Raw genomic sequence first — 71,084 nt, forward strand, 5'->3', positions numbered from 1 at the left:
ATCCTCTATATATTGTTCCACTTTAATTATATTTATTATGTTCTCCTTCTAGTAATTTGATTACTCTCATTACACATTATACTGTAAGCTTGTGCAATATAATACTACCTGTGTTCACCATTCTGCCCCAACCCTCAATCCCACTCATTATCATTCTCAGAAAGTATTTCCTTGATAATGTCAATTAAATCAAATAGTAATGGTTAGTCCATCCTTACCTATAATTACAACATTTAAGCATACTGTTATATCAATTCAAATGGCAGAAATAATAAACAAGCTCTTTATGGTTTATTTGTTTAAGGAGCAAGAAATATTTGCAGTCAATGAAAAGAATTTCTCTGTGAAAATTCTGAAGGGGCTAACTCTCTCTGCCAATGTTCCTTTGCCAATATATCTACAAACTTCCCCGTCTCTCATTTTGCAAGTTCCCATCAATATCCAGGGTGATTTTTATATCACTCTACCTTCTGATATACAAAGTAGTGTAGCATAGGAAATAAGATATGTGCTTTGAAGTCACCTACTCCCAATTCCAAATTACACAGCTCAGGTGGAAGACCTAAGTATGCTGCTTACCCCATCTGAAGTTTAGGTTCCTTATCGCTAACATAAAACACTGAAATAACAATTTCATATGGTTGGTGTGAAGATTACGTGAGAAAATGTGTTTAAGGCGCCCTTTACAATGCCTGTCATGTTGAAGATACTTTAAAAAGTTATATTAAAAGTATTGATTCAATTAAACAAATATTTATTAAGTACCCACTGAGGGCCATGGACCAATTTGTTCCAAGGACCCAGTAATGAACAAGACAGACACAAAACCTATTCTCAAATTGCTTAGAGTAGGATGAAGGAGACAGACAATTCAGCATGCAAATGTAGTACCTGGTGATAAGCACAGTAATGCAAAAATAAAAACAAAAGTGCCTTTAGGGTACAAATGAGGAGCACCTATAATATCAGAAGACTCATTCTTCCTATAATTTCAAATCACCACCTAGATTTGAAAACTCAGTATGTACAAACTGGGGTCATTATTAACAATAAAATCTATTTGATGATTCAGTGATAAAGGAACAATGCAAGGTACCAGCTACCGTACAATCACCTCACAGAATTATCATGCCCTCTAGGTTAATATCACATTCCTGAATCCACAAAGTGTCTTGTAGAGAAATAGCGATCAAATCTACAAACAAACATCTGTATGTCCTTTAGACATACAGAAAGCCTCAAGATAAAAACATATTCAACACACAGGTCATGCATTTGCATATTTTTCTACTTTGGCAGCAACTGAAAATTCAATGCAAAGAGACAGGGAATAATAAGTAGTTTCTGCAAAGCAGATGCCTTTGTTGTGCTTCTATAGCCTGGTTTCTGTATTTTTTTTAAATAGCATGCTAATTTTAAAAGGCAAAATAACAAAAGACATACAGGATTGTGAACGGAAAAGTTTCAAAACTCGCAAGGCCAGTTTCTCATTATAAGAGGCCCCTGGGGAGAGATAAGAAACTGGTACTTCATTTGTCAAACAGGAACTTGTGCTGTTTTATACTCTGCTTTGCTTACAGCAACCTTAGCAGACCACGAATGTTATAAGGGAAGAGTTTAGGTAAATTAAGTCTAATGGCTTTGCTGCTAATGTAAAAGACAGCAGTTGACAGTAGGCCCCTCAGTTCATTTCAGGGGATATGCTCTCTGTCTCCAAACAGGGTAGGCAAAGAGCTGCCGGATAAAGGGGACACCCAGGTTATAGCACCTTCCCCTGACTGGCAACCACCACACTCCTTGGACTTCTACTCTGAGCTTCTCTGCTCCCAGCAGAGGGGTGAATATATATATATGCTGACTTTTGCTTACTTTTAGCCTGAATGCCACATGACTTGGGCAGGTGCAACCTAGAAATAAACCTTTTATTTCCCTTAGGTGTCCTTCCATTTCTAGTCAGCTCTGCTTAAGTTGATTTCAAATATTGTCCTTTCTTACCATCAAAATATTTTGCTTGAATATGTCTTCCATAGTTGGCAGATACATATGTCACTAATATATTTCCATAAAAGTGGTACCCTCCTAGATCTTATTAATTCCCCATTCCTCTCACCTGGATTCTTTGTAAGAGTGAGTATACTCTCCAACTGAGAGATTAATCATGAGGAGGAAGTTAAGTCTTCTATGTCATCAACTGGAAAAAACGTAAAATTAAATTTCATCAATTGATTTAAATAATACAAAGAAAAGGTCTTATTTTAGTCCATTTATTTTCCTCTGCTTATTCACAGCTGTAGTATGCCTATATATAAATAATTATAAATTATCTCTAAGGTACCAACATAGGACCAGCTATGATGGGGTTCATGAAGCCTAAATGTCATAAGATAAATATCTTTGTGATGAGTGCCCTAGTTTTTGCTCAATGAGGATACAGTTAGAGAGCTTCCACTAACGTTCTGGAGTCTGTTCAGAGATGAATAATTGCCAAAAACTACTGGAAGGTTGAAGATGTCCTAAAGTTTATCTAATTAAGGGCCATGTGACATTGAGTCTCAATTTCCCCTTCTGAAAAATGAAGATCATAGAATCTGCCTCTCAAGGATGTTAAAAAGAATAGGTAAAGTTCCTAGCTCATTGTGCCCATTTCATGCTTTATGTAAATGGTAGTTATTATTATTATTGCTCTGACTAATAAATACTTCATAATAGCGTTGGGGACATCTGTAAACACAGAAGGAAACAGAACTCTTCAAATATAGCCATAATGAACCTGACTACCTAGAAGACATGTGTGAGAGCAGACAAAAAGCCCTGACCCAGCAGCAATAGATGTGGTCACTGGATAGGTCTCTCCATACTTGACTGTGAAACCCGGGCCAATCACAACCTTTCTCTCTTCCAATTTTGTCATTTGAAAATGGAAGGAGTCAAGCTAAACTGTTTGCAGTGCTCCAAGAGCTTACAAACTATCATTTTTATGAATGCTCTAGATTAAACAGTGCCCATCTGCAAGATCTGCGAGACCTAATATCTTGTGTCTGAACTCATCCTCAATTTTGTCAGGAAATAAATATAACTAGATAATATATTAGAGTTTTTCCAGGGAGGAGGAGCTACTATATGTATCTCCCTATGGAACTACCAACCAGAACCCTGCCAAACCATATCTTACTAGGCAACCCTTGAGACTCCAGATTCACTTATTTCTGTTGAAAGAATAGGCTACTGTACCAACTGATAAAGAGCCTATCTCTTAGGGACTCAGAGCACTTGACAGATACTATCACATTAAAGCTGTTTGTTATTGAGGAAAGCAAGTATGGAAATCATTCTGATAAGTAATCTAGAACACTGAAAGTTAAGTGGCTTTGTCTTCAGCGCCAGTGAGGCAAGGAGAACACAATTCTCTAAATTCTGTTTACTCATCAAGCCTCCTGATTACATCAACTGCAATTGTCCAAGCAACTTTAAGGACCCTTGTTAGAAATTTCTCACCTGGCTGCTCCTACTGTGCAGTAGCCCTCTGAGACCCCGGCCCTGACACTGCCTCCCCCACCACTTCATTACTCCGACCGTGTGAATCTCAACACTATCCTTTATTCACCCAAGAACATCACCATCAGCAACAATGTCATGCCTCTCCACTCACTGCAACTTCACGGTCAAATGCCCTCCTGATGTTTGAATGCATCTCCTCTAAACTCTTTAATACAGAATAAAATTTTTCACATCCCAAATTACAATGTACACAGAATTTGCCTTCTGGTATCTATCCCTTAGCTTATGTCCCCTTTCAGCAAAACCAGCTAACTAATTTGTGATGCCCAGTGCAAAATGAAAATGAAAGGTCCTTTGTTTCAAAATCAAGAATTTCAAGATGGGGCAATGGAGTACTAAAACCAAACTCTGGCCCTGTGTCTGTGGGACATGTCACACACACACGAAGCTAAGCCAGTCTCTCTTATTCCTGAGTTCTAAACTCTTCTAAACATGTGCACTATAGTGTCTTCGTCAACCATGAAGTCTTTCCTCTCTCCCCACAGCAACCTCTCCAGTGAGTCTTTGCCAGTCCCTTGGCTCCACTGGCTTATATCATGGGCTGTTGCCATTTGATAGTCTCATGTCTCACCCCTCAGAGACCAAGCTACCTACTAATTAATTCACTAGGCTGATTGTACCTGGAAGGTCTTCTAATCCTCACATTCCCATTTCAAGTATGGCCTAAAAAATTTCGGCTGCATTTTTATTGACTAATCCATCACGAATTGACCAAGGGAATCGCTGTGTGTGTGGACAGTGTGAATCTCAGTATCTTCAAATGATTTTGCTTGTGGTACACCTAAGAATAAGGCTTGACCCTGGGCAAGCTCTTCTCAATGAGGTAATCAGTTTATTTTTTCCAGAATGACAGGTAAAATGTTTAATTTCTCATTACGCAGGCCCAATGAACTGCAGCCTAAAAATCAAGCCACATGGTCCCTTTGAAACACTGCTTGACTTGAAACGGATCTAAGTGGAATATTCCTTAGTTACCACTATTTCATAACACTTTTTTGACCCCTTTTTCTCAGGCATATTTGACTCTCCAGTGTATTTATAGACATGCATGTAAGCAATTTAAATGTTTCCCTTAACATTGGCAGAAAGTGAAAATAAAATAATAAGAACTATATTATTAAGTATGTTATTGCTTATATTACCAGATATAACAAGTGTTTTGAGCTGCTAAACTTCTTTGTTTAGAAAAGTTTGAGTGTTTTTTACTTATTATCAAATTCAATATGCATAAAATGCATGCAGAAAATTCATAAAATGCATAAAGCCAATGCATTTTGCTTTGTCATGTGCTTGAATATTGGGCATAAACTGAATTTCAGAAATTTAAAATAGAGGAATTAACTAAAGGCATTCTTATGAAATTCTTTTGTAAAATAAATCATTATCAGTGATATAATCCTTTATATTTTTGTCCAATATTTCATTATAATTAGGCAGCATATATTAGTCTTTAAAGATGCTCAAATTGCATCATTTGAGGCAGAAAAATTAGATTTAGAAGCATAATATTCCATCTACTCAATTCAAATAGAAACCATATTAATAACAGTTTATATATGGAATAAATTACAATGAATAAAATAATGCAAGAATGGGGGAGAATTCACGAAACCACAGCATCTTGTCACATGTCTTTCTGGTAAAGAAAGAAGAGACAGATACATAGACACACGGCCCTGTAAACTCCAGGCTATTCTCTAAACTGAGATAAGAATGTAAGATATACACAATTCTTCAATTTTTAACCACAAGTAAGCCAGAAAATAAATGAGAGACGTTAAAGTACACAGAGTGCAGGAGTTAGGAAGCCTGGGTTGTTTTTTTTTGAAATGGAGTCTCACTCTGAATCCCAGGCTGGAGTGCAATGGCGTGATCTCGGCTCACTGCAACCTCCGCCTCCTGGATTCAAGCGATTCTCCTGCCTCAGCCTCCTGAGTAGCTGGGACTACAGGCACATGCCATCACGCCTGGCTAATTTTTGTATTTTTAGTAGAGTCGCAGTTTCACCATGTGGGCCAGGATGGTCTCAATCTCCTGGCCTCGTAATCCACCCGTCTTGGCCTGTCAAAGTGGTGGGATTACAGCCATGAGCCACCATTCCCAGTCAGCCTGAGTTTTTAAAGCACACAGAACGCAGGGGTTAGGCAGCCCGGGTTTGTGAAGTACACAGAATGCAGGGGTTAGGCAGCCTGGGGTTTTGCCTCAGCTATGTCTCAGCTACTGTGTGGCTCAGGGCAACGCACAAGAGATCACTTTCTTTTTTCAATTAAATGAAAGCTTTGAACTAGATTTTCTAAATTTCCTTTAACCTCTAAATGTCCATGACAAAACTTCTACTTTAAAATGGGTTTGGAGAAGCAGTCTCTGAAACAAGCCCTTCCACTTCCCTACACAGAAAACCAACATTTAAATGTAAAAATACCTTCCTTATTAGAAAAGTTGCCTTCACAAAGCTGTTTGCCAACGGTTATAAGGAAAGGAAACAATCGATACAAATTTCACATTTCTGTTTACTTTCTGCCTACTCACTTGGAAAAGCAATAAGATGGAATAAATTCTGACTGATCCTGGGGAAAATATAACTAGAATGCCATTTTTCCTAAATTCCTTTGTTTGGAAGTTTTTTAAACAGTTAAAATAAGTTTTATGGTTTGCTACATATTATTTTCTGTAGTGTCTGAAAATGTTTTGGGGGAAAATTGGTATTTGTTTTTAATGCCCTGAACATTTTATCTTTCAAAGAAAAGTCATTCTTCTTGTGCCTCAGTCCCCCTTGTTCTTCCCATTCTGCTCCTTTGCTCAGCTTCATCTATAAAAAACACTTGCATAATCTCTATTGACCACATGCTGTACATTCAGAAGGCGTTACGCAGTGCCAGGCCTCTAGGATTATGTTTCCTATAACACCAATCATTCTTCATTTTCCTTTGGATGTTATTTTCTTTGGGCAAAATTACTTTTCTTTATGTAAAAATGTTTAAGGAAGTATTTTCCATATCTGCAAAAAGCATGTATTTGATGCACTAGTTTTAAAGTTCTTAAAGCAACTCTTCAAATATTCAAACTTGAGGGGGAATGAAAAAACACCTTTTTTATGGTGGAAAGCATATAAAAGTAGGTTTCTGAAGCTTCTGAGATTGCAATTTTTTAATTCTTTGCCTTTTCTACAAAACTGAACTTGTTTTATCTAATCTTATTTGCATTATCATGTCCTTCAGAGGTTTTATGATATAGTGTCATAATCCTAAAGGCAAACATTTGTCTTGTATTTTATTCTAGTTCCTTATTTAACTGAGTCACAAGGACATCATTGTTTAAATTTGCATGCCTCATAAAGATATATGTTTGTGTAAATTATACTTACAAAGTATTTCCAGATATATCTTATTAATCATACACAAATCATAGGTGATGAAAAGGCAGAACTACTTCTTAGGAAAGTATGAGATATGGGAAACCTATATAATATAATCCTTCCCAAACTTCACCCCATAATTTTTATCTAAGTAAAAACTGGTTAAAATGAATATTAAGGGTCATTTTTAGTTTGGATAATCTTGCTGGGGAAAAAGCTATATCCATCCATTCTTCAAATATTTATTGAGCATGTACAACACCAGTCTAAATGCTATGTCCACATATGCATTTGAAGCGTGACTGAGAAAAGCGGAGATTCCTTTGTCCAAGAAGGGAGGAGGCTAATTCTGAGCTCTGTGTTGTTTTAGGTCTCTCCTAACAGCTGACTGAAGTACCTGTTTCTTTTCAAATGGTCCTTGCCTCTGATTCACTACCTAGCCATCTTCTTCCCCGAGTCACTAAACACCACATAAGTTTCCATGAATGGGTGGGATGGGGCCAATCATCGCCATTCACTATTGTCCTGGGGATAGATCTGTTTCAAGATTAAGACAAAAAGTATTTAAATAGTGATCTATAGAAAAACCGTTTTAATTTCTGTGATAGGAAAAAAAAAACAGGAAATGTGGCACAAGTATGCCTGTTCTGCCCTTCTGTAGTAGAAAATTTATATACCTTGCACATGGCAGAACAGGACAGGCTTACCTAAAGAATAAAGGATAGTGAGTTGATTAGGAGATTGGAAATAGGCCTTGGCTTGGCAACTGCCCATCAGTGGGTCTTATATGTTAAAAGCATTCCTCATCTACAGAAGCAAGTAATGATGCTTTCCATCTGTGATAACAAGGAAGTACTAAAGTCCCAATTTCCTTGATATTTTATTGCATTTACTTTTATCTAAAAATGAGTATATAACATTATCTCATATAAAAGGATACCTAAAGCATGGCAGACAAGACATGTCCTGAAAAATCTCTCTATCAGACATCCGTAAATACTAGAAAAATATATAACAAATAACCCCATTTAAATGCATAGGCAAGCTTGCAAAACTAAGAAAAAACAGGGAATCCTAAATCAGCGTGATAAACTAGTATTTAAAGTTTAGCTGAGTTCAGCATTTGCTAATCTCAGTAACCTAGAGATCCGGCTTTTAAGAGTTGTTGCAAGCCAGAAAACAAAATCAAAGGCTGTCTTCACTTGAGGCAGGAGCTCTTGAACTGCTATGAAAGAGCAGACAGAAAAAAACAAGTCACCTACAAAAACTGATGACAGGGAAACATGTCTATTTCAGCATAATACCAGGTCTATAATTTAAGTTTACCCTACCTGTGTGGTCCAGGAGACCCAAGCTAAGAAAATAACAAAGCAGCCTTGGGTTTGGGGAAGTGTCTGGACTGTCTGACAGAGCCAAAGCAAATCTTCTTCAAAGGGACATGCCCTTAACCCCATCCTTAGAGAATTTTTTCAGATCAAACAACATGAAAGTACAACACTGCTAATAGACTCGTTTCAGTACAAATTAAACAGCTGCCGACTGTCTCCTTCATTTATTCCAGGAAAAAGAACACTTTCCTATCTATGTAATGTTACCCTATATACACTAGAGGAAACAATATGATTTGAAAGGATTCCCCAGAATTCAGTCAGGAAGGACAGGATAATCCACCAAGCGCTCAGGGGAAAATAGAAACCAAGTAGGACCACTGTTTTCAATTACACACTGGAGATCCGAAACCTGAGAGCATTGCTGACTTCCTGGGAGGGCCAAGAGAATGATTTACAGCAGCTACCAAGAGGAAACTCAGAGTGATTGGGAGTTAGTGACTAAACTTTATAGCCTGACAGGACAATGATTATAATTAAAGGCATCTTTAAAGCAACTCATCTGAATAAATGCAGACAGAATCAGTTAACTAACTTTATTTGCTACTGAGGTTTATTTTGTGCTAACCGTAATATTGAGTGTTCAGTAACCTGTTTCTAATTTTTGTTGTCAGTATATTTTGTGTTCACACAAATCAAAAGCTAAAGTTAGATTGTTTCTGATTGGCAACAAGCCAGAGAGGACAGGACACAGGCCAAGTCTCTGAGTCGTCCACTCCAAGATGTGGACACTAAATCTATGAAGACAGAGGATGCTCTGCGAAGAAGCATGGAAGATAATGAAGGCTGAGAGGACAGAGCTGAAAAGCTAAGAGGGACAGATCAGAGTCGACGGAAAGCAGGAGCAGATACCAGTCTTCTTCCAAACATTGGCACAAACCGTTGCCTACTGGATACATTTCACCAGAGAATTCACCCCAGTGTCCTAGAGTTTATCATGCTTCCAGAATATATTGGAAAGTGCCACCCTCTGAACAAATGGCAACAACTATATAGTACAAATAGGATGCACTGAAAATAGTAGGTTTATTTCTTAAGCTGCCATCACCAACATTAACCAGTAATTATATATCTCCCCTCTTTGTAGAAGATATAAATGGTAAATTCTGAATTTATAATTTCTAATACTTCATTATTCTGTTCTTGCAAAGTTCATTTGGAACTTACAACATAAAAATATTAAATATTTTTTAATTGCACACATTCAAACATGTGTTAATTTGAACTTACGTTGGCTGAAATTGAAATACAGTGAAAGTGCTCTAGAGTAAGCAGATCAGTTAATCAGAGGGACAGCCTTCCAATGGAAAGGGCATTCCCAAGCTGCACTGACGAAAGCATAATCCTGTTACCTTCCCTAGCCTAACAGCTCTGAACTAGTCAGATCCAGCTAGGTGCCGTACAAAGCATTATATTGCTCTGATTCCATAAACTGAACTTGAACTACTGTTTTTCAGAGAAACAAAAAAATGTTTAGAAAACTGTCACAAATATCGATAGCTTTCTCTTGAATTCCTCCAGGAATTTCCACCTACTCATGCTGTTACTCTTCACTCTATGATTTCTTTGTTTCTCAGTCCCTGCCAACACTTAAGTTTTACCCTGTAGGGAGAGTCTCATGTCTGACTCCATTAAGCAAGCTTTGAAACTGACACCCACACAGGGTGTTACTTCCAAAATCTTCCTTCCAGCTCCTTGCATCCCAACCATAAGAAAGAGCAAACATTCCTGAATCCCCGAAAAGGAATAATTTGGGGTGAGGGAAAGCCTTGAATACGACACTGAAGATTTCCTGAAGAGATCCAGCATCCCAAATGTCCCGAGGTGGGGAGGAAACTGCACAACTACCAACCAGTGAAAATGAGTGCTATCCACAAACAACCCAGATCCTCCCCAACTAGGGCAAACCTGCCCTTTACTTCCTACATCATTGCCACATCTATACAGTTTCTGACTTTCCACAATTTGCTTTCCTTTTCTAGTCCCAAACTTTTCCATTAGATTTGATGAATTCAATTTCCTTGAGTTTGAATCTCAAAACTATTAAAGAAAAGTAAGGTTAATCTTCTGTCTCATTGGGCTCCTAAATATTTTAAGAAACACTCCATCAACCACATTTTGATCTTCTTTACTGCTGTTTTATTCCAGCATTTCTCAACTCCCACTGCTCTGTTCCCTGCCCCGCCCCCACACACACACGCAGAATTGGAGCAGACCCCGGCAAGGACATTCATAATCTTACCATATTCTGTATTCATCAGACTTCATCTCAAGCACTGTGTTCAATTCAGATTTTGAAGGCATATTACCAAAGTCTAGAACAGTGGAGTCCAGAACTGGTGTAGAGGACCAGATGAAGGAACCAGAGAGGCATAACTAGAAAAGAAACCTTTTTAGGTCCTTCAATTGTTAAAAGTCCTTAGTCATCTGACTATTACAGATTGATTTTAATAGTTCTCAACTATTTGATAACATGTGCTTGCAGTGATGTCCTATGTGCTTGTTCTCAGTTCTCTTTTTTAAAAGGGAATTTTACTTTATACATTTTCTAAAACTAGAAAAATTATTTTGGAAAAAAAGTTTGATTATTATTTTGAGATGGAATGGAGCTGCTGTTCCAATCATCTGATCACTTCAGATGTTCTGATAATGTCAGATAAAACCTCTTTATCAGTAATGCACTGGAGTCCTACAGCACTACTTTCCATATTCAACAAAACCTCTCTTTGCATAGATATGTGTGTGTAAAAACAGGACATTCATACTGAGGCCAGAGTGCCATCGAAGGTAATTATAGAGACAGCAAAATCCTTCAATGCTGGGAAAAATAAAATGCTGGGTGTCTCATAAAATTTCAGAACCTGATTTCAAATGAATTATAACAAAGAGGAGATAAAATTTAGCATGGTGGACTGTTCGACAAGCTATATTTGTAAGTATCAGATTCTATAAAATAGTAGATAAATATAAGACTATTGGTTTGATAGAAATGACTAGCTGGTAAATGGATGCTGATTTCCACAGTAGGACTGCTGGGAGTGGTTTTTCTAAGAAGAAAACAAACTAACACACATATTCTTTTGCCTGGCGTTCTATAGTTCAAACAAAACTTACAGTCACTATATAAATGAATCTTCTAAATTGGGCAACAGAGGAAATACTACAGTTTTTAAGTATATTATTTTATTTTATATGGTTTTTGTGTATGTGTTCATTTTAAATGTTTTCCATTTTATATGTTTACATTAAAACATATTATAAAGTCAGACATTTCTGAATTTTTTTAAAAATCATGCATTACCAAATTTTTAGTTCCATTACTTTATTAGTTGTACTGAACCCAGGTTTGATTATAAGGTTTATCTGAAATATTGTTAATCTTTATTTTATAGAATTCTTTAATGTTACGCTTAAGCAAGAGTATATACAAATTTCTTGCATTTTTTTAAAGGATAAGAAATTTGTGTGCTGTGGTAAAAAAAATATTGCTAAAATGTAAATCGCTCCAAATTTTACTAAATATTATATAACATGCTATATCATAAAGAAACATTTTAATGCAGATATATGTAAACAGAATTGCTCTAAGAAAATTTATTTTTATAACACTAAGATTTCATTTAAATAATGGAAGAAACAAATCTATTTCTGGCATACTGCTAATACAACTCAATCCATTACCAATGCATTTATAATCACTCTGAGTATTAAATTCTATCAATGAAATGTATTTCTTTTAAACAATGATCAGGAGAAAACAGTAGAGGCAAAATCATTATGGAGACATAAACTTGCTCTAAACACTCTATGCTTAGATTGTAAAACTAATGTTTTACCAAGAGAGTATTGAAATATAAAAAAGATAAGCAAATTAATACACAATGTTAAGATAAATATAGATTATTTAAAGAAAAAGCAATGGAAAAATACAAATTAAAATAGTATAGAAATTTTTATAATAATCCATGAAATTAACACAGTTTTAGATAAAGAGTTAATAAAAAATGGGAATAACCATAATCCAGAATTTATGAGATGGAAAAATTATTTACTTAAAACTTAAGAGTATTTATAGATATCCTTGGAAAATATGCATTCTCCAGGAAGCGCACAATAATCTTTTTGTTTTTGTTTGATTTGGTTATTATTTTATTTTTAGGTCAATGGAATGTTTCCACATATTATACCACCAACATGAGAAAAAAAGTATCACTGTTTCTTTGAAGCTTGGTAAGTTTAACCACAATTTAAATCAGTTCTGTGTCATGCCAATTTAGATCACTCTTTCACTGGGAATACTCTTTTTTCCAAAGCAGATTTATAGTTCTATAAAATATTTGAATTTTTTTTTAATTTTTTTTGTTGAGATGGAGTCTCACTCTGTCGCCCAAGCTGGAGTGCAATGGCTCCATCTTGACATCGCAACAGCCACCTCCCGGGTTCAAGCTACTCTCCTGCCTCAGCCTCCTGAGTAGCTGGGATTACAGGCAGGCACCACCATGCCCAGCTAATTTTTGTATTTTTAGTAGAGACGGGGTTTCACCATGTTGGTCAGGGTGCTCTCGAACTCCTGACCTCACGATCCACCACCTCAGCCTCCCAAAGTGCTGGGATTACAGGTGTGAGCCACTGCATCCAGTCATTAATTTTTATCAGTGTTGACTATTTTGAAGGGTATAACTAAAGATGCCCTTGGTTGGATTTAACTAATAAACAAAATAAATTTATTGATAGGATGTTTTAATGAAATCTTATCCTAAAGAACATTACTTTTGTAAAAAAAAAAAAAAAAATTAGAATGTACCCTTTATGAAACTACAAAAATATTTCTTTAGAAGTTCTCAATTGTAAATGTGTAAGGATGTCATTCTGCCACTCTATACTGGTGCTATTAAACTGTCAATTGAGATGTATTATTTAATGATAAATACTGTTGAATGCAGGATTACAGATACTTCTTTTTAAACCACTGGTTATTTTGCAAATTACTTGTCCTCAAACTGTGGATTATATTTTCTAATTTTGTCAGATGATATTCCAAGGCTGCCTTTTCTCTTCTCATTTTAGAGGTATGAGAATTTTAATTTCTACTTCTGAGCCTCTGCCTTTCATCTTTGGAATATTTTGTCTTTTTTTTTCTCCTTGTTTAATCTCCTTTTTCCTTCATGTTTAAGTCTTGCATGTTCCTTTACTCTAATATTATTAGTGTTTTGGTTGGAAGAGATAATAAACTCAGGCGGTCAATCTGACCTTCCTTACCTGAAGCTGGGTTAAATATTTGTGAATTTGTCTCTTAGTTTCAATGTGGAGAGCATTGTAAGGATGCTGGGTGGGGGGTTCTGTGATATTCCACAAAGTCCTGGTACATGCTGTTTGTGAATCCAGTGTAATCAACAGAAAGAAACACAGACATGTGGATGGACTTTCAGTCCTAGAAATCTTAGAATACAGGTGGGAAGGCACCAGGCTCTGGGCACTGGAGCAGAATTGCAGTCACTGGGACAGTGTCCAGTCTCCAGTCCCATTTCCTAAAGGACAGGAACAGCAGAGAACTTCTTAAGATCTATTTGTTCTATGCATGACACATCTCGTGCCCAATTCTGTCACTAAATATTTTTTGCAATTTAATCATTGATGCTTTTATGACATATCTATTTGTATTCCATAATTTACTAAATTTGCAAATGTTTGACTTAGAATTTACTAAATTTGCAAATGTTTGACTTAGAATGCTAACCAACATATAAATAACTGCTTATATGTAATTATCAAATCATATTCAATTTAGGGAACTTATAGTCTAGTAGCAGTAGATAAGTCAGAAACATAAATAACATTATATATGTATTACTTCTTTTTCAATGTCACCTAATAAGTGGCTTTAACCAAGGAACTCCCACTGAATCAGTCATGTAGCTGAGCACAGGGCTGCTATCAGTCTACACAGAGTCTTGACCGGAATTATTAAAAAGTAGCCTTTTCACCACATGGAGGAAGCCCCACTTGGCTCCACACTTGGCAAGGGGAGTCTGGGTGGATCTCAGCCATCTCTCTCCTTTTGGACCAGGCATCTCCATAGAAAGAACAACCTAAGTGGCTAGATTTAAAGGGAAGCTGTGGCTGGGCTGTCCTCTGGTCCCTTTCTTCTGTAACACCCAAGCATCCCTGGGCTCTCTGGCAGCCCCAACCCATCAGTGTGATACATTCACACACCCAGATGTCTGTGAATCACTGTTGTTGATCCAACTAATTCTAAAGCTGGGACTCAGCCACTGAAATAATGTGTGAACAACAGAAATATAGAAACATGGGAACAACAAAAATTCAGAGGAGGAGGATTTGCAGATTATATGTTGACATGTTGAAAAACGAATAAAGTTAATGGGGAAAACTTGCGAGATCTGAGATGAAATTTAAAAAGAGGAAAAAATGCAGTCTAACAGAATATGTATCTCCTGGTACATACAAAAGAACTCAGGAACTATTTCCTGCGTGACATTACGCCAGCAGCTGAAGGAAAATCAAATAGAAAGAAACAGAAAATTTTTGCATACATGCAATTTTTCTAATCTTTACAGTTCTATTTTAGAGAAAAGGAAAAGGAAATGAGTTCCTCCTCCAAAATGAGAATCTGAGGTTTAATTAATATGCCCGAGGTCACACAGCTAATAAGAGCCTGGCCTCAAGCACATGTCTGTCTGGCTTCAAACTCCAGAATGATTTGAATATACTCTGTCAACTCACAGGAGCTGTGGGAACCCCCTAAGCTCTAGTGCATCATCCAGAAACTACTTTACCTTCACTGTACTTCTGACCTTAGCGAGTGCTGCATACGAAGACCATTCTGCTTTTGCCAATTTCATTAAATTTATAAACGAAAGTATGATGACCTATTAATAGACATACATTTGAGTTACAGGAATCACCACACAAACAAGGTCTGAAAATGTGTACACATAGCTCCAATAGATCAAGTGAGAAGGCAGTAGGAGACAAAAGCTATTGTTAGAAATAGAGGGTAAGGAAGAGGTCAAGTGTCAGCAGAAGACAGGGGTGACTAATTATACTTACAGAGAAGACATATGAAGGAAGTACATTTTTCCCATCCTTTTACTTAGAAGATAAGCTGCAAGCCATTGTGTAACCAGATTATATGGGTGATCACAGAGATGAGGAATCTTGAAACTTGAACTAATGTAGCTTGAAATTTGAACAAATGTAGTTCAAGGTCCAATTACACATTGGACTAGCTATTGACAGCCAGTCAATGTAACATTTCAGTGTTAATCATTTTCAGGCAGAGTTATCTTTCTAGAAAAAGGTTTTTATTTTCATCACTCTGCTATTTAAAGACCTCAGTGGATTACTTCTACTAACAAAATAATCTAACATCTTTAGTCTCATATGTAAGATCATCTAGAACCTAGCTACACACACAAATATATCCCTTTAATAAACTCTCCCTTTTGCCTAGGTAATGTTAATCTATATTTGCAATTGGAAGAGTCCTGATATGAATTCACCTATTCCCCTTCCATTTTGTTCCTTCCTATAGATACACATAACTTTCTTGTGTCTTGGTCCTCCTCAATTATAGTAGAGACCCACATAGAAAATGAAGTCCATCAGACTACATTTCCCATATGCTATTATCTCCAAACCTGCAAATGAACTTGAATCTACACCTATACTTTCACTAGTTACAAGGAAATAGTAACTATTTCCTATATTTCCACTTCTCCAGTGTCTCAACTCCCACATTCTGAATTGTAGCTCCTCCTTCTTCTTCAGGAACCTGAAATTCTATTGATTCTCCTTCTTTGTGTTTTCAACCTCTGTCTATGGTTACCTTTTGCCAACTTTAGAGTATGTCACTCACATTTTAACGACTATTGTAACAGTGCCTCCTAGAGACATATGCAGGCCAGAATGATCCAATGACAAGAGTCTTGCCTCTCTATCATTATTGTATCTATCAACATCTTTTAAGAAAGAAAGAGAGAGAAAGGAAGAAAAGCAAAGAAGGAAGGAAGGAAGGAAGGGAGGGAGGGAGGGACAGAGGGAGGGAGGGAGGGAGGGAAGAGGGAGGAAGAAGGGAGGGAGGAGGAGGGAGGAAGTGGCGGAGGGAGGGAGGCGAGAGAGAGAGAGAGAGAGAGAAAGACAGAGAGAGAGAGAAGGGGAAAGCGAGGGAGGAAGTAGAAGAAGAAAGCATGGAGGAAGGGGGAGAGGGAGGGCGGGCAAACTGAAAAATTACAGCCTTCATTTGTCCTGGGCTTCATTTTCTCTTGTTTTCTTTCTTCTTCTTTCTGTCCTCCCTGCTCTACTGAAACCACTCTCAGCAAGGTCATTAACAATCATCCTGTGAACAAGTGTGACTTTTTTTGATCCTTTGCTCTGTTAAGCTCTTCCCAGCTTTTAACACTCAACTGGCCACTCTTTCCTTTTCAATAAACTCATTTCTTGGTTTCAGTGATACTGTGTTATTCTGACACAAACTTCTTTTTCACAGTCTTTCTCTTAAATGTTTGTGTTCATGAACTCATATTGGGCTGTCTGCTTTTCATAGTTCACCTTTTTTTTGGCTCCTCTTATGAGTTTTATGAAAATAGCCCACCTTAATCTTGAAGCCAAATCTCTCACCTCAATTTCTTCTCTTTCTGTCTCACCTTCCATATCCAATGGGTCAACAAATTCTAATAGTTCCTCCTCCAAAATGTCTAAAACGTCTCTCCTTCCCTTCATCTCCACTGCCATCTTCCTAGCCGTTCCTCACCTGAACTCCTGCAGTCACCCCCAACTGGTCTCCCTGGTGCCACTCTTGCCACAAAGCAATTCATTCTACTCACAAACCCCTTTCAATCTTATAATGTCTATTCTGAGTTTTAAATCCTGCAATGATTTCCCAGCTCCTTACTGTGAAATCCATGGCCTGGATGGCTTAACATGCTCAGCCTCTGCCTAGCATTACAAGTTCTCCCACCACTTTCTTGCTGCAATTATCATTTTAAAACGTGGTTACTGGTTCAATCATAACTCTCTAAGCCTCTCAGCTCTGTCTCTCATTCTGTCTGCCACACTGTAAATTCAGGGCAATATAATTCCTTTTTCCTTTTTTTGAGACAGCTCTGTCACCCAGGCTGGAGTGCAATGGTATGATTACGGCACACTGCAGCCTCAACCCCGAGCTCAAGTGATCCTCCCACCTCAGCCTCCTGAGTAGCTGGGACTACAAGTACACACCACCATGCCCAGCTAATTTTTTTGTGTGTTTGTTTGTTTTGTAGAGACAGGGTCTCTCTATGCTGCCCAGGCTGGTCTCAAACTCCTGGGCTCAAGAGATCCTCCTGCCTCTCAGCCTTGCAAATTGTTGGGATTACAGGCCTGAGCCACAGTGCTCAACCTAAATTCCTTTCATGTCCTCAGTGGGACATGACTCATTGCCCCGATTGTTTTCTTAAATTGCCCCTCCTTCCCTCAGCATACTCTTGCGTAACCTGCTGGTAAAGCTCAGATATTGCTTGACTGGGCTGCCTTCACTAACCCCTCAAGCCTCGTTAGGTTCTCTTCCTGTGTGTATTCGCGACCCCTGCACTTCCTGTATCCAAGTTCCCATCACATTTTTGGGGATTTTTGTTTTTGAGACAGGGTCGCACTCTGTCGCCCAGAATACAGCATAGTGGTACAATCACAGCTTCCTATAGCCTCCATCTCCTGGGCTCAAGTAATTCTCCCACCACAGCCTCACAAGCAGCTGGGACTACAGGCACCAGTCAACATAACTAGCTAATGTTTTTTATTTTTTTGAGACAGAATTTCACCATGTTGCCCAGGCTCTTCTAGAACTCCTGGGCTCAAGTAATCCTCCCTCTTCGCCTCCCAAAGTGCTGGTATTACAGACATCAACCACTATCCCTAGCTCACAACTTGTATTTTAATTGCTTGTCAGTGAAGACAGGAAGAAGAGAGACAAGATGTATACTGATCACAGGCAGCCAGAACTTGGCAGATAACAAGTACTCAACAGACGTTTTGAATGAACCATAAAGACTGATATAAAAATTCATATATCCTTAATAATTATCCTTAATTATTTATTAAGAATAATTTTTTATCCTTAATAATTCATTATATATGTGTGTGCAAACCATTTCCAGCTTTAAAATGTGGATTTAATAACTCTTAACAAATGTGTGAGTTGTTTTCCGGAAGTCCTGAGTTAAAAACCTTCTACAACATGTATTGTTATGTAAACGTGTCTGGGATGAATAAACTCTAACTGGATTTTAAAGTCAAAGTCCCTGAGCTCAGAGTAGATAAAACCACGTAAGCAACACCATTCTTAGAACTCATTCAGAAGGCACTTTTTTGTTTCACTGTTTACACTATTTTACTTGTCCAGTTATAATGAGGCTAATTTTTTTTTTTTTTTTTTTTTTTTTTGAGACGGAGTTTCGCTCTTATTACCCAGGCTGGAGTGCAATGGCGTGATCTCGGCTCACCACAACCTCCGCCTCCTGGGTTCAGGCAATTCTCCTGCCTCAGCCTCCTGAGTAGCTGGATTACAGGCACGCGCCACCATGCCCAGCTAATTTTTTGTATTTTTAGTAGAGACGGGGTTTCACCATGTTGACCAGGATTGTCTTGATCTCTTGACCTCGTGATCCACCCGCCTCGGCCTCCCAAAGTGCTGGGATTACAGGAGTGAGCCACCGCGCCTGGCCTAATTCTTTTTTAATATATTGAGAGAGCTTTCTAAAAATAAGAATTGTGGCTGGGCACAGTGGCTCATGCCTGTAATCCCAGCAGTTCAAGAAGCTGAAGTAGGCAGGTTGCCTGGGCCCAGGAGTTCAAGACCAACCTGGGCAATGTGGTGAAACCCCTTCTCTACCAAAAAACACACAAATTAGCTAGACATGGTGGCGCCTGCCTGTAGTTCCAGCTACTCAGGAGGCTGAGGTGGGAGGATCACCTAAGACCAGGGAGGTGAAGACTGCAGTGAGCCATGATCACGCCACTGCACTCCAACCTGGGTGACAGTGTGAGACCCTGTCTCAAAAAAATAAAAATAAGAATTGTCCCAAAAGAAAAGCCTTGGGAGTTGGTGAATTCATTATTAACAGCCTCTAAAAGAAAAGATCTTTTTCAAAGACTGGTGTCTTTTAAACCTAATTGTTTGATAAATAGCTATGCCAGATAAGTAAAGTCATTTACAAATCTAAGCACCTATATTTTTACAAAATATTTATGAGAAATGACTCATTTTATTTTCCTCTCTACTCTCCCACTGATTGTATTCCATTAGCTTCAAGAACCCACCCTTATTTTTTTAATTATTTATATACTGTATATTCCTTAAAAACTGACTCTAACATATACTTATTTTAAATGACTAAATTATACAGATATGTACTATATTTCCTTAGGAAAATGAGCAGGCATATTTGCTGGCTCTGTAAGATGCGCAGAGACGAATCTAAGAGGCCCCCTTCAAAGTAAGTAGCATTTAAGTTTCTATGGTGATTGTGAAGCATATTTATCAGATGATAAATAGGTATATATTTATGAAACTATTATAACATATTTCGTTCAGAAAGTAAAATTTGCATTTACATGAGTCACTTCAGCAGAAGAGCAGTCATGTGTTGCTAAGATTCTGTTTTCATTATTTGTGTTTTACACTTGAGAATCCAGCAGGTTAAATGCTTTAGAATCTATTATGAATAGTCTCTGTTCTTTTTAAAAAAACAAAGAATACTGTTTGTGTTAAAATGAGATTCTTCAGTCCAAAATATTTTCTTGGTTCCAACCCTCCACATACGAAGTGCCAGAAAGCTTCATCCCTAGACAAAGAAGGTAAGACTGAAAGAGGAATCAAATGTTTACTAAACTACCAAGTCTCTTCCTCCATACTTTGCCATAACTCAAAATGCAGCCATTTGGATGGGAACAGTGAAAAGAATAATGCCTGAGAAAAGGAACAGACCATTGCTTGGGACTTGCTCACCTCAACGAATCCCAGAGTTGAGAAACCCTGTTAGACTAACCATGAGTGCCTAACCAAAGCCATGTGCAGCCCTCAGTTCTGGCCACACCTTTCTGTATGGTCAGAGCCCTGGCATGCTTTAACTAAAGTACCAAAATGTCCAAAAAGGCTTACAAGCTACTGTGTGGCAGGGAGAAGGAGAAGGACGCTGCCATGGTGGGCAGGGGACATAGTAAGACCCAAAGCTCAGCATTTTAAATGACCAGTGAAGGCTACTGCACTACACAGGTACATCCAAGGACAAAGATATAACCCGCAAATTCAGGGACAGCTCTTCTTTCTTCTAATGATGTCAGAGCTTGCATTTCTTCTATCTGCCTTATAGACTCAGTGTGAGAAACGGGGAAGACCAAAAAAACAAAAATCATATTAATGGTAAGCTGCCAGATTCAGTTATTTAACAGATAAAAGTTATTTAATAGGTGCTTGGCATTCACAAACTAATTTAATTTTCATGATAACACTGTGAGAGAGACTATATTATCCCCCATTTTATAGACAATAAAATTGGGGTTTGGAGATTTTAAGTAAGACCAAGAACAACTAAGTACAGCACTGGTATTAGAACCTGGGAGTCTCAGAGCCTCCAAACCTTCTTCATTCCTTTCTCTGCAACATCATGGTGTCTTAAAGTGCTTTCATATCTATGTGGTATCCACTGCCCATCTGCCCAGAAGAATGGAGGGAACACAAAGGAGAACTTCTATCAGGTAAAAAAACATTTCAAATAATTCTAATAAAGGCACCTGGATAGCCATAGGCCAGCACTAAACTTGTGAGATCCTCAGAAAAAAACTATAAGCAAAAATGGGGTTCAGTTAAAAACGTAATTCTATTTCCCATCTTTACTCCCAACCATAATTACTCCAATAATCTCTCCCCATAAATCTCATGAGTCTTAGAGACAGAATAATTCTCTTACGAACAATTATCGACACTTAATTTTAAGCTAACCCAACACATTGATGACTCTTCACTCATGTTGTAGATTTTATTCTTCTCTGTATAATAGGAATGATTAGAACGAACAGGCATGCAAATAAACATTGCCTAGCTCTTTCCATTTCACTAGATTGAAAGGTTACTTTAGGTTACTTTTTCTAAAGTTCTAACAAAAGAACAATGACTCACATATCATTTCATGGAAATGTTTTTTGAAAGCAATCTTAACACAGTACACTGCTAAGCCTCCATAGTGATACAAGCAGTCCATCCAAAACTGGCAGGATTCATCTGACTTTTTGGAAAATAAAAGATACTTGACCTTTTAAAGACTGCCAATATTTTTCCATGTTCTAGGATACTTTTAATCGCTTTAACTAATCCTCTTTCACTGTGTTAGCAGCGTGCCAATGCTAATGGCTGTTCCTGAAGCACTCATTTTTAGGCTGACTATAACAGGTATAGCCAATGGACAGTGCCTGCCTCTACCTACAGCCATCTTTAATTATCTAGTGTTGAAAGTAGGACAATTAAGAATGCACCATAAATTGAATGGCAATAAACATTTTGGCTATTTCTTTTTTTTTTCCAACTTTTAAGTTCAGGAGTACATGTGCAGATGTGTAGGTTTGCTACATAGGTCAATGCACGCCATGATGGTTTGCTGCACAGATCATCCCATTACCTAGGTTATTAAGCCCAGCATCCACCATGGTGTCTTAAAATGCCTTCATCTCTGCGTGGTATCCACTGCCCATCTGCCCAGAAGAATGGAGGGAACACAAAGGAGGACCTGTATCAGGAGAAAGGGTGTTTCAAGTAATTCTAATAAAGGCACCCGGATAGCCATAGGCCAGCATCAATTATTCCTGATGCTCTCCCTCCTCCCACACCTCACCCTACAACAGGCTCCAGTGTGTATTGTTCTCCCCTGTGCGTCCATATGTTCTCAGCATTCAGCTCCCACTTATAAGTGAGATCAGGCAGCATTTGGTTTTCTGTCTCTGCATTAGTTTCTTGAGGGTACAGGCTTCCAGCTCCAGCTATGTCCCTGCAAAGGACATGATCTTGTTCCTTTTTATGGCTGCGTAGTATTTCATGGTGTATAAAGTTATATGTATTTGAGAATACAGTCTTTCGCCAGTTCACCTCATGAAGCTCACCAAAATGAACAGAATTCCAGAATCTTTCACAACTATTTTCTAAATGGTAAATGGCTTCATTTATACTGTTTAGGTCAAATGTAACTTGACATAATACACCTTGATAAAAATTAAAACCGATAGAAAAATAATTCTAGAAAATAAGAGACTGAGAAAATACTAGCTTTACGGTTACTAATTATATTATGTGAGTGCATGCAAATAGGTTTTGTGGATTAACTCTAAGATTCTAATAGATAAATAGGTAAATACTTGGCTGGTTGCAATAGTAAACAGCACATAACCTTTTAAAAAGCAATTTGGCAATTTGTACCAAAAACCTTAAAAATGTGCCTCTTTTAACCAACTTTGATTCTACTTCTGCTATTGTCCTTGAATTACTCTAACCATGTGGCCATGGCAAACCTTAAACACAGCTGGGCTACATTTGAGTTTTAATGGTGAAAAACGAGAGAAAATCAATATGCTGTTTGAGAACAATTACGTGAACTATGGAATGCCCCCTTCTAGCATATTTCACCATCACCATAAGCAATATGACTATCAATGATTATATATTTGTAATTATAAATTACAACACTATAAATGATTAAGACAATTGTGATGACATAAATTGCTAAGTGAGAGTATACACACACAAAGTATACATACACACATCAAAGAGTGTGATTACGTCTTGATTAAAAACACACAAATACAAACATAACAAATATACAAATACAAACATAAAAAAGACTTAAAAACCACACCAAAATACTAATAGTGGTAATTTGTTAATAGGGAGATTATAGGACTATGGTTCTGTATAATAGTTATTCAACTATATTTTCAAGTCTATACTATTTTCATAATTTTTATAATTTAAACAATTTAAATAGGAAAGATGACATATAAAATATCATAGGAAGATAACTTTCCAACCAAAACCATACGCGAATGGAATGTGAATGTATTTTGGTGTCATTTTCAAGATAATATAATGTTATTTAGTTCAACAAAAACCTTGAGAATATTTAGCCCAAACAGGGCTTTTTGTTTCTTTTCAAAGGCTTACTTTGGACGAAGTGTTACAGTGGGCCCAGTCTTTTGAAACTTTAATGGCTACAAAATGTGAGTATTGTGCATATGTCATCTTTGAATAACTAGCGAGTTTCGTTCTTTGTTCTTTGTTCTTCGAGGTGAAGGTGGGGGTGCCAGATGATGAATGTATGCTGTTCTTCTCACAGCCTTCTAACTGGCAACTGACACAGTTAAAAAAAGAAACCTGAAAATAGTCTGTTGTGTCAACCACTATTATTTTCTCTGGTGTTAATTAAAACAAGATTAGTCACTGTGAATATTTATTCTTCACAAGTATATGCTCAAAATCCCTTGGAAAATATGCTTAAATAGTAACACATACCATAGTCTTCTAAAGTTAGTATTAAACACAAAAACATAACTAGCTGGTCTTCCTGCCTTCCAAAGTAAGAGTAAGTTTGAGTCTAGATGTTCTAAAACTCCTGCCCAAACTTTGTTACAACTTTTCCAGTGTTTGATTTAAGTGAAACTATACATGGGTCTGAATATAGCTGTAGGTAAATATCAACATTCACGTGGTATAAATTAGAGATACCAGCAATAGATGTGAGAGAGATAAAGACGGGGCTCATGCAGTAAAAATAAAGGAGGAGGTGCATTCAAGAGAACAGTCAATCGCGTTTGGGGTCAGTAATACTGGCAGGTTGTAGAAAATGATAAAACCAGAAGATAGGTACAGAAAAAAATGTAGGGTGTAGTCACAGAAAATTCTCCTGTTGAATTTGGTGATTTTTTTAAATGGAGTGGGTTCCCTTCAATGTTGTTAATTTTTATTTAAGATCCCATGTTAGCCTCTCTGTGAATATTTCATCTGTTTAGAACTATAGACTATGAAGGAGAGTTAGCTGTGCTTTAACTCTGTGGGTGTACCGGTGGCTCTTCTGGGCAAGGCACCTTCTGTTCCTCCTTGGGGGTTGCCATGCTCACTATCTTCTCTTTCTGACTCAAGACCCTTTTTGCTATGGACTCAGTCGTCACTGTCCAGTCCAGAGAGCAATGGCAAGAGGTGTAGATCCTTGGCTACTCTTACTGAAACACATTAATCAATTTACTTCAGCCCCACCCCTAGGGCTGGGTCCACCTCTACAGGCTCGGCATTTGGGGCCATAGTTTCTTTCTTCGATGCAATCGCCAATGCCTTTCACTTATCATAGTTTATAATCCAATTTGCCAGCATGAATGGGAATTTAAAACAATCATTTTCTGGGTCAATTTTAGAACATTGAAATGGGATGAAGAGACAAAAGTGTATATTCAGTTAACTATATTGTAAATTTTTGTCTCAATCCTTTGTAATCCACATTTTGCAACCTTGCTAGATTGATCTCTTTCTTGGAGTTTCATACTCTTCATCTGCAAAATGGGAGTGATATCACTTATCCTTTCAGCTTTACTGTGCAGGTGAGATGCAAAACATCTAGCTTAATGCCGAATATAGATTAGGCACACAGTAATTGGTAGTTTCTTTTAATATTAATAAAGTACATGTCTTTGAATGGCATTCTTTTCTCTCTGCTGCCTACCAACAAGTCCAAAATCATGGTATGCAGTCCTCTCTATGCTCTCACCCAAAACATTTTCTAAGACTTATCTCTAGCTATGCCCCTTCACATAACATGCCCTCCACCAATGTGACTGTCACTTCATTTTCTACTTGTACATCTATGATTCTTCTGGTCCAGGCTTTTGTTCAAAGTCTTTTTCATCTCTACTTAACTCTGTTCATCTTTGAAAGTCAAATTCAAGTGCCATTTTCTCCAGGAAACTGCTTTGAAATTTTTCCTTTGTCTCCTATTTTGTTAGTATTAACATGTATTCTGCTTTTAATTATAGCTACTTTGTGTACTAGGTTTTTTATATAGTAGCTTTCTCATTAGACTGTCAATTCCTTGAGAGCACAGCTTGCCTATTTTATATTAACATTTATTCTGCTTTTAATTGTAGCTACTTCGTGTACTGGGTTTTTATATAGTAGCTTTCTCATTAGACTGTCAATTCCTTGAGAGCACAGCTTGCCTCTCATTTACCTTTCAAATCCCTGAGAAACTAAAAATGTGCTTTGTAGCTAATGAGCATGTAATAAATGCTCAATGAATAAATACAAAAAAAAATTAGTGAGAAAAGATCAAAACACCAAGCCATATTATATAAGCTTCTGTGCCAATTCGAGAAGCCTCATAAACAAAATGAATAGGCTTAATTATTTGGCAAGGATTTCAAGTGGTCATCTGCCTTGCTAGAATCAGCAATTCTCATGACAATCTAGTGTCATGAGAATGGACAAAGGCTCTAGCAAAGATGAGAATAGGAAAACATCACACTGCCCTTTATTTTATTTTATTTTTTTGAGACGGAGTTTCGCTCTTGTTACCCAGGCTGGAGTGCAATGGCGCGATCTCGGCTCACGGCAACCTCCACCTCCTGGGTTCAGGCAATTCTCCTGCCTCAGCCTTCTGAGTAGCTGGGATTACAGGCACGCGCCACCATGCCCAGCTAATTTTTTGTATTTTTAGTAGAGACGGGTTTTCACCATGTTGACCAGGATGGTCTCGATCTGTTGACCTCATGATCCACCCGCCTCGGCCTCCCAAAGTGCTGGGATTACAGGCTTGAGCCACCGTGCCCGGCCCCCACACTGCCCTTTATAAAAGCCAGCAAAAACAGGGTAAGAGCCTTTCCAGAAATCATATTACTATGAAGTTTATGTAAAAATTCAATAATCACATAGTTAAGCGATAAACCAAACCATTCTATGGATTATCCAGCCAGTAAGATAAATCTAAGAATACGAATATTAAATGTGCCAGGGAATAAAAATGTGTTTACCTTAACCAAGGACATTAGTAAAATACATTCTTTAGCTGAGATATGCAGATGCATATTTTCACATAGGTTAAAACATTATTTCTAAGAATATGTAGCTAAGAAATACACATGAAAAAGAAATAAATCAGCCTGGGTCTCAATAGGTGAACAGGAATTGGTTTAGAGATGTTTGTTGGGGAGCCTTTAAGTCATAGTCATCAAGATATAATTAAATTCAACATCTTGGTGGGAAAGCGGGATCCAAGAAAACCATCAGTTTGAGAACAATCCAAAAGTTAGTTAGAAATTAAGAATGTCAGCAACTTAGACACATTCAATATGTGCTATTTAAGGATACATTATTCACAAATGATTTTTTAAATGTCAAAGATTTTTTTTAAAAGAGTATGTGTGCCTTTGCTTAATAATCATTCAATAAATATGTATTAAGTACTCTTTAGGCATCTGGCAGTGTGCTTAGGAAAAATATTCCACATGCTCATAAAAATAACACACACACACAAAAAGACTTTTTTTTGAAAACAGAAAGTCCCCTAGAAGAAAACAAAGAAGGCTATCATTTTTGGCACATTAAGGTAAAGTAGAAAATAGTGATTAAAGCAACACCTAGTAACACCATGAATGGAATTCCAAAGACAAAACAAATACATACTTGTTAGAAATGGTAGCCTTTGACAAAAAGTTTCATTTAAGGCTGCATACGGGGCCTGATCAGCAGTATTTTAAAGACAGAAAGATGGTTTAGAAGAAGTAAGCACAATAAAGATAAATAGGTACACCTTTCAATGAAGAAATGTAGTGTGAAACATTCCTCAGGGTTTAGTGTGAAAACCAGTATCATTAAAAACTCTCCACAATGAATTAGGCAGAAAGCACCCTGAAAATTCCCAAGTATACGGGTTACAGAAACTTCTCCAAGTTTCCAAACATCTAAGTTTTAAGGAAATAACTAATTTTCAAATGGGCACAGAATTAGTGAGACGTTTTTAGACCAGCCAGGAAAGTTTGTCTGAGCCATTAGTCATCTCCCATAAAACTATATAAAATAACCTAAGATTTTTTATTTGAATGATATTGACCCAAACTATGGCACTACACCCAAAAATATGGCTAAAATTTCAGGCATTTCTAGGATGAAAACAGAAAAAAAAAATCATGCGGCTTTCTGAAGGCTTAACATCAGTAGAGATACAGGAGAACTAGAAAAGATACAAAAAAAAAATGCATCTGAAATAACATGGGGAACTACAGTCACCTAAAATCCAAGGACTGAAAAAAAATCAAAATCTATAATGTCAGAAAAAATTGAGCTAAATCACAAAAGTTGAGAATAGGGATTGCCCATTGATATTTGAGTTCATTATGTTTCATATAAATAACAAGAAAGTTAGTAAAACCACCACTAACTGCCTTTGATGACCCATTCAATCCTGCCTTGTGTCTGGCAGAGGTTCCCAGGTTCCCAGCACCAGAGACACTGGGGTAAAAGAGGCACAAGCAGTCAATGTGCTCAGCTGTTGTGCTCCCTCTAGAGGGAGGAGACAGACAAGCAAGCAAACAAGTAGATGAATAAATAACTACAAAGTGAGAAGTGCTTTGAAGAAAATAAAACCAGGTGATATGAAAAAGAAAGGCAGGCTCAAGAGTGTAATTCAACTGGATACTTAGAGAAGCACAGTCAGAAGGGGTAAACTTTGAGCAAAGAGCTGAATGATGAGAAGCAGCCATGCTGGGGTCTGTGGGCAGAGTGGTGCAAGCAGAGGAAAACCACATTTAAAAGGCCCTGAGAGATGAGTGAGGACAGCGTGTTCACATAATCAAAAGAAGCTCAACATGACAGAAGCATAGGGCCCCACAGGCCACATGAATAACCTTAAATTGCAAAGTAGCAAGATTAAATGTACTTTTAAAACATCCCCCTGATTCTCTCCTGAGGAAGTAAAGTAGAAAGACTAGCTAGAAGGCTGCTGCAATAATTCAGGTAAAATTGGAACTCGGTAAGGAAGACAAGGCTGGGGGAATTTGCACGTAAATGCTAACAAAAGCCATAGGGCTATGAGACCACTGAGAGGCAGAGTTCAAAGAGAGGAAAACACACCCAGAGATGAAATTTAGGTGTGTATCACTTCCAAGTCCAGGTAAGCAGAGAGGTCAGCGAAGTGGATGGAAAAGGAGCAAAAGTGAAGTAAGAATGACCAAAATAGCACATTATCGTGGAAGCCAAAGAAGGGAGTGTTTCAGGAAGGAAGATGCAAATTGTCAACAAGCTGAGAAGTCAGGTGAGGTGAGGAACAGTGACCTCTAGACATGGCAATATGAAAGTCAACAGTGCCTCAATAAGAGCAGTTTCATGGGTGTAGTGGAGACAGGTAGAAACAGAAGTGAGACATAGGATAGGGAATCATTTACATAAGTTTTGCTCTGGAGGTCTGCAGAGAAAAGAGCAGTGACTGAAAGCAAAAATGAGGTCAACAACAGTAGTTTGAGCCAGTCGTTGTTACTAGTTATATTTGGGAAATAAGCAATATATTTATATGATGATGGCAACTATTCATGAGGAAGAAACTGATGACACAGAAGAGAGTGGAGATGATTATAAGAACAACAGAGGAATGCAAAGTGATGGAAAAAGCAAAAGTAGGAGGAAACCAGAAAAAAATTGTTTGGCCATCCCGAAAAGAAACAGGGAAATTTGCCTCAGGAGGGAGGTTATAAAGGAATACAGATGGAAGTACTCTGGTTATTTGCTGGAGAGAAGACAGTGAATATCCATCTGATTAATCTGTGCTCTCAGTGAAGTTTGAGGCAAGGTCTCCATAGATTGCTGAGAAGAGGATGTGTTAGTATGTTTTAATGTAACAAGGGAGAAGGTATGAAACAGTTTCTGCAGATTGAGAGAGCCATAATACCATGGAAGAATCACTGGATAACTGGGCAGTGTTGAGTGTCTGTTTAAAATCTGAAGCTATTATTTCAAATGCAAGACCACAGCTGTATATTTTTCTCTGGCTTGTTCATGTTGCCCCAACACACGCACAGAGCAGACATTAAGCCATTCCAGATAAGCAAGTGCTCTGAATCATAGAGTTCGCTTCAGTCTTCTGATCAAAATCATCCTTGAATGCACTATTTTCTACCCTTTCCAAATTATCACAATCCCATGCAGACAACCTTAGAAATGGCAGTTAATTAGTGTAGGGTTGCCATACTGCCGAAGACAATGAAGAGCTCCATATCATGATCCATCTGTGTGGACTGGTGCAACTTCATCAGCATCGGCGCAAAGCAGGCAGCAGAAGTTACTGATGGTTACTGTTGCTCCCTGTGTACATCCTGATCCCAAAAGCAGAGTCATTCTCTTAGCTTTCTTCATCTGTGCAAGCTTCTTTGCTGCTCAGCGTGATTGGCAGTTTCCTACACTATCACTTATTCCAATCTCTGCTACCTACTGCTGTTGCCATGGTTCCCTTCATCAACCCTCACATGACCTGCACTGCCTTGCCTCTACCCTTTCCACTTAGCACTTTTTGTCTTCTTTAACTTCTCATGCACTTCTTCACTTTGCAAAGGGGAAAAAAGACCTGGCCTGGTATAGATATCACTGTTACATAAGTACATTCTTTTTGGTATTGCTTCCAGAAAAGCAAAAAGTAGTAGCATATCAGATGTAATCCTGTGGTCTTTAGTGCTTCTTAGATGTTGAATAATTAGGGTCTGTCTTCTTCACTTTTCAAGAGCCACAGAGTCATTTTAAAACATAGAAACATGAGGGATCCAAAAGCCCAGACCGACATTTGTGTGTTCAGTAGCAGGCCGTGTTGAGGCACTGGGTACATAAAGATGAGTAAGCTGCAGTCCTAGTCCTCTAAGAGTTCTCAGTGAATGGGAGGATAATGGAAGGAAACCACAGCAAAGAGGGCTGACCTTTGTCACTGGGGCAATGGGAATTGTTGAGGGGGAAGGGTTGTGGGCTAGATTTTTGTTTTAAAGGGTTTTCTCTAATAAAATTACAGAGAAAATTGAAACAGGATCAGAAAGATGAATCGAGGCTTCTTCAGATTCGATGGTTTACAAATATATCTAAAAAATCATAAACAAAAATAGTATGTAAAAGGAGAACAGAAGGTAATACAATAAAGATAACAGAGATGTGTCTTTAGTGTATAAAGAGATACTAGCAATGCAAAGAAAAAGAGACAAACAATTTCGAATTCACAGAAAAAAGAAATGGTCAGTAAAAATGAAAAACTGTTTAAGCATTAATATTTTAAAAATGCATATTTGAACAATTACAAGTTACTGATTTCGCCACGTTAGATTGGAGAGGGTGGAGTAAGTCAACACTGCCACTGCCACTGGGAATGAAAAATAATGAAATCCTTCTGAAAGCAATTTTATAATATGTATCAAGAGTCTCCAAAAACCATTACATCTTCAGTCTAAAAATTCTACTACTTTAAATCAATTATTTTCTCTAAGAAAATAGATATTCAAAAATTTATAGGCCAAAATATTCAATGTAGGATAACTTATAACCAAGAAAAGGGGAAACAATCTAAATTTCAATAATAATTGGGAGGCTAAATATATTATGGCCTCACCCATCAATAGACTATTATATGATCATTTAAAGTGAAAAGGAGAAAGTGTTTGCTATGTGCTATTAACTACGAAAGAATATGAATGATACACAATTTCTTTCATATTATAATGCCGATAAGATCATTCCAGTGTGTACCTGTGTTTGTATAGATGAATGAATTCTAGCTAGGTAGGCAATTAGTCATGAAAAAAAGATTAAAAGAATGAAAGGAAATAAACCAAAATGTTAAACAGGGCTTATTGCTTTACTAGACGTTTTCTGCATTAAAAATGGCCCACAGTTCTTTAAGCTGTGTTTATAGTATTAATAATATTATTAATAACAATAAGGTAGGAGAAAAATCAGAAATTATTAATAGCATAGAAGCCATAACAGAGAATTTTAATAAAACTGAAAATTCACTGTAAAACTCCACACAGATTATTGTAGAATTATGAAATGCATGATCCCCAGTGGTACAAATTGAAAATAAAATGAATTTAAAATTGGTTTAGAGGCATTTCTAATGGTGCTACAACATAGCACACCTTTGGGATTTCCTGCCTGATGTAAGCCTTGCAGTCTTACAGAAAAATATCATTCTGGAATAGATGGGCTACTGTTCTGACTCAGCCATGAGAAAGCCCACGTTTCCCTTCTGCATCAAGTACACTGGCATGTGTCACCTTATGTGTCACAGAAATACTAATTTTAGTGAATAGTTTTAGAAGAACAGGCTAGAGATTTCCCCAGGCACCACTCTCACTCTTTAAGGAAAAAGTATACACTATGTATGACATAAACCATTTCTTTTATCCTCCCAATTTAAATGAGCAATTCTGTTGTTTATCCCTTATTCATGCTGCTCAAGCAGAATCTCTTGAGCATAAATGTTCTGGAATTAGTATCATTTAAAACTTCAGAACAGCCCACATTGCCTGATTTAGAAAAGGCTTTTCCACCTTGTAATTCACTTGTTGTGTGAATCAATAGAAGTTCTAAACTGAGCAATTCAGCTGTGACTTTAGTAGTAACTAAGATTCCCAGAGCACTTTTACACAAATGCATTGTCAGCCACTAGCTTGAGGAACTTGCAGCATTTTGAGACAAAAATTAGCCTGATAAAGACAGAATTCTGTAAAATATGCCAGTCGCATGAGTCTACTCATTCTGTACACTAGAATTAGATCTGAAATATCAAACAGGTTCAAGTAGTCCAGCTTTCATTAGTTATCACACAGTAACAAGTGACATAAAATCCTTGCGATTTACAGTAATAAAGATTCACTTCTTTTTCATGATACACAATAGCTAGGGTCAGCTCCAGCTCTATTCCATGCATTCATTCCAACCTTCAGGCTAAAGGAGCAGCTCTTTTCTAGAATATGCTCTTCTTTTGGTGGCTGTGAGACATGGGAAACTGAACCACATGATTGTTCTAAAACCTTCTGCTTGAACATGTCCATGGCACTTTTGCATGTATTTCATTGCCTAACACAAGTTCAATGACCAATCCTGATATTAAACAGGACATGGAAGTATAATACCCTGACACAAAGATCAGGAAATAACTGAGGAATAATACTACAATCTGCCGCATCAAGTATCTGAAATATATCATATTTTAATGGTATATATAGAATATTATATATCTAAGCAGTATATATAGAATACTATATATTCATGCAGTATATATAGAATACTACAACTTTGGATTTATAATCTGTGTATTTATGTGTGGAGAGATAGATAAAGGAAATAGACTGTGAAGACAGAAAAAGAGATAGACAGACAGACAGACAGACAAAGCAATGCATATGTGGTTTCATTAGCAAAAGACTTTGGTATGTCAAGAACTGTAGAGCCATTTGGCCAGCCAAAAAGAAGCAAGGATACTGCTTCCAATCTATTAGGAAGGAAATTAAAGAAACCAGATACAGATACGGTTGGTTCTAAAATGATAATCTATACACATTTTACTCTACAATTAGGCTAAACATTAATATAAACACAAATTCAGAATACTAGCTTGCAATCTAATATTGGTCTCCATATCATTTTCCTGACCCTACCTACTCACCCACTCAACCCATCCAAGTAGACTGTGTGACTGTCATTCCATGATCCATAGATTTTTATCTGGCATCTCATTTTTTTCTGTTCCATAGCTAAGTACAAACTATTTAAATATTGGCTTCCAACTTTACTTGTTAAGCCACAAACAGCCTTTTGTTCTGATTTATTTGTTCATTTGTTTGTTTTTTGGTTTGCCCATGATTCAGCTATCTCTCTAATAGGAGTACCAATTCCTGCATCAGTGTTCTCTATTCCCACCTTTCTGTGCCTATGTGAGACAACACACAACTTAGAGTCACTTCAGTGTGAAAATAAACTTCTTGTTTGAAATCCAAAATATACCTCCCACACATTGGATAGGAATATCTAATCGATATCATTTTCTATGTTACATTTATATAATGCCTCCACCTCATCTGTCCTCTTAACTCATGTCATGTTATGTCCTTGTTATACCATCACCCACACAATGTCCTGAAGGCTGCATTTGCTCACATGATAATAATGCCATGCTCCAATTTTGAGTATTCCTAGGATACAATATTCATATTCAGCTTTCCCCAACTCCAATGCCTCCTTAGAAGAGATCTACTTCTATTTGCATTCTTCTTCTTGAAGACAAAATACTTTGTTATCTTTGTTCCTTTATCACTGCTAACAAAGCCAAGCTATGAAGGAGCCTGGCTTTCTGGTGCTAGAAAACTTGATATGATCTCTTAGATGAAGATCCAGGAAAATATGATCTTACTCATCATTTCCATTCCATCTGGCCACTATTATTTCTCATAACAGTAAATGAAACTGACCAAGATACTGTTAATAAAAATCCTATGCTTTTGGAGGTGATAGATATGTTTATGGCATTGATTGTAGTGATGGTTTCTTGAGTGAATACTTATCTCCAAATTCATCAAGTTGTACTAAATTATGCACAGCTTCTGGTAAACGAAATATCCTATGATAACAATCTCTAAGTGGTCATTATTCAGTATGCCTACAAAAACATTTCTAGTAACATCAATTGAAAGTTACATTATTGTTTTCTCATTTAGCAGTCTAATTCCTCAGATATACCAAGAGACTTTCTAGTCCCCCCAAAATTTAATATCTTTAACCTTGAGAATACTTGGTCCTCCCAAAGATTCCAATTACTATGCCATATTTGTGAGAGCTCTCCTAATCCTCTTCTTCAAATATAAAGTAGTGTCTCAATTGGAAAAGCTCCTATGTTTATCCTTATCTAGGTGCTTCAGAAAGGCCGTTTATGTTCAGAACTGGAGATAAGAACCTCTGGCATCAAGTGCCATTTGATGGTTACGCTGCACATAATCCCTATCCTGTACTAGATTCTGAGATAGTTTCTAGCATCCCCTTTGAATTTTTATTCCTTGCCTGCTCCTTTACATATGGCTTGAAACACAAACCATGAATATGAAGTTAAAAGTTTTCATCTATCTGTGTTCTGCTCTGAATGGACATTGAGAAACACTCCAGGGTATACAAACTGATTAGAGTATCACTCTTACATGGCTTGGATATTTTTCTCCCAACCTTGACCAAGAAGTTTACATTTGAAGCCCTGCTCTTACCCTACCATTTCGTGTGAGGTCTTAGATTTTTCATGTTAGCTTCAATGATGAGAGCCCTGTCCCTCTAAGCAGCTTAGCAGCTTAAAGTCCTTTTCCTAGGTTCTTCTAATGTCTCCTGTCCTATCTGTCCTAGACCCATCTACACTGGTGGGCATTTTGCTCTGAGTGACTCCTAATAAAGGGATGACCTCACCAGTGATCAGCATTGTCAAAACATGCTTCAAATGTTAGCTCTAAATGTGTGATAGACATGAAAATTGATATATAGAGATAGATGTAAAATATTTACGTGTTAAATAATTTGTGAGTTTTTAATCAGACTTTTTTTTAACTGCATTGCTTAGATTTTTTTGGTGAGTTTGACCCATGAAAATAAACTGATTTCTCCTCCACTTTTAGATGGTCCAACCGTCTATGCAGCATATTTAAAAATGGAGCACAGTGATGAGAATATTAAATTCTGGATGGCATGTGAAACCTATAAGAAAATTGCCTCACGGTGGAGCAGAGTTTCTATGGCAAAGAAGCTTTATAGGATTTACATCCAGCCACAGTCTCCTAGAGAGGTAACTACCTGACAATGACAGAAATGGAAATCAGTTCATGCCCGCAAGGGCACTAATATCTGTCAAGCATCCATAAGTGCCGGGCACTTTACAACCAGTATCTCCTAAAATGCCATAAATTCAATATAGCTGACCTTATTTCACAGACAACAAACCTGAGACTCTGAGAACTTGTCCAGTGTTGCACAGCCGTTAAATGGTAAAGTTGGATTCAAAATTAGATCTACTGGGTCAAAGCTTTTCCCCATTAAATTATCTTATTTTCTAGGAGACTTAAAAGAAAAAAGGAGTCTGTGGCAAAAGCATTGGCCTTGCCAGCAGGAACTGTACATACCATGAAGAGATATGTGGAAATACCTGCGTTGTTGGGCAATGAGAACTAAAAAAATCCCATAAGGGAACAGAGAGGACAGTGTATGAGATTTCTATCGTGCAGGGCAAGCCCATGTTATTGACACATTCCCCAAAACTCTTGTCTGGAAAATACTTGGTTTATTAAAATAGCCACCTCTCTCCTCTATTTATCCAATTCTCTTCATTTTCTTCCCATTTCAGAGCATATTCAGTTAAATCAACATTTGTGACTATTAAAGGAAGATAAATTTTAAAATAGCACCAACTTCTCTTTTTTAAAATGAGATGCTTGTCTTATAAACTTCCTGGTTTATAGACTGCTACTAAAAAACCACTTACATCCTCCAGAACAAGTCATGGTTTCAGAGACTTCCCTCATCTTGAGCCTTATAATTTTATTTTTTGTTCCTCTTGGATGTGGAAGTAGATATTTACTTTTAAAAAGCACAATCCTTATTTTTTATATATCTTCCTAGATGCCAATAAAACTATAAAGAAAATTACCCTATTACACTGAAAAGGAGAGTAGGAAATAAATTAAGTCTTTCTATTATATGTGCCTTTTTCCAACAATGCTTACTTATGCTGCACATGTAATTTCACTTTTCAGATTAACATTGACAGTTCGACAAGAGAGACGATCATCAGGAACATTCAGGAACCCACTGAAACATGTTTTGAAGAAGCTCAAAAAATAGTCTATATGCATATGGAAAGGGATTCCTATCCCAGATTTCTAAAGTCAGAAATGTATCAAAAACTTTTGAAAACGATGCAGTCCAACAACAACAGTTCCTGACTGTATCTCAAAAGTTTAAACAGAAAACAGTATATTGAAAGTGGTGGGTTTGAGCTTTTAATTTAGAAAAACACAAAACCAGGAACATAGTACAAATAGAACAGAAATCAAACTATAAGTTGACTTTTAGTTCCTAAAAAGAAACAGATGCCAAAAGCAATGGAATCTAGAATTTGTATAACATGAATAACAAAATTTACAGCATACCTATGTAGTGCAATTAATATATAATGAAAAGGAGAGTCCTTCTTCATTACATAAACATTATGAAGTTTTTACGGTAGTAGTAAATTAATGGATATTTCCTTTATTAATAAAATTCACTGTCATATGAATTAGTTCTTTAAAAATTGTCAAATGAAATGTGTTTCTAGCATGAAGATGTTCTATAGAGTACTCTTAATAACTTCAATTTATAGACAAATGCCATTCACGATACAATCAATTGTATCATGAGAAATATCAAAAAGATATGTTCTTGAGAGACATTTTATCTATAAAATTTTTCTACTATTATGTTCATAACCAAACTTCTTTATCACATATATCTTCTACATGTATAACATTTCTGATGATTCTAAGCTCTTAAAAAATATATGAATTTCTTCATTTGCGCTTGCATTTACATTGCTATGAGGATATAAAATGTGGTTTCTATATTTTGAAATTTTTTTCCTTACAATGTGAACTCATTGTTGTATTGGAAATCAATAAAGCCAAATATCAACTGAAGACTTACATGATTTTTTTTCAAAGGCAAAACAAATATATTTTCTAGTACAAATAACAGTGAGAATATATTTTTTTATTTTCCATTGTTTTCCTGGAAAGTGTAGACAATTTAACACATTCATTGGCTATTACCATCCTATCACTTTAAAATATTAATAGAATCCAAATCCAACATCCATAATCCAAAGCTCATCATAATATTTATGAGTGTAGAATTTGATCTGTTCCATTTTATACTTAAAAGGGAACAAATCAGAAATTTCAAGTCCTGTAGTCCTGAAGGAAGAAAACATTCAAAAATGATTTTTCCCTATTGGAATCATTTTTAAATATGCATGTTTTCTCTTGATTGTGAAAAGTGGCTTAAAATAGACTCATTTGACCCTTGTGGGAAAGAAAGTTTTCTCTGTAATTCTAGTGATTCACTAATTGGTTTGCCACTGAATTATTTATTCCATGAGTCATTACATTTCATTGGTACCAAGAAGTGTAAATTTGGTCAGTCAGATGCTTCTGTAGTTCACGAAATCACAGGTGTTTTTCTGTAGTGCTTTCCACTTTTAAAAGATGGGCAATGTGAGTAACTACACAGTCAATCATAGCATAGGTGCTAGGAAGGCCTAAGTCACTAAACGATCTTGCTTCCAGCTCTGAAACCAAAACAAAAGAAAACTTGCAAAAAATAAATAAGTGAATAAACAAAGAAGCATCATTGGTATAATTTAAATACACTTTGATTCGGCACAATGGAAAGAATACCAAATTCATTGTCAAGAAAATTGGGCTTCAGTTCTGGATTTCCCAGATTAGCTATATAAATTTCTTCAGGTCTAGGTAAACTATAGAATATTACACAAATTTCTTATTTTCCCTGCTTCTCAGTTTTCTCTTCTTTAAAATGAGGTGATTAAAATAGATAATACCTTATTTCCTTTCCAGCTTCAAAATCCTGACTACCTTTAGTACTTTAAAAAAAAAAAATTTCCTCCTAGTGAATCATTGAAAAGTACTTTTAAATTACTTAGTTCAATATCTGAAAGTTTTTTGTGTGATATTCTCTTGCCTTGCCTCTGATTTTGTAAATGTAATACTATGACATATATTCAAAGCAGAACTTTGCCACAATAATCACTCTTCTAAGATCATGTGTTCAGATGTTTATAAATCAGGAACAATCTCTGGAGCTCCCACTTGCTCCCTTAACCTAGCCCTTCCCACACCATTCACTGCTGAAGCTGGTGTTTTAGCTCCAAGAAAAGCCCTCAAAAATTGTAGAAACCAGTACGGACGTTCCTCAAAAAATTAAACTACCATATGATCCAGTAATCCCACTTCCTTGCATTTATCCAAAAAAAACGAAAACAACATCTCAAAAAAATATCTATACCCCTGTGTTCACTGCTGCATTATTAACAGCCAAGATCTAGACACAAACTACATGTCCTTCAGCAGTTGAATGGATAAAGAAAAAGTTATACACAATGGATTATTATTCAGCCTTAAAAAGAAGGAAATTCTGCCATTTGTGCCAATATGGATGGAGCTGGAAGACATTTTCTAAGCCAAGTAAGCAAGACACAGAAAGACACCACGATCTGAATTATATGTGGAATCTAAAATAGTCAGACTCATGGAAGCAGAGTAGGATGGCAGCTGCCAGGGGCTGGAGGGACGGGGAAATGGAGATACATTGGTCAAGGGGTACAAAGTTTTGGTAATGCAGGATGAATAAGTTCTGGAGATCTAATGTACAGCATGGTGACAACAGTCAACAATACCGTATTGTATACTTGAAATTTGCTATGAGAACAGATTTTAAATCTTCTTAACACACACATGTACACACACAAATGGTAACTATGTGGAGTGATATGTTAATTAAGTGGATTGCGATGGTCATGTCACCATGTATGTGTGTGTGTGTATATATGTGTGTATATATATGTGTATATATACACACATATATATATAAACATCAACTTTTACATCTTAAATATATACTATTTTTACATATCAATGATATATCAATAAAGCTGTTGAAAGAAGCCTTCACAGACTATCCTATCATTATAAGATGCAGAAGTTTTGTGAGAATAAAATATTAATATTCTTTACGGTATTTAAACTTCACTGTATTTAAACTTTGGCAATAATATGTATAAAGTATTAGAAAGTGCATGATTTACACTGGGTGGGAGAAAACAGCTATCATTAAGATTCTTGGAGCACTGGGTAATACTGTTCACTGCTGTGGAGGCCAAAGGGTAACAGAAGAATATACATTTCTTAAGACTAGAGCCATATCTTATTTTACATTATATCCTCACTGCTAGGTAGAGGACATGGAACATATCACACTCAAAAAAATAGATAAATGAGTGAGTGAATGAGTAAATAAATGAGTCAGTTTATCACCAATGAGAAACTAATAAACCTGGTGTTATATCTCCTTTACTCTGTAATGTAGTAATGCCAACTTTTAAAATACAATTCCTGGATTTTGCAAAACATATAAAATTTCAGGAAAGCACATATATAAAAACTAGATTATTACGGTCTGAATTTTAACAACTGAGCAAACCTTCTATCCAATGCATAGAATGCACAAACAGAGATCAGTTCTACTAAATACTGTTGATATGGGAGAGTTCAACAATGCAAGCTAAACAGGAACGGGACAATGTATAAGTTAGTCAGTACGATTGGCTGGTTGAAGGGAGAGCAGGCTTTAAACAGTGATAATATTGGTTGTTTTCATTATTAACAAATATATTCAATTTTTTCTTGATTTTTTTTTTAACAACTTGTAATTCCTTTTCTAACCAAGGGTTCTTGGTCCTCTTTTCCAAAGTCAGGAAGTTGAGTTGACTTAGTATGTGAATAAATGTGCTTATCAAATTTTTTTTCAAAATGATTTCTTAAAGCTGAGCTTCTAAATGTTCAGTTACTTCCATTTAATACTTCCATCAATTGCACAAAGACTGCTTTTCGCAGCACTATCATAGCATTCTTAGCATTTGTCAGAATATTTTTAGAGGGAAAAAAACTCACATCTGTTTCACTTTATTCAGCATATAGCACAGGATAAATGTTCTATATAAATGGATAAATATTCTATACCTTTGATTAAAAAGAATACCTAAAATATTTAAAATTATTTTTCCAAATAATTAAATGTAGAAAATTTTTGTTCAAGATATTTAGTTCTACTATGAAAAATGTTTCCTGGGTCTCAAATTCAACTGAAATGTCATTACTAATTTGAAATGCTTATAAATCTTTATGATATGAAAAAGAATATTAACTAGTATTCCTACTAAGAAGCAAAAGGATTATTATAGGCATGTTGTCCATATTGAAAGTAAACTACCAGTATTCTTGATCTTGTGATATTCTTGAATATCACAAATAAATTTTCCCATTCAAGAATATCACAAAATTAAGAAAATGGGAAATTTTATTTGTAATACTCAACAATATCACAAGATCAAGAAAATGGGAAATTTTATTTGTGATATTCCACACAATAAATATTGGGGGATTCATTTTCAAGAAAGAGAATTAGCTGTACAAGAGAATATTTTCATTAAAAAGTATATAATTGATTACAGTGAACTGTTGTTAGTCTTGGAAGGTGTTACCACAGTAGTTCAATTTTATCTGAGCCACTCAGTTTTATTTTATCTTAAAAATACCAGTATAAAAATACAGCTTGAAGTCTTAGATATCTAAACTTGATGATATCTAGCCACTATCAGCCAGAAAAAAAAAAATTCCATTATTTCAAATTATCCTATCTCACTCTATCAGTGAATGAGTATGTATATGTACACACACACACACACACAAACACACACACACTGATAAATATATGGGCAAGTAGGAAATGTTACATACATGGTTTGGCTCGGTGCCCCACCCAAACCTCATCTTGAATTATACTTCCATAATGCTCATGTGTCCAGGGAGGGACCCGGTGGGAGATAATTGAATCATGGAGGCAGTTTCCCCTGTACTCTTCTCCTGGTAGTGAGTAAGTGTCACAAGATCTGATGGTTTGATAAGGGAAAACCTGTTTCATTTGGCTCTCATCCTCTCTCTTGCTGCCACCATGTGAGACGTGCCTTTCACCTTCCACCGTGATTATAAGGCCTCCCCAGCCACGTGGAACAGTAAGTCCAAGAAACCTATTTCTTTTGTAAATTGCCCAGTCTCAGGTATGTACTTATCGGCAGCATGAAAACGGCATGCATGGCCACAACATACAGGCTTCAAGCACTTTCAGAGCACCTTGGGTCTTTCTCAGTCAAGTTATACTAAATCAGCCTAATACAGACATAACTAGTAAATGACATCAAAATAATTTAGCATTCTTTACTACTTATTTTTGCCCTTGAATAGATGGATATTTGCACTCCAAAACAGAGTAAGTCTAGAGTTTTCAGTTTTGCTTAATATTCTGATTTTACCTGCTAAATACAGTCTTTCTGCCCTGCTCTCTCAGCACCTCCACATCATGGTGGGCAAAGAAGATGCCATTTGGGGTCATGAAACGAAAAGCTTTGGATTGAGGTACAAAGCAACTGGATTAGCATCTGTTCATTTACCTGATGTTCTTGTACCCTTAGGACCAGTAGGCTTCAGTTTCCTCATCTATAAAATAAAGTAAGATGAGGTGATTGTGTAAGCTACATGCTATGCATGTTTGTTATATCCCATTATAAATGTGTTCATCATTTTCTTTTCTGTAACTTGGATTCGTTTTGAAGAGTAAGTTCTCCAGAAATTAAAGTTTTCATGAGGAGGTAAATAATAATCTATTTATCGTATTTTGCATTTACCCCTAATTATTAGAGTTCTTGGGAAGTACTGTATCTGCACTTAAGTGCTGGCTGTCAAAGAATAATGTATGTGTTTCATTTTACCAATAGTTAAAATAGTTTCAGATTCTTTTAACTTAATAATATTCTAAATAGTGCTAATTTTTCTCAGGGGATTTTTAAGCTATTAAATATTTTAATTTGGCAGGCCAATGGTTGTTCACATCCCAGCACTTTGGGAGGCCAAAGCAGGTGAATCACCTAAGGTCAAGAGTTCAAGACCAGCCTAGCCAACATGATGAAACCCTGTCTCAACTAAAAATAACAAAAAAAAAAGCTGGGTGTGCTGGTGGGTACCTGTAATCCTAGCTACTTTGGGAGGCTGAGGCAGAAGAATCACTTAAACCCAGGAGATGGAGGTTGCAGTGAGCCGAGATCATGCCATTACCCTCCAGCCTAGGCCACAAGAGCAAAATTCTGTCTCAAAAAAAAATTATTTATTTCATTAAAACAATTTTAAATGATAGTTATCAAATGGCTACAAGCCTACATTCATATTAATGCATTTTGACATATTTGTTTTATCCTTAGTACTTCAATATTTTTGAGCTAAAATCATATTCTTTGACTTCCAAGATGAGAACCTGAATATATTTATGATTTTTAAAATTTTTTGATATATACTTCCAGACTCTGGAATGTACAAGATAAGCCTTCATTATCCCTGCATACAAATAACTTATCTTCTCCAAAAAAAAGGATAGTCATGGAGATTTGTACAATTCAGAATTCAAGCATCTTGGCAGATAGAAACACTTCCCTATTTATAATTCATCAGCCATACCATGATTTCATCAATTGCAAGAAACTTTTTATGAATTTTTTGGAAGAATTACTATGAAAATGAGATATATAAAGCTTTCTTCAAAGACATAAAAGGTTGTAATTTGAAGAAAATAGTAAAACCCCAATGCCCAAAAATATCTTCAACATATGTAGGGCTACAGTTTTCACCACTTGTCATAGGTGAAAACTTACATCAAAATCCACACCATAAGAAGTGAAACACTAGCACTAATACTTTAGCCATTGCCTAGCAGAAAGCAAAACCTGGAAAAACAGAATGCAGAAACATAGGGAGCACAGGAAAATATCAAGGCTCAGTTAACAAAGATAGCAGAGAAACTAGAGGTTATGGGGTACTGACTAGGACTTGGGGAACAAATAGAAAGGGGCTACTTATAAAAATCTCCCTATGCTGCCTATGGAAAACCAAAACGAGGCTTTGTTTAAAAATCAGGTGTTCTAAATTGACTATTATAAATTACAGTAGAAAAGAAAGATTTCTATAAAAATGAAAGACCAAGTATTAAATTCCTCAAGAAGTAGTATTTATAAAAGCATTCCTTATAACAATCTACCCAGCTCCTACTGAGTATAGATACTGTAAACACGAACATTAATTAGGTGGTGTTTCTACTCTCAAGGGCATGCAAGCTGACAATTAAAATACAAAATAACAGTAGTCAAGGTAGACCTGCGTAAAGACTGCTGTGGAATCCCAGCAGAAGCATCTACCTCTCTACCCAGTGGAATTTGGAAAGAGAAGAGCTGATGTTTGAGATGGATGTTGAAGAATAATTAAGACATTACTCAGAGGAAAGGGGAAAGCAGTGTGAATTGGAACAAGAGCTGGAGAAGGGAGAATCTTGTAGCAATTAGAAAGATTCAGAAGAAGGCAGAGGCTTTGAAATCAAATAGATCTAAGTTCAAAGCCTGGCTTTAACACTTAGCAGCTATGAGAATTTACTGCTTAATCTCACTGAACCTTGTTTTTTCTTCATCAGTAAAATAATATATAAAAATAGCATTAATTACACTTACCTATAGGCTTCTTTATATAAAAAGTACATATAAAGTCTTGATTCTGTGTTAAATATAATTTAGCTGTATTATGAGTTATCACCAAAGCCCAAATGAGGGACAATGCTAGTCTGAGCTAGAAAAATGAGGAAAAGACAAACATTTCTGAAAGATAAATTATGAGTTCATCAAGGAGGGAGAGATCAAGGTTGATCCAAAGTCTGCAGTTTAAGCAGCAGGGTAAGAAAAGGTGCCATTAACTGAGCAAAGGAGCTCAGAGTGATGATCAGGATTCAGAGGGCATGTTGAGTGTGAGGTACCACCATGCCATAAGTGGGACTCCAGAGAGAAGGTAGAGATGAGAAATGCAGATCTGGGAACTGTTGGCATGACCAGGGCACCAACCGGATGAGATTCTACAGGGAGGCTGTGCAAAACAGAAAGTGGAAATCCCAAGCACTCAATCAAAGCTTAGGAAAGAATATGATCGATTAATGAATCTTCAATTCTCACTGTAAACTCCTCATGATATTTATATCACTTAAGACATTTGACTATGTAGAAGGTATTGAGCTAAGTATTCATCAACGTTGATCCAAAGTTTCATTCATTCATTCAACATAGTTATTGAGCATCTACTGCATGACAACATGGTTATCAGAGATGGGATTCACCAACAAGCCAAGCAAAGCACATGTCTGCCCTCTTGGAGTGTCAGTTGCAATAACAAAAGGGGTACTCAACTAAAGAAAATCACATGAATTATGGTAAGTGCTATAAAGAACGAAAATAAAATAAAAGAGTAGAGAGTGACAGGTAAAGTGAGGACACACTGGAGAAAGAAGTCAGAGGGGGCCTCTCTATGTAGTTCACATCCTCCTCTTCTCTTGACAGCTCTGATCAAGAAGGAGGAATCTGATGCTTTGAGAAGTTAACCAGTGTGTGTGTGTGTGTGTGTGTGTGTGTGTGTGTAACAACATAAGCACTACTCTCTTAACATTTTTTTACATGTACAATACAGTATTGTTAACCATAGGTATGATGTAGTATGATAGATCTTTAGAAATTACTCTTTTTGCATAACTGCAATTTTACACCTATTAATTAGCTGTTCCCCATTTCCCTCTCCCCACAGCCTTTGGAAACCACTCTGCTATTCTTTGCTTCTATAGGTTTGACTATTTTAGATACAGCATATAAGTAGAGTCATGCAGTATTTCTTCTTCTTCTGTGACTGGCTTATTTCACTTAGCATGATGTCCTTGAGATTCATCCATTCATGTTGTCAAATATTACAGGCCTTCTTTGTTCTTCCTTCTTTCTTCTTCTTCTTTTTTTTGAGACAGACACTCACTCTGTCACCCTGGCTAGAGTGAAGTGGTGCAATCTCAGGTCACTGCAGCCTCAACTTCACTGGCTCAAGTGATCCTCGCACCCACCTCACCCTCCCAAGTAGCTGGGACTACAGGCAGGCACCACCATGCCTAGATAATTTTTGTACTTTTTGTAGAGATGGGGTTTCACCATGTCACCCAGGCTCAAACTCTTGAGCTCAAGTGAACCACCCACCTCAGCCTCCCAAAGTGCTGGGATGATAAACATGAGCCACCACACCCAGCTACTTTCTTTTTTATTAAGGATGAATAATATTCCGTGGTATGTGTACAACACATTTCCTTTATCCATTTATCCACATAAACATTTAGGTTGTTTCCACGTTAGCTCTTGTAAATAATGCTGCAAAAATGTGGGAGTGCTATTGTCTCTTTGAGATCCTAATTTAAATTCTTTTGGATAAATGCCCAGAAGTAAGGTTGCTGAATCATATGATAGCTCTGTTTTTAATTTTTAAGGAACTTTCATACTTTTTCATATCAGCAGGACCAACAGTATACAGGTACAAGTGTTCCAACCAACAGTATACACATACAAGGGTTCTCATTTATTCACATCCCCAACAACACCTGTATTGTTTATATATATATATTAGCCATCCTAGCAGGTGTAAGGTGATTTTATTGTGGTTTTGGTTTGTATTTCCTTGATGATTGATAACATTGAACATCTTTCCATACACCTATTACATGTCTTCTTCAGAATATCATACTGAAATTAAGACATACATCTAAAACAATGGAACAGAATACAGAGCCCAGAAAGAAATCAATGTATATATGGTCAACTGATCTCTGACAAAGGTGCCAAGGACACATAATGGAGCAAGAATGATCCCTTCAACAAATGGTGATGATGGGAAAGCTGAATATTCAAATGCAAAATAATGAAATTGGACCCTAATCTTATACCAATGAAAAAAATCAACTCAAAATAGATTAGAGACTTAAATGTAAGGCTTAAAACTGTAAAACCCCAAGAAGAAAATGCAGGGGAAAAGCTTCATGACATTGGTCCTGACAATTATTTTATGGATATGACACCAAAGGCACAGGCAGCAAAAGCCAAAATAGACAAGATCTTATCAGGAAACTGTGCACAACAGAAAGTGGAAACTCAAATGATCCAATCTTAGGAGAAAACATAACATATTAATGACTCTTAAATTCTCATTGTAAGCTTCTAATAATATTTACAATTCAACTAAAAAAAACTACCGATCTCTGCAAAGCAAAGAAAATAAGAAACAGAGTTAAAAGGTAACCTAGAGAATTACAGAATTTACAAACCATACATCTCATAAGGGATTGATTTTATGTGTGTGTGTGTGTGTGTGTGTGTGTGTGTGTGTGTGTGTCCTACAACTGAATAGCAAATATAACCTAATAGCCTGATTTCCAAATAGGCAAAAGACTTGAATAAATAGCTTCTTTAATGATCCTTGGCTAGTACCAAAGATTGTATAATTCCAATACCTTAACTATTATAAGTACTGCCTTCCACAAACACAGTAAATGGAAGATAAATGTACAATGATCTAACATAAATAACTATATGTTCAAATTTAAAATGCCATCACCTATACAAACTGATTCAATATGGATGTTTGCTCTTATACCTATCTCTAGTTTCTGCTGCTAATAAACTTTCACAACTTACTTTAAAACATTAATGATGCTTAGGTCTTAGAAGAATTACCTAGAACCTGATGTGATGATGCCCAAGTTTCAGTACTCAAATAGAACACTTTCTCTTTAATTAGCAAATATGTTGCTTAAGCCAGGAAGTGAAAAGCACTTATTGGGTACTGGCTTACATACTTATTAAAGAGAGAAGAGGCAAAGGCAAAGGAGCCAAACCACCACCTATCAAGAGGTTGAAGGCCATGGTCCAAACCATGCAGTATCCCAGCATGGCACTGACATCCTGGATAACAACTAAGCAGAAGATCCAGGGTCAGGGCCGCCTTCAGTCTGAGGAGGAACAGATGTGAGCAACAGCAAAAAATGCCATTAGAAACACCAACAGTGAAAGAAAAGTACTGAAAGGATCCGGAATGTATGGCCAAAGAATTTAGAGAAAATAAACTAGAAAATCATGAGCTCATTTTATTTAATTTTAACAAGCAGCGTCTTACTCATCTGATGTGGTTTTTATCTGCCAGCCACAGAGGCAGCAGCATTTGCCAATTTCTGAAGACAGTATCCAGTATGTGGCACCTACCACTATTGCCTTGTCCTGTGATCTTGCTTTAAATGAAGAACTTGCCACTTTGGGCTTACATAATTTATCTAAGTATAAACAAATATGTTTATAAAAAGGACTGGCCCAGAGTCATTCTCAAATTTTAGCACTTTATGGACAGAGTGCCTCCCCAGAGCAATGAAGTCCTCATAGTTCATGAAGAATACTGGCACACATTATTTAACTTGAGTCTCCAAACAGTCCTAATAGGAAGGCATTCTTATCCCTGTGTAGGGGAGGAGAGTAGTGAAACCCAACAAGTAGGAACTTTGATTTATATGGGCCTGTGGCTGAGTGGCAAGAATCAAACAAACAAATGAAAATCTGGTAACAGGGTGAAAACAGAACCTGCCCCACAGGGGTGCTGCATGAATTCAGCAAGCTGATAGATGTGCATGTCCAGACCACAGTACCTGGTAGATAACTGTCCTTAACTGTCCTCCTAAAAGGACAGTTACTGAAAGAGAACACATTTTCAAAAGTAATGGCTTGTAAGAACCAAAATGGATGAAAGCAATAGTTAGGATACAAGAGAAAACAAAATGGAATATGTAGTAAAGTAGACTAAAAGGAGTATTAGCCTTAGATGTTAAACAATATTCACAGATCCAGTGTGTATCAATTTATCAACCTCAAACTTATTCATTGATTCCTTAACATTTCATTAAATACTTAATAGATATGATGTATTAAGCTAGTTGCAGGCTATATGCAGTAGGCAAATAAAATATGGTTCAAACCCTCAATGTGCTTAGACACTGGAAAAGAGGAGAGATAAATGAACAAATAAGAACAATGCAGAGAGTGTTAGGATAGTAAATAAGCAACATTTGTAATGGCAAACATCCTTCATTAGAGAACTTTCATTCTTAATAAGGAAAGGAAACTTTTCAATACAAGCAAGGAACATGTCAAATCTAGAAACATACTTAGTTTGAAATTTATACTTTAAAAGGAATCGTGTAAAGAAAGAGGTGGGAAAATCTACTTGGTAATTTGACTGCTTGACAGGATTACAGCTCATCTCGCTGTTTCTAAGTAATAATGCATTTTGCTATATTATTAGACACCTGATGTGTTTCCCTGGCAGCACTTGTAACTGAGTTCTCACAGGCCTCTTATGGTGAGAAGAATAATGAGAGAGCTAAGGTAAATATAGTCTGTTTTATGCTGTAACGCTGTCTGATAGCACCCTGGCCCCTTGGTGATTCATATGCAAGTTTCATCTCAAGCAACTCAATCTAAAATTAGAGTGCATGTGCTAGCATAGTTTTTATGCCTCAGTTTGGCAGTTTCTATCTAGAGTTGCCACAAATTAATGCTATTATTAGCTTAAAAGTTTGGAGAAAAGTGTTATACATGCTTATTCTTTGAAAGGTGAGAGAAGAAAAATAAGATTCTGAGGTTTCATGTACAGGAAAAAGCTTGGAAGCTAATAGGTACCAGGCACTGTGAATAGTCATTTTGCTTTTCTTATCCCATTTAAGTCTCACAATAAATGTGTAAAGAAGTTATTATTAACTATATTTTTTAATCATGAGAAAACAGATTTGGGAGATTAAAAACTTGTACAAATTCAAAGAACTAAGAAACCAAGCTGAGACCAAAAGTAAACTTTCTGACTCCAAAAGTCACCCTTTCCCATACATCAAATGAGATTTTTGCTCTAATCTCACCTGGTTTTACAATCACATGCACAGAGTGTAGCCTCTGACTTTGAGGGGATACTTCGAGAGCTAATACTGACCTTCTTGATAAATCTTGAAATAGCTATTTTCATCATTCAAATGGTATCATGAAGATGGTTGCAGTCATCATCTTAAAGATATGTCAGTTAGAAAATTATTTCTATGCAATATTCAATCAGTACTGATATGTACATTTTAAGAAAAATAATCATAAAGGTTTAATTTTAAAAGAGATTACTGTCATCACACAAAGACAGGGAAACTCCTCAGATAACAGTGAAATGAATAACCATTGAGATAACAAGAAAACAATCAGAAATCATCAGAGCATCCCTTGCTTGCTAGCATCTCTTGTCCAGAGTAGCAAAGTTACAAATCTAATCAGTGATGGAGCCAGGCAGCAATTCAAGCCCAAGTCTTTCTGATCCTAAGGCTGATTCCTGTTCCTCCAGCCATCACTGCCTCTCAGTATAAGCCCTGATTCCCACTTGTGGTCCTAACGTTGTTTGAATGTTTTTTTATGTCTAGAGCTGTGTGCATTTTTCCCCTCACTTGCCATCTCTCCTCTCTTTCTCTCCGTATTCTTGATCAGAATGATATGGCACCACTTCTCAACTGTAATGTAGTTGGATCTTCACTTGCCTGTCTCTTACACTAAACTATCAATTACCTGTGTGTGCTCAGAACCTATCGCAGAGCCTGAAAAATAGTGTAAAACTCACTTAATATATAAGTATTTGCTAAATAAATGATGTCACCAAGTCACCTTAGTGAGAACCCTAAAAGTCACCTGAGATTCCCTCCTCTCCTTCAGCCCCCACTACCAGTTAGTAACCAAGTCCAGTCTGTTCTATTCTAAATGCTCATGAAGCTGTCTTCATTCTTGCCTGGATTTAATTATCTTCTGCAAGATGGAAACTCCTCATCTCTAAGGTAGCTCACCTCCATAACATTGCCTAGCAAATATGATTAGAGTTAAAACCTCTTTAGGCACTCCTTAAATGTCTAGTATGATGAATAAGTCTCTCCAAATGTCTTACTTTTGTTTACCACTCTAATCTCATTAATTGATCACTCTCTAAAGTTCCTCTCTGTCTCCATCCCTTTCTCTCTCACTCACACACATTTACAAGTCCTTTAAATCCATACGGCTTCTTTCACTGTGCAGTTTACTGTATATGAAATGGCCTTTTTCAATTTATTCACTTCAGAAATTCCTAATCACAAGGCCAGTCAACAGTTAATCATTTATCATACCTATAAAGTCACAGTCTTCCAATATTTGCACATCCATGCAGAACTTCTAATCATTAATATATGCATATCTAACATCATATGTTCCAAATATGGAAACTTCTGGATTGTACAAATCACCTAGTATTATCTTATCTGTTATTATGTTTTAATTCAGATAATCTGGTTCTTATAACTAGGAAGCATTTGTAGGAAAAAATGTGTGTGATATTAATCAAGATTGTTTTTCTTGCATTTCTATTGTGTCAGGAGCCATCAGTAGCTTAAAAGAGCACTTAAAAATGGCACAGAAGACAACTGACCAAAGTCTTGACTTTTGAGGTCCAAAATAAAGTCTCGAACTTTACAGAACTGATGAAGGTCTTAAAATTTACAAAAGTGGGACTCTCCAAGATGGCTGAATATACAACTCCGGCGCATAACACCCAGCAAGAGAGACACAGAAATCCAGAGATCTCCTAGCTCCAACCAAGGGACCAGGTGCATTTCAACAGGTCTGGTCCCACAGTGAACAAAACCCATGCAGGGCAGACTGAGGTGGGGAGAGCAAATCGGAGGCTCCCCCTCTGGCACTCTGGTCCAGATAGAGCGCTTCCCTCAAAGCCTCAGCAATACACAGAACAGGAGATCTTTGCCAGTCAAGCACTGGGAATTACAAATGCAGAGTTGAATAATAATCCAGGATGGTGTCCCGGATTGGCACACTGACCTAAACAGAGGCATAAGCACAAAAGGCGGCCAGGAGAGCCTGTGGACTGAGCTATCGCCCCCTCCCACTGCCTGGAGAGATGGGGAGCTGTAAGTGGGAGCAGCTGGGCAGGTCCCTACCCCATGATGGGAGAGAGAGGAAGCTGAAAGGGGGAGACAGGCAGGTGTGACTGGGTGGGTCCCTACCCTCCCCCACAAACCCCAGGGGGCTGAAGCTCTGACTCTAGTGGGTTGTGCAGCCAGTGCCACAGTCTGAGCTGAACCCTGAATGATCCAACCCAGTGGAGGAAGGGCACAACCCACCATTAGAGGGGTGGGACGGGGCTACATGTTTTAACAAAAAACACTGAAAGCCTACATAGCAACGGGACTGCATTCTTGACCACCCAGATCAGGGTGCTGCAGAGCCCCCAGATCAGGGTGCTGCAGAGCCCCCAGATCAGCAGCAGAAGAGGCAGGCCTAACCCCCCGATGTAAACAAAAAAAAGACACAGGCTGCTTCCCTAGTAACCTGAAGTAGTCCCTAGAAACCCAGTAGCGCCTCCACGGGCAGACAAGCGACTTTATCAAGCAGTTCCCTGATACCACGGCCAGGTAAATCCACAAAGAAGGGAAAACAAACTGTAAAAAAGACAAAACCATCAAAGATCTCAACACCTCTTCTCCTTCAAGGGATCACAACTCCTCAACAACATGGGAACACAACATGACCAAGGAGTGCAACAAATTGACAGGAACAGGCTTCAGAAGGGGGATGGATAATAACAAACTTTTCTGAGCTGAAGGAACATGTTCTAACTCAATGCAAAGAAATCAAAAACCTTGAAAAAAGGTTAGACGAAATGCTAACTAGAATAACCAGTTTAGAGAAGAACATAAACAACTTGATGGAGTTGAAAAACACAGCACGAGAACTACGTGAAGCAAACACAAGTTTTAATAGCTGAATCGATCAAGCGGAAGAAAGGATATCAGAGATTGGAGATCAACTCAATGAAATAAAAAGAGAAGGCAAGACAAGAGGAAAAAAGAGCGAAAAGAAATGAACAAAGTCTCCAAGATACATGGGATTATGTGAAAAGACCTAATCTACACTTGATCAGTGTACCTGAATTTGATGGGGAGAATGAATCGAAGCTGGAAGAAAACACACTCCAGGATATCATCCAGGAGAACTTCCCAAGCCTAGCACGGCAGTCCAAATTTCAAATTCAAGAAATACAGAGAACTCCACAAAGATATTCCTAAAGAGGAGCAACCCCAAGGCACATAATCGTCAGATTCACCAGGGTTGAAATGAAGGAAAAAATGCTAAGGGCAGCCAGAGAGAAAGGTCAGGTCACCCACAGAGGGAAGCCCATCAGACTCACAGCAGACCTCCCAGCAGAAACCCTACAAGCCAGAAGAGAGTGGGGGCCAACATTAAACATCCTTAAAGAAAAGAGCCTTCAACCCAGAATCTCATATCCAGCCAAAGTAAGCTTCATAAGTGAAGAAGAAATAAAATCCTTTATGGACAAGCAATTACTGAGAGATTTCATCACCACCAGACATGCCCTACAAGAGCTCCTGAAGAAACACTAAGCACAGAAAGGAACAAGTACCAGTCACTGCAAAAGCAAACCAGTTGGCAAAGACCAAAAATGCAATGAATAAAATGAATCAACTAACGGGAAAGAAAACCAGCCAGTAACAAAATGGCAGGATCAAATTCACACGTAACAATATTAACATTGAATGTAAACGGCCTAAACACCCCAATCAAAAGACACAGACTGGCAAATTGGATAAAAAGTCAAGACCCATCAGTGTGCTATATTCAGGAAACCCACTCATACAAAGACACATACAGACTCAAAATAAAGGGATGGAAGAAGATTTACCAAGAAAACAGAGAATAAAAAATAGCAGGGATTGCGATCCTAATCTCTGACAAAATGGACTTCAAACCAACAAAGATCAAAAGAGACAAAGAAGGATATTACATAATGGTAAAAGGATCAATCCAACAAGAAGAGCTAACTATCCTAAATATATATGCACCCAGCACAGGAGCATCCAGATACATAAAGAAAGTTCTTAACAACCTAAAATGAGATTTAGACTCCCACACAATAATAGTGGGAGACTTCAACACTCCACTGTCAATATTAGACAGATCAACAAGACAGAAAATTAACAAGGACATTCAGGACTTGAATGCAGAGCTGGACCAAGCAGACCTAACAGACATATACAGAACGCTCCACCCCAAATCCACAGAATATACATTTTTCTCAGCACCACATTGCACTTACTCTAAAATTGACCACATCATTGGAAGCAAATCACTCCTCAGCAAATGCAAAAGAATGGAAATCATGACAAACAGTCTATCAGACCACAGCACAATCACACTAGGACTCAGGGTCAAGAAACACACTCAAACCCGCACAACCACTTGGAAACTGGACAACTTGCTTCTGAGTGTCAACTGGATAAACAATGAAATGAAGGCAGAAATAAAGATGTTCTTTGAAACCAATCAGAATGAAGACACAACTTACCAGAATCTTTGGAACACCTTTAAAGCAATGTCAAGAGGGAAATTTACAGCAATAAACGCCCACATGAGAAACAAGGAAAGATCTAAAATTGACACCCTATCATCAAAATTGAAAGAGCTAGAGGAGGAAGATCAAAAAAACTCAAATGCTAGAAGAAGACAAGAAATAACTAAAATCAGAGCAGAACTGAAGGAGACAAAGATACAAAATGCCCTTCAAAAAATCAGTAAATCCAGGAGCTGGTTTTTTGAAAGTTCAACAAAATAGACCACTAGCCAGATTAATAAAAAAGAAAAGAGAGAAGAATCAAACAGATACAATGAAAAATGATAAAGGGGATATCACCACTGATCCCACAGAAATACAAACTGCCATCAGAGATTACTACAAACAGCTCTATTCACATAAACCAGTAAACCAGGAAGAAATGTATAAATTCCTAGACACTTGTACTCTACCAAGCCTAAACCAGGAGGAAGTTGAAACCCTGAATAGACCAATAACAAGGGCTGAAGTAGAGGCAGCAATCAATAGCCTACCAATCAAAAAAAGTCCAGGTCCAGACAGGTTCACAGCCAAAGTCTATCAGATGTACAAATAGGAGCCGGTTCCATTTCTTCTGAAACTGTATCAAACAATACAAAAGGAGGGAATCCTCCCTAACTCATTTTATGAGACCAGCATCATCCTGATACCAAAACCAGGCAGAGATTCAACTAACAAAGAAAACTTCAGGCCAATATCCATGATGAACACCGACACAAAAATCTTCAACAAAATACTGGCAAACAGATTGCAACAGCACATCAAGAAGCTTATCCATCACGATCAAGTAGGCTTCATCCTGGAGATGCAAGGCTGGTTCAACATATGCAAATCCATAAACATAATCCATCACATAAACCACCTGATTATCTCAGTAGATGCAGAAAAGGCCTTTGGCAAAATTCAACAGCGCTTCATACTAAAAACTCTCAATAAACTAGGTATCAATGAAATGTATCATAAAATGATAAAAGCTACATATGACAAACCTACAGCCAATATCATATTGAATAGGCAAAAGCTGGAAGAATTCCCTTTGAAATCTGGCACTAGACAAGGATGCCCTCTCTCATCACTCCTATTCAATATAGTATTGCAAGTTCTAGCCAGAGCAATCAGGCAAGAAAAAGAAATAAAGGGTATTCAATTTGGAAACGAGGAAGTCAAAGTGTCTCTATTTGCAGATGACATGATTGTATATCTACAAGACCCCATCATCTCAGCCCAAAATCTTCTCAAACTGATAAGCAACTTCAGCAAAGTCTCAGGATACAAAATCAATGTGCAGAAATCACAAGCATCTCTATATACCAATAACAGACAAGCAGAGAGCCAAATCAAGAGTGAACTCCCATTCACAATTGCTACAAAGAGAATAAAATACCTAGGCATACAACTAACAAAGGAGGTGAAGGACCTCTTCAAGGAGAACTACAAACCACTCCTCAACGAAAAAAGAGAGGACACAAACAGATGGAAAAACATTCCATGCTCATGGTTAGGAAGAAGTAATATTGTGCAAATGGCCATACTGCCCAAAGTAATCTATAGATTCAATGCTATCCCCATCAAGCTACCAATGACCTTCTTCACAGAACTGGAAAAAAACACCTTAAACTTCATATGGAATCAAAAGAGAGCCTGCACAGCCAAGACAATCCTAAACAAAAAGAACAAAGCCAGAGGCATCACACTGCCGGACTTCAAACTATACTACAAGGCTACAGTAATCAAAACAGCATGGTACTGGTACCAAAACAGAGACATAGACCAACAGAACAGAACAGAACAGAGGCCCCAGAAGCAACACCACACATCTACAACCATCTGATCTCTGACAAACCTGATTAACATAAGCAATGGGGAAAGGACTCCATGTTTAATAAACGGTGTTGGGAAAACTGGCTAGCAATTTGCAAAAAGCAGAAACTGGACCCCTACCTGTCACTGTACACAGTTGGTGGGAGTGCAAATTAGTTCAACCATTGTGGAAGAGAGTGTGGCAATTTCTCAAGGATCTAGACATAGAAATTCCATTTGACCCAGAAATCCCAATACTGGGTATATACCCAAAGAACTATAAAGCATTCTGCTATAAAGACACATGCACACGTATTTTCATTGCAGCCCTGTGTACAATAGCAAAGACCTGGAACCAACCCAAATGCCCATCAATGATAGAGTGGACAAAGAAAATGTGGTACATATACACCATGGAATACTATGCAGCCATAAAAAACAATGAGTTCGTGTCCTTTGTAGGGACTTGGATGAATCTGGAAACCAACATTCTCAGCAAACTGACACAAGAACAGAAAGCTAAACATCACATGTTCTCACTCATAGGTGGGTGTTGAACAATGAGAACATGTCGACTCAGGGAGAGGAGCATCACATACTGGGGGAAGTTGCGGGGAGTAGGGGAGAGACAGCAGTGGGGGTGAGGGTGGGGAGTGATAACATAGGGAGGAATGCCAGATATAGTATGTACCTAAAGGAAAATTTAAAAAAATTCAAAAAAAGAAAATCTACAGAAAGATAAAGGTCTTAAATGCCTTTTATTTGCAAGAGAAAAGTTTTCTCTACCTTAAAACAGTGGTCTTGAAAAAACATGCATAAAGTATCATTAGAAAAATTTAAAAGCGATATCTAATAATAAGGAGGTATATTACTGCAATACTCTTTAATACATTTTTTAAATATTTTGTCTTTTGCAAGGTAAATTTTATTTCCTCTAGGTCATATTTATTAATTTATCTTTCTAGTTTTTCTACTCTATTTTGCCAATAGAACTTGACAAAACAACTCATCAGAAAAATCTGCTTTGATTTGATAGAAATCCTGACATTCCTAAAAAAATTGCTTCTATAAATATACTTGCCTCTTCCAATTCTGTACTATTCCTCATTAGATTTCTCCTAATTGAAGTTTATCCTCCTTTCTTTTGCTTAAATAACTTCTGCTCCTCCCTAAATATCTAGCTCAAATCCCATCATGTTTTCCCAAAGTCCTCCATGATCATTCTGGGTTAGGAAACCATCTCTCTTTCACCTCTGAATGCACATAGCCAGCATTATCAATGCAGTTCATCGGCTGTGAATCTTGTGCTATTTTGTCATAATTCTTCCTTCTTCCACTACTTTATAATGTATTATTAACACATTCTTTGCAAGGATAGTAGTCTTATTTCTGCAAATAGATTGTAAATTTTGGAGAGAACTATGTTTTTTAACTTTATCTTCACCAGAGGCCACATCAATGGTTTGCCAGTAGAAAGTGCTATAAGCACATTTGATACAGTATACAAATATGATGATGACAACATTAGTAATGATGACAATACAGTAATAATTATATCACTTATTAAGCATTTACTATATACCAAGCACTATGTGAAACACTTCACGTGGATTATCACATTTAATTCTCATAACAAACCGATCAATTTGGTTATATTACTTCCTTTAATGTACAGCTGATAAAACTAAGACTTTAGAGGTGTTAAGTGCTTATTTCAGGCCACACAGCTCAGGGAGAAAACCCAGAACTTGGCTTGATCCTCCATACTAAATTTGTACTTGTAGGAATCTAGCCCACCCTCAAGTAGACAAATTTTATTATCTATTTCTTAATGTCATTGTTTTAGAAAAAGCATTCTTTATCAATAACAAATCTTCATTCAAGTAACTATGTCACCCAAGAGCAAAGAGAAGGCTCTTGGACATGGGTTTCATAAAGTAAAAAGTGGATGATGCTGAAGTTGGCTCATGGTTTTCATGAAGTAACATACACTTTAAGGGAAAAATGAAATCACACTAGCAGAATATATAATGCATCAGAACTCTATAATAATTAATGATGATTTCATAAACATTAGAAGAAGATTTCTGCATATCAGAGCTAGCAATGATTCTGAGAAACAACTAGGCAGTTGAAAATACAACATGGTATGAAAGAATTATTATCAACTAAATCACTAAGACAGAATAAGTGCTTCTGAAAAATCTCCCAGTAGAATCTGGAATTGGCAAAATCATCTACACGTGAATCATAAATAAAGAAAACCAGGACAAAGAGATTATAAAGTACTTTAAGCACAGTACCATCTGCTCTTGATTTACTGCTTTGGAAAAACAAAGAACGCTTACAAACAAAGGGAGTATGGCATGTTTGAGGAACTGTAAATAGGATGTCTAATAAGCCATTGCTAAGCTTAATGTGTAAAAAAATGAATTCTTGATCTTTGCCAAAACCTATTTCTCTCCAGTTTTTTTCATCTCAAGAAACAATATTTACCAGTGATTTGGGCCACAAACTTTGGAATCTTCCTGAATGCTGCTCTTCCTGTCTTGCCCCAGATCATTAGTCAGTCTTGTCATCCCTTCCCTTGACATGCATCCTGAATCCTATCACTTTTAAAAGCTTGACCCACCCCCACCCCAGCCACTGCCATACTGTGTCTGGACCACTGCAAAAGGCTCCTACCTGGTCTTCTACCTCCTACTTGCCCATTGTCCCCAACATCATGCATACACATGCACATACAAGTCAGAGTGTTCATTTGAAAATGTGTCAGACTATATATTCCCCTTCAAAATTTTCCGGTGATTTCCATCTCGCTGAAGGAAAACAATCAAAAATCCTTGCCATGGTCAACTAGGACTGTCAGCACCCAACTTCCCCCAACAACCTCCGCCTCACTAGTCTTATCTCCCAGCACCCTCTGCTGCCCTAACACCACCACCACCAACTCATCCCCCTTCCCTCTGTTCCAGATGATGGGGCCTCCTTATTCCTCTATGAACTCATCATTTTCTTCCCTCTCTATCACAAGGCATGTCCACTTGCCAATCCCTGAGCCTGCAGTGCTCTCGGTTCAATTCTCTGCTCATATGCCTTAGGGAGACATTCTCTGATCGCCCTGTATAATACAGCAACATTGCCAATGCCACCCTTTTCTATCTTCCATGCCTTATTATTCATCACGACACTCATCACTCCCAACACATTATTTTTTATTTTCTGTCAATCTCTATTAGATACAATATCCACAAGAACAAGGACTTTGTTGAGAAGTATGCAAAATGACCAGCTAAGTGTATGTTAAAAAATAGCCTTAGCTCCCAAAATACTAGGACAACCCTATAAAAAGAGCAGAGATTTTGGTTAGCCAGATTTGGATATTTACCTGTATTCTGTAACTTTTTTCACATAAATCTCATTGTGCATATTTGAGGTTTATAACATGTTATAAAATATAAGTAGATCGTAAAGGTTACTACAATGAAACAAATTAATCATCTCAGATAGTTACTTTTTGGTGAGACTAAGCAGCTAAAACCTATTGATTTAACAAAAGTCTCAAATACAACATAATTTTATTAACTATAGTTCTCACACTGCACTAATGATCTCTAGACATGTCCAGTCTACATATCTCCTACTTTGTATCCTTTGAACTATATCTTCCCATTTCATCTCTGCCTCCCCATGCCCCTGGTAGCCACTGTTTTATTCTATATCTCTGTATATCTGAACTTTTTAAAAAAAAATTTCACATATGCTAAGTGAAATAAGCCAGACCCAGAACGAAAAATGTTATACAATCTCATTTATATGTGGAATGTAACACTTTCTTACCCTTGCCAAATTTAGGGAAATTAATACCTGTGAGCCTCCATTTCCTTATCATTAATAAAGAAAGGGAGTATGAAGGCTGTAATGAAGTGGGACTGATGAGGAGAAAGGCTAGGGATTAAAAGTAGGAGTCATGGTTAAAATTAATTGACAGAGTTGGGTTAGCCAAAAATAAAATTCTAAGGCACCCCAATCATCTGAATGGATCCCTCTTGGCCAAGGGCATTCCAAAGTTAACCTGAAAAACCCAGTTCAAGCCACAGTGGGAAGTGGAGCTACACATGCCTCATTATGCCTTCCTCCCTTTTGGAATTACTGATAGATCAGACTCTCAGTCTGATAAGAAATGTTTAAAATGTATTCTCTCTGAAGCCTGCTACCTAGAGGCTTCACATGCATGATAAAACCTTGGTTTCTACAACCCCTTATCAGAACTCAGACATTCCTTTCTATTGATAATAACTCTTTCAACCAATTGCCAATAAGAAAATTTTTAAATCTACCTATGACCTGTAATCCCCCCACTTCAAGTTGCTCCTGCATTTCTGAACCAAACCAATGTACATCTCACATGTATCAATTGATGTCTCAGGTCCCCTAAAATATATAAAACCAACCTGTATCCTGACCACCTTGGGTACACGTCATTAGGACCTCCTAAGGCTGTGTCACAGGCACATCCTTAACTTTGGCGAAATAAACTTTCTAATTTGATTGAAAACTGTCTCAGATACTCTTGGTTTCATAGTTTCTACAGTTATAGTATTCTCAGTAACACATGTAAAGTATCTAACAAACTAACCAGCCTATTATAGCCTTCGATAAATGTTCACAAATATACATGTTTCTTTCTATTGTTCCCATTCTATTTCCTGTAAATGGAAAATTGCAGCTGCCTGGAGAGTGTGATCATTCAGTACTGCCATCTGGCAGGTCCAAAACACAATATGGTTAGTCTGAAAATTGAAAGAGAAACAAATGTAGGGCTATTAGTTTACATTTTAAAAAAGCAATCATGTCAGATGTTCATCTTCACCTGGGGTTGTGTAGAAAATATGAAATAAGCTCATAAAAACCAAGATTACTATGGGCTTCATTACCTTTTGGACTAAGTCCTTACACTCATATCACACCTAGACTATGTTGAGATGTTTCAAGGACCAATTTTCAGGGTAATTTTATTCCTGTCGATATGTTTATGTAGATAGCATCTACTTTAGTACTTAGTATTTCCTGGAAGCTCTGATTATTTAGAAAGAAATGAGTAGACACTGGGTCAATAAGCCCAGGTTAGTGTGTTTTGCCATATAATGTTTTAAGTATCTTTGAGTATTTTCTGAGAACAATTCAAATTAAATGCAAACAGTCATGTAGCACACAACACCCATTATCAAGTATTTCTGCCAGCTGAGAGGATAAATAATGTAATGAGAGATGTTAATTATTTGCTTTCTACCAGCTCTAATTGATTAATTTTGGCGGGTACAACTTGCTAATGTAATAGAGTACAGTAAATATTAGGGCTTGTTATTTGTTCCAGGGCAAGGAAATCAGGATCTCTAATGATTTGTCCCATTTGTAGCTTTCTCTGCAATCTGCCAAAGTGTTGATACAGCCAAGTTAATCTCTTTATTAAATGAATTTCTATGTGAACATCACACTAGGAATCCCATTATCAAGTTGGGTGAGTCCACTGAGTTTTCTGTCTCAGAAAACTTGACAAACACAACCCACCCTACTCCCTCAGTTTCATATAGAGCCAAACCCATGAAGGCACTAAGAAATCCTAGCTACATATGTACATAGTTATCTTTCTACTTAAGAATATACCCTTAAACCATGGTAGTTGTTCTAAGTAACCAAATACCTTTTTGTGAGCCCATGAGTGGTTGTACCAGAAATACTGAAAATACTTCCAGTATTGGATTTGAGAGCTTTGAACAAAATGTGAAGAGTTTTTCCAGCCATTTACAGGAAATTACCACCAGAGCAGTATTTCTCCAACTTTTTCTTTACTGTCCTCCGAAGATTTTTAAGTTTCTTTCTTCCCTATTTGCAGTTTGGCCTTGAAATTTTAATACCATGGATACACTGTATGTCTGGTTATGTACTATGGCCTGTTGTAGGGCCACAAACCATTGTAAAATCTAAGGTGTATGTTTTACTCTTCCAAGAACAGTTTTTACTTCTTGGTGGCAGTATCACTCCTTTTGAGAATGCATTTGCCAGAGTATTCATTCTACTGACTCTTCACCATTGCCTATTCAGATACATGAACCTCTCTGTATCTCATGTTTCTCATATAAGCTGATGAAATAAGCACACACATCCCCGCCATGCCTAAGCTCACCCCATAACAACACATCTGGTACAAGTACACTTTATCCCTTTTCTTCACTCCCCAGCCCCCACCAATTAATGCTTCCTGAATCAGGCTCAGGCAACATTAAGGCAATCTTGAAAAAAAAAAAAAAAGAACCATACAAATTGTGCTTTACAGAAAGACTGAATGAATTTCAACCTGCAATCTACATACTTTAGTGAAGCACTTTACTTTCCTGAGCTTTAGTTGTCCATATCTATTAAAGAGAAATATCAATAGCTATCTCTTACTTATTTACCCAACAGATATATGTTAGTTCAGTTTGAAAGTTCTCATGAAGACAATTAGAAGCAATTACTGATCAAGAAAAGATGGGGTTCTTAAAGTTACTGCAGCAATATATATATATATACATATATATATATATATGTATATATATATAATCTTTACAAAGTCTTAGAATCTCCAAAGAGAGAAAATTAAGGAAGCATATATAGGGTCAAACAAACTATTCTGAATGATTTTGAGGTTGTATTAACTCGTCTTCATGCTACTGATAAAGACATGCCCTAGACTGGGCAATTTACAAAAGAGGTTTAACTGGACTTCCCATTCCACATGGCTGAGGAAGCCTCACAATCATGGCAGAAGGCAAGGAGAAGCAAGTCACATCTTATGTGGATGGCAGCAGGCAAAGAGAGAGAACTTGTGCAGGGGAATTCCTCTTTTTAAAACCATCAGCTCTCATGAGACTTATTCACTATCATGAGAAGAGCATGGGGAAAGACATGCTCCCATAATTCAATTACCTCCCACAAGGTCCTCCCCACAACATGTGGGAATTCAAGATGAGATTTGGGTGGGAACACAGACAAACTGTATCTTTCCACCCTAGGCCTCTCCCAAATCTGGTGTCCTCACATTTCAAAACCAATCATGCCTTCCCAACAGTCCCCCAAAATCTTAATTCATTTCAGCATTAACTCATAAGGCCACATTCCAAAGTCTCATCCAAGACAAGGCAAGTCCCTTCTACCCATGAGCCTGTAAAATTGAAAGCTGGATACATGGGGGTAGTACAGGCATTGGATAAATCCAGCCATTCCAAATGGGAGAAACCGGCCAAAACAAAGGGGCTACAGTTCTCATGCATGTCCAAAATCCAGCAGGGCAGTAAAGTCTTAAAAGTTCAAAACGATCTCCTTTGACTCCATGTGTCACATCCAAGTCACGCTGATGCAAGACGTGGGTTCCTATGGTCTTAGGCAGCTCTGCCCACCGTGGCTCTGCAGGGTACAGCCTCCCTCCTGGCTGCTTTCACAGGTGTTGAGTGTCTGCATTTTTCCAGGTGCATGGCACAAGCTGTCAGTGGATCTACCCTTTCCCAGTGCATGGTACAAGTTGTCAGTGGATCTACCCCTCTGGGGCCTGGAGGACAGTGGCCCTCTTCTTACAGCTCCACTAGGTAGTGCCCCAGTAGGGACTCTGTGTGGGGCTCTGACCCCACATTTCCTTTCTGCACTGCCCTAGCAGAGATTCTCCATGAGGGCCCACCCATGCAGCAAACTTTTGCCTGGACGTACAGGCATTTCCACACATGTTCTGAAATCTACGCAGAGGTTGCCAAACCTCAGTTCTTGACTTCTGTGCAACTACAGGCTCAATACCACATAGAAGCTGCCAAGGTTTGGGGCTTTCACCCTGTGACGCAACAGCCCGAGCTGTGCTTTGGCCCCCCCCCCTTTTTTTTTTTTTTGAGACAGAGTTTCGCTCATTACCCAGGCTGGAGTGCAATGGCACGATCTCGGCTCACCGCAACCTCCGCCTCCTGGGTTCAGGCAATTCTCCTGCCTCAGCCTCCCGAGTAGCTGGGATTACAGGCACGTGCCACCATGCCCAGCTAATTTTTTGTATTGTTAGTAGAGATGGGGTTTCACCATGTTGACCAGGATGGTCTCGATCTCTCGACCTCGTGATCCACCCGCCTTGGCCTCCCAAAGTGCTGGGATTACAGGTGTGAGCCACCGCGCCTGGCCTGCTTTGGTCCCTTTTAAGCAAGGCTGGATTGGCTGGGATGTTTTATATAAGCAAATGTTTTTTCATAAAATGTCTAGTAGAGTGTCTAAGACACAACAGGAAGGATCCCAGAGAATATTCACTGGTTTCCAGTGTTTGGGCTTGAAGGTAAAATAGGGATGGGGTAGTTTCGCCCATTTTTCATTGACTTTGGAGGAATTTGTAGATTTTGCCTCAGATAATTTTAAGCCCCAGTGAGGAACTGCAACAGTTTTTCAAAAAATTTTCAGGGAGATCCTGAGTCACCCTCTGAGTTTGTGAGAGCAAATGTGAGATCTAGGAATAAAAGCTACCAAGGTTACAATCTAAAAATTATTAATCCACTTAATCCAAACTGTCTGGGATTATATTCAGCAGAAATCTGTGCCCTAGTTTTTGTAAATGTTACATCTTAGTAGGTCAGAATATCAGAGATTCATGTTTAACAACACACCTATGTCCTTTCCTTGAAACAAGCCTTTGGATACCAAAGGGCCTGACTCCTTCACTGCCCATGCAGGCAAGATACCTCATCAGGAGTTGCGATCTACAATTTTTGAAGTAGTAAAAGTTAATTATTGAAGAGTTATTATTGTAGTAAACATTAAATAAATCTGCTCAGAAAACTCAAACAGGTCCAGGAAAATAACGCATTTTAGCTCGATGGAATTATGGTTTGGGCCCTGTCTGTATGTGTGGCTCAACTTTGACAGATCCTCAGCACAGATCCTCCACGAGCCAACTCCTACTAAATTCTGCCCTCTCCTATCTCAAATCTGGCAGACCCACATTTGCACTTGCCCCTTCTTGGCTAAAATCAGCTTCTTCACCAGCATACCATTTTGGAAATCACCATCACACAGGCTCAACGGGTAAACCTGCACTAATCTGTCTTGAATGCTCAGGCCCATCACTTGACCCTAAGTCAGCCCTTTACGTTTTTGGTGCTTGATTGTTCTCACTGATGAACCAAGGTAACAATAGTATCTAACTTGTACAATTGTTCTGAGATTTAACTGAGAAAATGCTTGAAATGAGTCTAGCATAGTAACAAAAGAAACAGAGAACTGTAAATTTTAGCTATATTATTATTACCATTCTTTCAACACATCACTCCAATTTAGACACTCCTCAGTTGCTACTGACTCAACAGAATCTTGACTTCTGTCACCTCACACCTTCTTTTTTAACAGTTTTCTCACTGGTTTTCTTACCCCTTACTTTTCCTGCTTCTTAATCTTAAACATAAGTAATAAAGTAATTACTTCCTGCTCTCACTTGCCATTACATCAACTCCCCAGCTTATGCACGTTCTTCTACCTCTCTTTCAAGGTTTTCTGTAACCTGAATGCACTAAGCTAAACAAAGCACATTGTTAATTCTCAAGTACTGGATTCATTTTGGTAGTTTTCAGCTGTAACCAATGGTTAGAAGAAGATGTGACCTGTGGCTCTTCTCTCCCACAGCCTGGCCACTCAGAATATACCAATGTGAAAGCAAGACTCTGAGCGGATTCTGCTACTTATGCGAATAGTCACTTGACCCCTAAATTGCCACACCTCCAGTTCTTTAAGCTCTGTGAAGGCTCATCTCTCTCAGCTTTTCAGGTGTGCCAACAGTGGTTGCTCTGATTTGGATGTTTGTGCCCCACCAAAAAAAATTTATATGTTGAAATCCTAACCCGTAAGGTAATGGCATTACTGAAACTGGACCCCTTCCTTACTCCTTAACAAAAATTAACTCCAGATGGATTAAAGACTTCAACATAAGACCTAACACCATAAAAACCCTAGAAGAAAACCTAGGCAATATCATTCAGGACATAGGCATAGGCAAGGAATTCATGACTAAAACACCAAAAGTAATGGCAACAAAAGCCAAAATAAACAAATGGGATCTAATTAAACTTAAGACCTTCTACACAGCAAAAGAAACTATCATTAGAATGAACCGGCAACCAACAGAATGGGAAAAAATTTTTGCAATCTACCCATCTGACAAAGGGCTAATATCCAGAACAACAAATTTACAAGAAAAAAAAAAACCATCAAAAAGTGGGCAAAGGATATGAACAGACACTTTTCAAAAGAAGACATTTATGTGGCCAACAAACATATGAAAAAATGCTCATCATCACTGGTCATTAGAGAAATGGAAATCAAAACCACATTGAGATGCCATCTCACGCCAGTTAGAATGGCGATCACTAAAAAATCTAGAGACAACAGATGCTGCAAAGGATGTGGAGAAATAGGAACACTTTTACACTGTTGGTGGGAGTGTAAATTAGTTCAACCATTGTGGAAGACAGTGTGGCAATTCCTCAAGGATCTGGAAATAGAAATTCCATTCAACCAAGCAATCCAATTACTGGGTATATACCCTAAGGATTATAAATTGTTCTGTCATAAAGACACATGCACATGTATGTTCATTGCCGCACTGTTTACAATAGCAAAGACCTAGAACCAACTCAAGTGCCCATCGATGACAGACTTGATAAAGAAAATGTGGCACATATACACCATGGAATACTCTGCAGCCATAAAAAAGGATGAGTTCATGTCCTTTCCAGTGACATGGATGAATCTGGAAACCATCATTATCAGCAAACTGACACAAGAACAGAAAACCAAATACTGCATGTTCTCACTCATAAGTGGGTGTTGAACAATGAGAACACATGGACACAGGAAGGGGAACATAGCACTGTTGGGGGGGTGGGGGGCTAGAGTAGAGATAGTAGGGCATGGGGAGATTGGGGAGGGATAACATTAGGAGAAACACCTAATGTGGGTGATGGGGAGATGGAGGCAGCAAAGCACCATGGCATGTGTATTCCTATGTACAGTCCTGCAAGATCTGTACATGTGCCCCAGAACTTAAAGTGTAATTTAAAAAACACAAAAATTATCTGGGCATGATAGCATGCACCTGTATTCTCAGCTACTTGGGCTGAAGTGGGGAGAAGCACTTGAGCTGGGGAAGTCAAGTTTGTAGTTGGCCAAGATTGTGCCACTGCACTCCAGCCTTGGCAAAAGAGTGAGACCATGCCTCAAAAAAAAAAAAAAAAAAAAAAAAAAACTCCAAAAACTGCAGATTATAATATCTAAGTTTACCTCCCTCTATTTCCCAACACCTATATTCATCTAGAGCAGAACTCAACCTGGGCACTACTGATGTTTTGGACTGGATAATCCTCTGTTGTGAAGGATGACCTGTACATTATAAGGTGTTAAGCACGCTCCTGGTGTCTATTCATGTGATGCCAGTAGCATCCCTCCTCAGCTGTGAGTGATAAGCAAAAACATCTACAAACATTCACAAACGTCACATGCTCATAAAATCACCCCTTGTTGAACACTACCACCCTAAAGCCTGGCTGACTCCCTAAATCCATCCCCCACTATCTGACTATTTTTCTTTCTTAATTCTACTTATAATGGTTCCCAGTCTTGGAAAATATCGTCTCCTCTGTTCTACTCAAATGTGACCCATCCTTTAAAACAAGACAGCACCAAGAATTTCAAAAAGCAAACAAAGCTCTTAGAAGTGATTTATTTGGCCCATGTAATGGGCTATAGATGTCCATAGACCCCCACAGCTCTAGGGTCTTACACTTTCTCCTTCTTCCTGCTTACATCATTTATGTTATCTGCCTGGCCCTGTGAGAATTTACATTAAAACTTACATGTTCATAATAAGCCTAAATCATCTTTCCATGAAATTGTCTACTATTTTGTCCACATCGACCTCTTTCTTTTCAGGAGAAGTTTTATACCAGGAAGCAAATCAAATAAATTCAACACAACTCTTAATACTAAAATTTTTCATAACTTAATGGCTCCTGTTAACAGAAGCAAAGTATTAAAGATGAGTTGTACCAAAGTCATCTATTCTTTAAAATAGTCACAGAAATCATATTATTAGACTGGCAAAAAAAAAAGTGGTCACCTGGGTCAGTATGAGGCATCCTGCAATTTTCCTGAAAGACCAAAGATCACATGAAACAGAGTTCTTTTTTTTTGACACTGTCTTGCTGTGTGACCCAGGCTGGAGTGCAGCAGTGCAATCCGGGCTCACTGCAACCTCCGCCTTCTGGGCTCAAATAGTCCTCCCACCTCAGCCTCCTGAGTACCTGGGACCACAGGCACATGCCACCCTGCTCGCCTAATTTTTGTACTTTTAGTAGAAACAGAGTTTCTTCATGTTGCCCAGGCTGGTCTCGAACTCTTGAGCTCAAGTGATCCACCTGCCTCAGCCTCCCACAGTGCTAGAATTAGGCGTGAGCCACTGCGTCCAGCCAGAGACAAAGTTCTTCACAACTCCTGTGTGAGAGTTCTTTTACAAAGCAAGATATAAACCTGTTTGTAATAGGCAAAAGATACATACAGGTAATAATTTTTTTTTTTTTTTTGAGATGGAGTTTCGCTCTTGTTACCCAGGCTGGAGTGCAATGGCACGATCTCGGCTCATCACAACCTCCGCCTCCTGGGTTCAGGCAATTCTCCTGCCTCAGCCTCCTGAGTAGCTGGGATTACAGGCACGTGCCACCATGCCCAGCTAATTTTTTGTATTTTTAGTAGAGACAGGGTTTCACCACGTTGACCAGGATGGTCTCGATCTCTTGACCTCGTGATCCCCCCAAATTTGGGAGGCCAGTTAATAATTTTTCTGTGAACTACTAACTTGTTTTTTTTTAACTCTCTTTAGTTTCTAAAAATAAATCCTATCATATTAAATCAAGAACATCATAAAAGTAAATGTTGGCAAAATACAAATTAGGTGAACAGTGGCTGTTCTCAGTAAGGCTCAATAAAAATAGTAGGAGTTATAACAAATTAGTGATTAATAAAGCAGAGTGAAAATGTAGTGATGTGTCTGTATATATTTATAAACATTGGTTAAATTATTTAACAGAGATTCTACCTGAGTCTAGTTTGTAACATGTAAGGAAGATTTTAGTTTTCCCTAAAATACAATTGATATAAAAATTTGGCAAAACATTATTAAGATATTACCATCACATTTATTTTATCTCAAAGGTTTTCAACAAAACAAAAAATACTTTCCAAATGCAAACATATATATTAGGCAGGTCCATATATGTGTAAAGACCTTTGTTAACTACTAAGATTTTTATAAATATAAATTACGTCCATCGATTAACTCACTCCTTTGGTTTTTTAACTGAAATCACTCTACTTCTCCTGTCTTTCTATGATTATATCACCTTACAGTGCTGCAGCCAAGCTGTACACACATGGCCCCAAAAGGAGAAAATGTCCTTTTAGATAATATGGCATTTTCAAAAGAAAAGGAAAAGACAAAAGAACTTAATATTTATCATGTGCCTACTGTGTTCAGTTCTATGTACGATGCCTTCAAACATTTTTATAAATTACAATGATCATCAGAGAGATGCAGTATTACATTCAGTTTATAGAATAAAAAAAAGAAATCTCAAAGAATTTAAGAATATTGTCTAGTCTCCTAATTTGAAAATGCAAATTCGACTCAGGCATATCTGACTCCAGTCTGGTTTTTGAACTACTTACAAGGCTCATTAGTTTTCTCACTCTTAGCAAAAGAATCTTGACTACAGTGGTCAGGAGGGTCCACCTAGTTCGGTTATCTCTACATGAAATAATACCCCAAACGTTCCCCTTTGTCAGCATTTTATGAGATAGCCAAAATTTTAATTAATAATGAAATGAAAAGAATGAATAATTCCAAGTATTAATAAGGTACATACAGATATGTTTAGAAATATTTCTATATATATGAATGCATTAGATGAATAGATCGTATGCATAGCCCTCATGATAAGTATGTGGTAGATAAAAACCAGGATTTTAACAAACTTCCATGTCCTTCTCACTGTGGAACTGGTAAAGCACTTTAGCTCAGCCATATTAATGGCTAAGAAATGAGTCTCTGTTCTGGTGTGACTTTCTCTTCTATTTAGCATCCTGTTTTCCTTTAATGGGTACTTCACCGATTTTGTGCAATCCTAATCTACTGAGAACATTGACTTCTTGAGTATACAGATCTTATTTTTACAATCTATTTTTTCACATGCTGAAAGTTCACGTATGAGATCCATTATCACACTGCAGTAATATTTACTCATAATGACAATATTTGCCAATTACTATGTCAAATATCTTGCATTTACTATCTTATATTTACAGAACCTTGCAAAGTTTATTTCTCTTTTATAGTTGAAGAAACCAAAGCTTATGAAGATTCTGTAAATTCAAAACTCACACAGCTTGGAAATGATGAACTGTAATTCAGATGCAGACTGTCTAATTCTAAGCTGCATATTCAACCACCTTACTGCTGAGGAGGGAATGTTGTTCTAATAACAAGCTTTGCAAAATGTCAGCTGCATGCTTTACATGCTAACCAAGGTTATGTTCTTCCTCTGTTTATGTGGTTTTCTGAGCTCTGGGTAAGGCAACTACTCTGTGCCATAAAAAGTGTTTTATTCAGTTTTTTTTTCTGGAGGAAATGGGGCTAATGCTGTTTTCTATGGAGAAAAGTGTAATTTCCACATTAATGATTAACTTGAAAATGGATGATTCATTGGACAAGCATTTCCTATACCACAGCATTATATGTGTTCCTATTATAGTGCTCAGGGTAAGTTCTTAGTTAATTCTTAGTTGTATCTAAACAGAGGTTATATTTTTATTAATTTATCAGTTTTATCAATGTATCTATTTTTATATAATTTATATATTTCATTAAGTTCTACAACTTACATAGCTAACGTCACCTTAAGTGCGTAATGTAAAATAATTTTAGCTATATAAAATAAATTAACTGAGTTACATAGAACTTAATTTCACCTTAAGTCCAATTGGTCCTAAATTGAAGGGTATTAAAGAGCCCAAGAAATGCTTTAAGTGGTGATCTAAACTTCTAATGGAAAATGTTACAATTCACATACTGAAAAATATCTCATTGTACAAGGATAGTTTCTGCCTCTTTTCTATATGCCATATTGAGTTTCACAAGAAAAAGAAGGAAGAAGGATTTTGCTAATCTGTCTCTGTATCTTACTCAGTTCCTGCTGAAAGCAGTGACAGGCACTTGTAAAAATATAATCCTGAAATACTATGAAGCTAGCTGGCCTACCTGAGCTCCAATTCACAAACTCAATTTTCTTAACATCTTCTAAAACCAACTATACTACCTAATTTTCAAAGCACAAAAAATTTAGTCTGACAGTCTATATGCCTAGAGGAATTATCATGCAATAATTACTGATTTTGCAGTAGAAATTTACCCAGTGGATATTAGGTCAAGTTTTCTTTTCTAAATATACATAAACAAGTATGTTAGAAGTCACATATTAGGTATTTACCATAATACAACATTTAACAGACACATGGGCACACTTTAGCTAAAATCTACACACTTGGCTAGGGATTCATATGTCTAC

At 37.3% G+C, this 71,084-nt stretch overlaps 1 protein-coding gene across 1 annotated transcript; it reads left to right on the plus strand.

Moving 5' to 3' along the window:
* The first annotated feature begins 19,708 nt into the window (after positions 1–19,708).
* RGS13 (regulator of G protein signaling 13) lies at positions 19,709–38,940 on the plus strand. Its single transcript, XM_035279351.3, has 4 exons — positions 19,709–19,793; positions 23,498–23,559; positions 35,002–35,168; positions 36,133–38,940. The coding sequence occupies exons 1-4, from the start codon at positions 19,729–19,731 to the stop codon at positions 36,319–36,321; spliced, it is 483 nt and encodes a 160-aa protein (XP_035135242.1). The 5' UTR covers positions 19,709–19,728; the 3' UTR covers positions 36,322–38,940.
* Positions 38,941–71,084: the final 32,144 nt, after the last annotated feature.

Source organism: Callithrix jacchus, chromosome 18 (genome assembly GCF_049354715.1).
Source record: "Callithrix jacchus isolate 240 chromosome 18, calJac240_pri, whole genome shotgun sequence".
In the NCBI taxonomy this organism is placed as follows: domain Eukaryota; kingdom Metazoa; phylum Chordata; class Mammalia; order Primates; family Cebidae; genus Callithrix; species Callithrix jacchus.

Excerpts from the sequence above, each read along its gene's own strand:
- RGS13 (XM_035279351.3), top strand. The coding sequence starts at position 19,729 with ATGAGCAGGCATATTTGCTGGCTCTGTAAGATGCGCAGAGACGAATCT. Across the intron at positions 23,560-35,001 it reads AACTTTAATGGCTACAAAAT|ATGGTCCAACCGTCTATGCA; the intron begins GTGAGTATTGTG and ends CTCCACTTTTAG. Across the intron at positions 35,169-36,132 it reads AGCCACAGTCTCCTAGAGAG|ATTAACATTGACAGTTCGAC; the intron begins GTAACTACCTGA and ends TTCACTTTTCAG.